Here is a 72089-nt window from a genome sequence, read left to right on the forward strand (position 1 = left end):
GGAGGGGGCTCAACCAGAGGTGGAGTTGGTCGAGCGAGACAGATCTGTTCTTGACTTCTATCATCCTTTTTGCTCTTATTTTTTGTTTTTATTGTTTTTCTTCCTCATCACCTATGCTATCATATAAATTCATTTCTTCCATTTGTTTTTGTATTTGTTCTACAGAATCTCCTGAATCTGAGGTTTCTGATTGCAGCGGTCCTAAAGCAGTGCTAGTAAGATTCCCTACTGACCATACAAAGGAATCTCTTCACCGCATTGGTAGGCACGGCCGCAGGCAACGCATAACTTCATGCCATTCCTTATGACTTAAAGTCCCTTTATCTGGATCTAGCCAGTAGCAATATTTTTTGATGGCAGAAAACAATTCTTTAAAAGGGGATTGAGATATCTCAACCCCCGAACTTTTTAACAACTTTTAACACTTGCATATAGTCACTATGCTTAGAAGGATTTTGCCCTATGGTTACCCTGATTGACAAATCCGCAGAGCTGTACTTACCAAGTACTTCCCTCGTCTGCCTAGCTGGCCGGATTTCCCTGCGTTCTCCGCTGCTAGGAGCGTAGCCTCGCAGGCTGGATTCACTTTCGGGTCCCTACTCGGGAGCCACGTGTCGAGACCGGCTCGGCAAGCAGGGTTTCCGAAAGCGTGATACCGGGGAGATGAGAAACAAGACACAGAATTCAATGAAAAGCGAGGACCCGGAGACCAACACCACTCCAAGGTGAAGTTGCCGAAACTGAGTCCAAGCCAGCTTTATTATACTCTCAGCCTTGAAGGAAAGAATGTGCAGGGAGTTAAGCCATAACACATGTGACCTTCAGGGCCAAAGAACAAAGTGGTCATTAATCACTGAGTAACTAAGAAACAGTAATCAATAACAAATCAGTAGCTAAGACCAATATTCTTATCTATAGATTTTCCACCAGATATGTAAAACGTGTGACTTTGAGACACCAGTTGGGAAACAGTCTGGGGTCGGTTTTCCAACTCCAGGATCGTATCTTGTTTTTAAGATTATGAACAGTTCCCTCTGGACTTGTTCCAAGAGTCTCATGCCTTATAGCATTCAATTTATCAATAACTATAAATTTCTTTTGCGCCCTTTCCGAGGCCTGGTTTTCTTTTATTCTTCCTGTCTCCTACATTTGTACTGAGTTTTTTTGTTTGTTTTTCCTCTGATGGGCAAGGCTGAGTGAGGTGGTAACCCTGTCTGTTGATGACTGGGTTTGTATTTCTGTTTTGTTTGTTGTTTAGACGAGGCTTCCTGCACAGGGTGCTACTGGTGGCTGGGTGATGCTGGGTCTTGTGTTCAAGCGGTTCCGTTTGTGTGAGTTCTCAATATTTGATACTCCCTGGAGTTAGTTCTCTGGTGACCTAGGGTCTTGGAGTCAGTGCTCCCACCCCAAAGGCTCAGGGCTTGGCCTCTGGTCAGGAACAAAGATTCCACAAGTGTTTTGTTATGGCATTAAGTGAGATTAAAACAAATAACCAAAATACCAAATGAGAAACCAAAGATGAACCCCAGACAAATGATAGTTACAAAATCAGGCAAATAATAATTAAAATAATGGAGTAGACACACATACACCCATAAGCAAAGTCAAAACAGTCTAACAAAAATAAAGTACAGTAGATTGACCCGGTGAACAAAGGAAACCAAGAATTATATCTACCAGCTAAGAATGAAACTAACTAAAGCCCACCTGGAAAACAAAACTAAAGCAAGGTGCCAATTGAGGAATAAAGCAATGAAAACAAAACTAGCAAATACGTTGAGAAAAAGGACAGAAAGAAAAGAAAGAAAGAAAGAATAGATATGCATTTTTAAATAGAGGTTCATGAAGAAGATTTATATACATTAAAGATTAACTGCATGGGGAAAAGTAGGAAAAGCAAACGAAGGAATAAGTGTAGAAAAAATAATAATAGGTTTAAAAAATTAAAAAATAAAGTTAAAACAAAGAGAAGGAAAAAAAAAGAAAGAAAATTCCACAGAACTGCAAAAGCCCAACGTAGAGGCAGAGGGTTATAGCAACAATAAAAAATGTGACTGAAGAAAAAAACAAAAGTTCAAAAGCTTAATTAGATTTCATAATGACAATAAAATGAACAACTACAACAGAGGGGGCGCCTCCCTGAGCTCAAACAGTGAAGAATCTGCCTGCGATGCAGGAGCCCAGGGTTCAATCCCTGGGTTGGGAAGATCCGATGGAGAAAGGAATGGCAATCCACTCCAGTATCTTTGCCTGGAGAATTCCATGGACAGAGAAGCCTGGCGGGCTACAGTTTGTGGGGTCACAAAGAGTTGGACAAGATTGAGTGACTAATATTGTATAGGAACCTGGAATGTTAGGTCCGTGAATCAAGGCAAACTGGAAGTGGTAAAACAGGAGATGGCAAGAGTGAACATCGACATTTTAGGAATCAGTGAACTAAAATGGACTGGAATGGGTGAATTTAAATCAGATGACCATTATATCTACTACTGTGGGCAGGAACTCCTTAGAAGAAATGGAGTAGTCATCACACTCAACAAAAGAGTACAAAATGCAGTGGTACTTGGATGCAATCTCAAAAACGACTGAATGATCTCGTTTCCAAGGCAAACCATTCAATATCACAGTTATCCAAGTCTATGCCCTGACCAGTAATGCTGAAGAAGCTGAAGTTGAATGGTTCTATGAAGACCTACAAGACTTTCTAGAACTAACACCCAAAAAAGATGTCCTTTTCATCATAGGGGACTGGAATGCAAAAGTAGGAAGTCAAGAAACACCTGGAGTAACAGGCAAATTTGGCCTGGGAGTACAGAATGAAGCATGGCAAAGCCTAATAGAGTTTTGCCAAGAGAACATACTGGTCATAGCAAACACCCTCTTCCAACAACACAAGAGAAGACTCTACACATGGACATCACCAGATGGCCAACACCAAAATCAGATTGATTATATTCTTTGCAGCCAAAGATGGAGAAGCTCTATACAGTCAGCAAAAAGAAGACCAGGAGCTGACTGTGGCTCAGATCATGAACTCCTTATTGCCAAATTCAGACTGAAATTGAAGAAAGTTGGGGAAAACACTAGACCATTCAGGTATGACTTAAATCAAATCCCTTATGATTATACAGTGGAAGTGAGAAATAGATTCAAGGGATTAGATCTGATAGAGTGCCTGATGAACTATGGAAGTTTGTGACATTGTACAGGAGACAGGATCAAGACCATCCCCAAGAAAAAGAAATGCAAAAAAGAAAAATGGCTGTCAGAGAAGGCCTTACAAAAGGCTTGGAAAAGAAGAGAAGCCAAAAGCAAAGGAGAAATGGAAACATATACTCACTTGAATGCAGAGTTCCAAAGAATAGCAAGGAGAGATAAGAAAGCCTTCCTCAGTGATCAATGTAAAGAAATAGAGGAAAACAATAGAATGGGAAAGAGTAGAGATCTCTTCAAGAAAGTTAGAGATACCAAGGGAACATTTCATGCAAAGATAGACACAATAAAGGACAGAAATGGTATGGACCCAACAGAAGCAGAAGATATTAAGAAGAGGTGGCAACAATACACAGAACTGAAGAAAAAAGATCTTCACGACCCAGATAATCATGATGGTGTGATCACTCACTGAGAGCCAGACATTCTGGAATGTGAAGTCAAGTGAGCCTTAGGAAGCATCAGTACGAACAAAGCTCCTGGAGGTGATGAATTCCAGTTGATCTATTTCAAATCCTAAAAGATGATGCTGTGAAAGTGCTGCACTCAATATGCCAGGAAATCTGGAAAACTCAGCAGTGGCTACAGGACAGGAAAAGGTTAGTTTTCATTCCAATCCCAAAGAAATGCAATGCCAAAGAATGCTCAAACTACCACACAATTGAACTCTCTCACACGCTAGTAAAGTAATGCTCAAAATTCTCCAAACCAGGTTTCAACAGTACATGAACCGTGAACTTAAATTGGAAAAGGAGTACATCAAGGCTGTACATTGTCATCCTGCTTATTTAACTTATATGCAGAGTACATCATGAGAAACGCTGGACTGGATGAAGCACAAGTTGGAATTAAGAATGCCGGGAGAAATATCAATAACTTCAGGTATGCAGATGACACCACACTTATGGCAGAAAGTGAAGAAGAACTAAAGAGCCTCTTGAGAAAAGTGAAAGAGGAGAGTGAAAAAGTTGGTTCAAAGGTCAACATTCAGAAAACGAAGAACATGGCATCTGGTCCCATCACTTCATGGCAAATAGATGGGGAAACAATGGGAACAGTGACAGACATTTTTGGGGGGGGGCCTCCAAAATCACTGCAGATGGTGACTGCAGCCATGAAATTAAAAGATGCTTGCTCCTTGGAAGAAAAGCTATAATAAACCTAGAGAGTGTATTGAAAAACAGAGACATTACTTTTTCAACAAAGGTCCATCTAGGGAAGGCTATGGTTTTTCCAGTAGTCATGTATGAATGTGAGAGTTGGACTATAAAGAAAGCTGAGCATTGAAGAATTGATGCTTTTGAATTGTAGTGTTGGAGAAGACTCTTGAGAGTCCCTTGGACTGCAAGGAGATCCAACTAGTCCATCCTAAAGGAAATCAGTCCTGAATATTCATTGGGAGGACTGATGCTGAAACTCTAATACTTTGGCCACCTGATGCAAAGAACTGACTCACTGGAAAAGACCCTGATGATAGGAGAGATTGGGGGCAAGAGGAGAAGGGGACGACAGAAGATGAGATGGTTGGATGGCATCACTAACTCAATGGACATAAGTTTGTGTAAACTCTGGGAGTTGGTGATGGACAGGGAGGCCTGGTATGCTGCAGCCCATGGGGTCACAGAGTCAGACACAACTGAGTGACTGAACTGAACTGACCACAGATGGCGGGGTGGGGGGGGGGGGTGGAGGGAAAAAAATATCAAAGCAATCTACAGAACAAGTCAAAACATAAGAATAAAAAATGTCTTTCTTGAGTCACTGCTGTCAGAGTCCTTTCCCTTGCTGGGAGTCACAGTCCACCCCACCTCCCTAGGATGCCCTCCAACACTGTGCTGATCTCTGGATGTGCTGTGGGGGTAGCTCAGACTCTAATCTGGTCCTGCTCTGTGTTCTTGCCTCCATTGTCCACAGCTATCAAACTAGTGTGTTTTCTTTTGTAGGAGCTCTCAATGACCTTTTACATTTCCATAGACACAGAGTCTGCCTAGCTGATTGTGTGGATTTAATCTGCAGCTTGTACAGCTGGTGGGAATGTTTTGGGTCTTCTTCCTTAGCCACACTGCCCCTGGATTTCAACTGTGGTTCTATTTCCACCTCTGCATGTGGGTTGTCACCGGGGTTTGCCGTTGAGGCTTTGCTCTGGAGGACTTGGGTTTCCTGTGAGGGCCAGGTATGGCGGTGGTGCAGCTGCTTGGCTTGCAAGGGTTCTGGAAGCACCAGGTACTCACGGGAGTTGGTGGCTAGGGCAGCAGGAAATACAGTGTTCTAGAAGGGTATGGTAACCTGTACTGGCCAATATCCTCCAATATTCTTGCCTGGAGAAATCCCCTGACAAAGCCTGGCAGACCACAGTCTACAGGGTCGCAAAAAGTGGGACATGACTGAAGCAACCCTGGGTGGACAAGACTTTTTGTTGCCTGTGGCAGCTCTGCCCCAGTGAGAGTTGATTGTGAAGGTGGCGCAGCTGCTTGGCTTGTGGGGATCCTGGTGGTGCCAAGTGTGGAGGGACACGGACTGCCTCTGCTGCAGGAGTTATGGCTCTATCGGAGTCTTTTTTTGAGCCTCTTCTATCTGGCAATCAGAAGGCCTCTTTGGCCAGTCTTTCTCCGTAGCTCTGTCCATTCAGGCACTTAGAGGGCTCCCTTGCCTGGGGTCCTTCTCTGTTGTTCGGTGCGTCAGGCACATGGAAGGTCCCCCCTAGCTGAGGTCCTACTCTGTAGATCGGCACACCAGGCACTTAAAGGGGCACCTTTGGTGGGGGCCTACTGAATATTCATTGGGAGGACGGATGCTGAAGTTGAAACCCCAAGACTTTGGCCACCTGATGTGAAGAACTGACTCACTGGCAAAGACCCTGATGCTGCGAAAGATTGAAGGCAGGAGGAGAAGGGAACGACAGGAGATGAGATGGATGGATGGCATCACTGACTGGATGGACATGAGTTTGAGCAAGCTACAGGAGTTGGTGATGGACAGGGAAGCCTGGCGAGCTGTAGTCCATGGGGTCGCAAAGAGTCAGACACGATTGAACAACTGAACTGAACTGAGGGATAAGAAACATGACAAATAGTTTATAAATATTCTTTTGATGTATTCTATAGTTCATTAAAAAATTGAAAAGTGAATTCATCATTGCCAACATAAATTCAATACAACTTCTTAAATAATTTGGATACTTCTTATATCTATCTTTTAGGGGAAACATGGTAGTGTTATCTTTGAAGACACTTCAAATACATTAAACAAAAAATTTTAAATTCAAGTATAAATGACTTAAAATAGTCTGTTAGTTTCAGGTGAATTTCAGTATAGTATAGCGACTTGATATTTTTATACATTACAAAATGGTCACCATGATAAATCTAGTTACCATCTGTCACCATGCAAGGTTATTATAGTGTTACTGAGTGTATTCCCTATACTGTACACTATATCCCCAGGTCTTACTTCTTTTAGAGCTGGAAGTTTGTTCCTTTTAATCCTCCACCTCTTTTGCACCCCTTCACCTCTGCCTGCTTCCATCCAGAGACCACCGGTTTGTTATCTGTCTCCATGAGTCTATTTATGGTTTCTGTTTGTTTGCCAGATACTCTGCCTCAGGTAGAAAGCATGGAGTTCTCATCTTCTCAAAGTGGCTTCTTTGAGTGGAGGAGGAGGCTCTTTACCCGGCTCACTGCGCTCCCACAAGCAAATGGAGTGTTACTTTGTTTCTTCACTCACATCCCCAACCTGGGAAGGAGATGCTAGAGCCGAAGGAGAACAACACCCTGGCTTGCTGCCAGTCACAGCACGCCTCTCTTTGTGAGGCCCTTACCCAGAGCCTATCTTGGCATAAACTGCACACTTCAATTACAGAGGGGCGCGGTGTGAGCTCCTGGGAGGGAGCCACATGCATGGTTAAAGGGCAGAAAATAATGGTGAGATTTTCCTGTGGCCTCACCTAATTTATCTTCTCAAGTAGCCCAAACACTAAATGGAAATACTCAGCCTCCCTCCTCCTTATGCTGTAGACAAGGCAAAAGGAGTTTAAGCGCTTTTTTTTTAAAACAAAAAAATTTCTGCTTCTTTTGCCATTCTGTAGTCAAGGCAAAACAAAATAATGGGTTACTATGCTTCACAGGGCCATGAAATAATTTCAGTTAAATTTGAGATTGGTGTTTAACATGTCAGTTTGTCATTGCAAATTGATTTCTCTATGCAGATCAAGAAACAAAAGGGGTTTTAGGAATGAATGCCAAACCAGCCATCATGGGTGAATTTTTAAAAAGCTGCAGTTGAGAGGTAGTCTACACATACTATTTTCGAGCTGTTTAGATGAATTTTCATGACTTTTCCTTTGTCTGGTATGTTTGTTTTTCTACATGGTTTAAGCAGAATTAATTCAAGCATTTCACACCTAGGACCTTCTGAAAGAAAATTTTACATGTGAATATATTTAAGCCCCTAGGTCTACTTCTTTCTATCCTGCAGCTTCAATAGCTCTACTTCTCATACCCTCCTGCTGTGACTCTGGCGAAGTTCTCTCATCTTTTCTAGGACACACGTATACAATTGAGTAAATCCCAGTCCATAGGAACCAGTAATGTATCCTTATGGTTCAGAAATGTTATTATAGCTTCCAGAAAGGACTTCTCAACCCTATCGCCAAAGATCAACTTACTGTTTAAACCAGTAAGTCAAATTCATCAAAAGAATCATGCACCATACATATTTTATAAAATTTACCTTCCTGTAGGAGGTATTTTATAGAGAATGTGTCCTAGGGCTATATACATGTTGACAGCGTCTGCTTTCTTTTTCTCAATAGTCAATTGATGTTTCTTAAAAAACTGGAGGGAAGGACAACCACTCTTACTACTCCTCACCAATCATCTTTGCTCTCTGGGTCTCACTTGTCTTCTCAGTTCCAGTAGAGAACTGTGTCTCCCTGTCTGCACACATGGCAGCAGCATATCTGACCCATATCTGTGTATGGCCTTTGAGATGGAGGAGAATCAGGAGCCTGTTAAGTTCAGATCAGCTGCTTGGATTCCCATTCCCACTGTGGATTGGCTCTTTTGTGTTTACGTTCTCTCAATCATACATTTTGGTTAGTGAACAGGTCACACAATAAAGAAATTCATATGGCCTGAAATGGTGTGTAAATGTGTATGTGACTCAATTAGGTAATCTGAAAGTGAAAGTTGCTCAGTCATGTCTGACTCTTTGTGACCCCATGGACTATAGCCTGCCAGGCTCCTCTGTCCATGAAATTCTCCAGGCCAGAATACTGGAGTGGGAAGCCGTTCCCTTCTCCAGAGATCTTCCCAACCCAAGAATCAAACCCAGGTCTCCTGCATTGCAGGCAGATTTTTTACCATCTGAACCACCAAGTAATCTAGAAAAAGCATTTTTGAAAAATAAACTAGGAAGAACCTAACTGATGTCCTATAACTAGGCTTCCTATTGCCTTAAACAGTTATTATGATCACATACTTGTTGGTGGCCAACTGAATGCAAAAGCAAAACATGTGTAACACAGACAAATACAAGCTTTTCCCAGATTCTGGAGGACAACTTATGGTGGCTCTGTTTCATCAAAGGAAGTCTTCTCTGCTGCAAGAAAGGCTTGTTCATTCTGCTCATGAATTAGCTGTACTAATGTGCCAGAAAGCAAGCAATGATGTGGGGATAATTTCTATAAAACCTGATGTCTCATCCAAATGTGATTAACACAGCCAAGAATTTTTGCCCTTGCTACTATGACATAACTCAGAGCTAGTGGTTGAGTTAATCAGAGCTAATCTTTTGTCACCAACTGAGGAAAGGTGTCACTTGATTTTTCTTCCTTTCTGCATAACATTGATAGTTTTTGAGAGAGCCCATAAATAAGCCTTTTGTTTTTTTTCAGTTTGAAGATTTCTTTCGTGAGGATCAGACTATGGAATCTGCCAGATTAGAGATTAATTTTAGGGTCAGGTACTCAAGGGATAAACAACTATGCAAATTCTGTAACAAAATGGTTATTAGATACATATTCCATAGTATGGCCTTTAAAGCTGTGATGTAGCAAGTCTGAAGCTACAAACATCACTTTGCCTTTATCAATTCTTTGGGAAGGAGTAAAGGATTGTGGTTAAATATGCACAGGAAAACATTAGAATGATTCAAAGCTTTCAGACTTCCTCTATCACTCTAGGTTATAACGAGAACTGAAGCTAATTACTGGAGACTGCTCTATAACTCAATTGCCATCAACAATGAGGAGGAAAGATACCTACCAACCTTACTGAAAAGTGGATGAAAAATCTTGAGTAAGCTCCTAGTGCAAAGTAAATACTCAATAAGCATTCCTACTAACTGCTTAAATATTAAATCAATACAATACTTAGGCTTCATCTGATAGTGAAGATTTTGTACCAAATCACAGAACAATAATAAAAATTTATCTTATTAGAATTAACTCAAAGTGTTAATACTACTTATTTTCTCCGTAATTCACAATGCCTTATCCCTGTTAAATTATTAAAAAACGAAGCACAACAACAACAACAAAAAAAAACACCACCACTTAGTGCAGCTGACATATAAGAAGCTTTCTGAAGGCATGATGATTTGAGTACAGCAAGCTGACTTAGAGGTGTTTGGGTACAGAATATGATCTCTATTTTAAATATCTAAATCCTGTAGACCTCAGTTTCTTAACCAGCTAGGATTTGAGATGGAGGGAACAGGGAAGGTAATCAATTCCCTTCCTGTTCCTCCACTAAGTGGTGGAGCCAGGATTAAAAGAGGAAATTTTAGACACTAAAATACGTGAATTTAACTACTACTAGAATTGCTTTCCCAGTTAGGGATAAAGACTGGGCTGCACCAGGAGTTCCCAACCAGAGACACTCAAGAGAAGCAGCCGGTATAAGGTGGTCTCTTGGAACCCACTGCCTGGGTCTGAATCCAGCTCTACCGCACGTGCCATAAAACCCTAGGATTTAGCACATGTGGCAAAATTTTCTGTCTCTGTACCTAAGCTTCTTTACCTAGAAAGTCAGAACAGACACAATGCTTGCCCATAAGTTCATAGGAAGATAAATAACAATACATACGATTTGCATAAAACAGTGCCCAGTCTACTATAAGCAGTTGTTACCTGTTATTTATCTTGATGGACGTATGGGAGACATGCTAAGGTTTTGGATTTTTTTCTTCATTTATTTGTTAGTGAATCTATGGGATGTTGTCCCATTTGCAACAGTTTTCACTCTGTCCTGCAAAGCTGGGGGTGTACTGTTTCTCTCTCATGCACTGATTAGTCCAAACACTGCTCATGTATGGTTGTTTCCCTGCCCCCCCCCCCCCCCGCCTCCTATTTCATAGGGATTTCTGGGAAGGAGATATTTCCAAATCAAGCTATTCCTTTGTGAGGACTATAAGTGATAAATTATTTATCTTTGGGTCAATGGTTCCCAAAATCTTACTAAGCTTTCAAAAGTGCACTGGACTGTAAACTGCTGAGAATAAAATTGCAAGGCAAACTCTCCCTCAAGGAAGTTGGATCTTATCATAGAGCTCAGTTCTAAAATTAGCACTTAAGGCAAAAATTAAACATCTTTAAAATTACTCTTGAACATCTCTTAGAGAATAGGACAGTTCTGTTTGTCAGCAAATCTGCTTCTTTTTCCTCCAGCTTTGGAGCAGATCACGTTTCTTCTGTTGAAAACCAGATGAAGAAACTGACTTGTAGTTAAGCCAGTTTTGTATGAAAAAAATACACAACATAAACCAAGCAGTTTATATACACTATCTCATTTACTCCTCACAGGGGCCTTCTGAAGAATTAGTACATATTCTTTTCTACTTTCTAAGAACGGAGACAAAGCAAAGTAACTGACTCACCTGTGGTCACTGGCAGGGGGGCTATGCAGCAGAATTTTGATCTCAGCTCACCAAAGCCCCTAATTTCTCTCTACGCATTCCCTCAGCCTAGAATCACATTTGTATAACACTGAAGGATATAAATTATTTTAGTCTGCTCAAGCAAGACTGCTGCTGCTGCTAAGTAGCTTCTGTCGTGTCCGACTCTGTGCAACCCCATAGACGGCAGCCCACCAGGCTCCTCCGTCCCTGGGATTCTCCAGGCAAGAACACTGGAGTGGGTTGCCATGTTCTTCTCCAATGCATGAAAGTGAAGAGTGAAAGTGAAGTCACTCAGTCGTGTCCAACTCTTAGCGACCCCATGGACTGCAGCCCATCAGGCTCCTCCACCCATGGGATTTTCCAGACAAGAATACTGGAGTGGGTCGCCATTGCCTTCTCCGCAAGCAAGACTACTTGGCATCTATTACAGGAAAGGTTGTGTTTAGAGCTTCTTGAATTGAATGCAGAGAAGTTGGAGGAACTCCAAAAAAGACTAAGGAACTCCTTTGAATGAAGTCCCAGGAGGGATGCAGTTTAGGAGTGGAAAGATATAAAGAGGGATAGAAGGACATTACTGACTCTGCTGGATTTTAGAACCATAAATAAGTTATACAGGGAAGCCGAGAAGAATGAGCCCAGAGGGCTGGGTGCCTTGGTTGCAGCTCTCCTTGCAGATGGGACTGGATGGGGGCCTCTCAAGCAAGAGTCCTTTCCATCCACAGTTCTAGGAATCCACCCTGGACATTACTAATAAATGGAGCAAAGCTAGAGAGATTCTGCCCACAGCTAGTTACAGATACTATTCTGTTGATTCCTGGAATGCCTCTCTGAAGGAGGACCAGACATTACTGTCTTCTCATTTAATGAGGGGAAATGAGGCCCTGACACTTGCTTCACAGAACAGCGACTGCTCCACAACATGCTTGCTGGACAGGCAGCCCCAAGGGCACTGGCTTCATATTATCAGTTTCCCATGCGGACTCCACAGCCATCAGCAAGTGTCCATGCCCACCCTTAACCAAGAGAAAGTGCACAGGGCCTGAGGGGGTAGGGGGGAATAGGGTGTAATCAGAGGAATGTTCCTAAAGGCTGATACCATATATACACCTGTGGCCACCAGACAGCTCATCCCTCTGCGTAAATAGGCCTTTGAAACACATCAATTTCTCAAATCATTGATCCACAGTAAAGTCAGATCCTTTCTCGTGGCCTTCCTTCTAAAGGGCTCTTTTTCTTTTAGTTGCTTCTTTTTGTGATCGTAAGACAATATCAGTTCAGTTTAGTCACTCAGTCGTGTCCAACTCTTTGCAACCTCATGGACTACAGCACTCCAGGCCTCCCTGTCCATCACCAACTCCCAGAATTTACTCATGTCCATAGAGTCAGTGATGCCATACAACAATCTCATCCTCTGTCGTCCCCTTCTCCTGCCACCTTCAATCTTTCCCAGCATCAGGGTCTTTTCAAATGAGTCAGTTCTTCGCATCAGGTGGCCAAAGTTTTGGAGTTTCAGCTTCAGCATCAGTCTTTCCAATGAATATTCAGGACTGATTTCGTTTAGGATGGACTGGTTGGATTTCTTTGCTGTCCAAGAGACTCTCTACAGTCTTTTCCAACCCACAGTTCAAAAGCATCATTTCTTTGGTGCTCAGCTTTCTTTATAGTCCAATTCTCACATCCATACATGACTACTGGGAAAACCATAGCTTTGAGTAGATGGACCTTTGTTGGCAAAGTAATGTCTCTGCTTTTTAATATGCTGTCTAGGTTGGTCATAACTTTTCTTCCAAGGAGCAAGGGTCTTTTGATTCCATGGCTGCAGTTACCATTTCAGTGATTTTGGAGCCCCCCAAAATAAAGTCTGTCACTATTTCCACTGTTTTCCCATCTGTTTGCCATGAAGTGCTGGGACCAGATACCATGATCTTCGTTTCCTGAATGTTGAGCTTTAAGCCAATTCACTCTCTTCTTTCACTTTCATCAAGAGGCTCTTTAGTTCTTCTTCACCTCCTGCCAAAAGGGTGGTGTCATCTGCATATTTGAGGTTATTGATATTTCTCCTGGCAATCTTATTCCAGCTTGTGCTTCATCCAGTCCATCATTTCTGATGATGTACTCTGCATACAAGTTAAATAAGCAGTTAAATATACAGCCTTGACTTACTCCTTTCCTGATTTAGAACCAGTCTGTTGTTCCATGACCAGTTCTAACCAGAACATGGAAGCAACTGAAACAGAGGAATGGATAAAGAAAGTGTGGTATATGTATGCATATTAGTCAGCCATCCCTCATAGCTCAGTTGGTAAACCTGCCTGCAATGCAGGAGACCCAGGTTTGATTCCTGGTTTGGGAAGATCCCCTGGAGAAGGAAATGGCAACCCACTCCAGTATTCTTGCCTGGAGAGTTCCATGGACAGAGAAGCCTGGCAGGTTACAGTCCACGGGGTCGCAAGAACCAGACATGACTTAGTGACAAAACCACCATACTCAGTCATAAAAATGAAAAAAAAATGCCGTTTGCAGCAACATGGATGGATTGAGAGATTGTCACACTGAGTGAACTAAGACACAGAAAAACAAATATCATATGACACTGCTTATATGCAGAATCTAAGAAAAAAGGTATAAATGAACTTAGCTTCAAAACAGAAGGAGAGTCACAGATGTAGGTAACAAACTTATGGTTACCAGGGGATAAGAGGAAGAGGGAGAAATTGGGAGATTGGGATTGACACATACACACTAATATATATAAAATAGATAACTAATGAGAACCGATTGTTAGCACATGGAACTCTACTCAATACTCTGTAATGACCTGCATGGGGAAGAAAACCTAAAAAACCAACTGGATATATGTATATGTATAACTGATTCACTTTACAGTACACTTGAAACTAACTAGCACATTGTAAGTCAAATATATTTCAATTTTCAAAAAAAGATCATATATTTCTATATGCTATATTTTTTCCTTATAAAACTCAGCTATAAAAGACATAGACTGGCGGGGTGGATGAAAACATGTGCATGTATGCATTTGCACTTACGGCATCACTCTACTTACCCCTCAAATTGTATGTAATTATTTTATATCGTTAGGATCATGTTTCCATTATGGCTTGTAAGTACAATTATCTTTTATTTTTTGTCTGGCTATTGATTGTGAAAACTGATGAACATCTTTTACTATTGTGATTATGTAACTATTATTCATTTAATACTATTGTATCATGATTGGTCAACAGAAAATAATATAATTCTATATCAGTAAAACTATTTAATAGAAAAACCTGTAACTACCTTTTAATTCAGATGCATATTAGAATTATCTTGGAATTTTTGAAAAATTCAAATATCCAGGTATTTCTTTTTTCTCCAAAGCTCCAGATGTGATTCTAATAAACAGTTATGTTTAAAAACAACTGGATTAGATGATGATATTTTACTTTCATCTAGATCATTTCACTTTTTCTATTCATATTCAAGTGTTCCCATTTAGTTTCTGTTTTCCAATTTTTCCATCTCCTTTTTTTGGTTTTTCTTTCTCAAGTCTTTATCAAGTACAGGAAAAAAGTTTTGGTATAAATATGTACAGATAGTATGTGTAATAAAAATATATTTTAGAAAATCTATGAAGTTTTGCCCAGCTAAAAAAATTTGACATTTTGATTACACTTGCTTGACGAAGAATAGATTGCTAGATTTCTAATTTATATTCACTCAAAACTGACATAGTCCCATTTATTCTGGCATCTATTAGGCTGGTGCAAAAGTAATTTTGGTTTTGCATTGTTGAACTTTGCCATATGATACTGGAATACATTCTTAAATAAATGTGGTTATGTTATACATCATTTTAATGAGCATTTATTGCTTTATGGTTTTTGCTAATGAATTATTGTTTATTTTATATGTATTTTAGACTATGGAAATGATGCTAGACAAAAAACAAATTCAAGCAATTTTCTTATTCAAGTTCAAAATGGGTCATAAAGCATCAGGGACAACTCACAACATCAACAATGCATTTGGCCCAAGAACTGCTAATGAATGTACAGTGCAGCAGTGGTTCAAGAAGTTCTGCAAAGATTACAAGCTTGAAGTTGAGCACAGACACTAGCCATTGGAAGTTGACAACAACCATCTGTGAGGATCACTGAAGCTGATCTCTTAAAACCGCACAAGAAGTTGCCCAAGAACTCAATGTCAACTACTCTACAGTTGTTTGGCATTTGAAGCAAATTTTAAAGGTGAAAAAGCTCAACACATGGGGGCCTCATGAGCTGCCGCAAATTTAAAAAATCGTCGTTTTGAAGTGTTGCTTCTCTTTTTCTATGCGACAACGACAATTTCTCAATTGGATTGTGACGTGCAATGAAGGGCGGATTTTATATGATAACCAGGGGTGATAAGCTCAGTGGTTGGACCAAGAAGACACTCCAAAGGACTTCCCAAAGCCAAACTTGCACCCTAAAAAAGGGTCGTGGTCACTGTTTGGTGGTTTGTTGCCGGTCTGATCCACTACAGCCGTCTGAATCCCAGTGAAACCATTACATCTGACAAGTATGCTCAGCACGTTGATGAGACACACCGAAAACTGTAGTGCCTGCAGCCAGCACTGGTCAGTAGAACGGGCCCATGCTTCTCTGTGACAACACCTGACCGCATGTCACACAACCAACTTGAAACGTTGAACAAACTGGGCTACAAAGTTTTGCCTCATCTGATACATTCACCTGACCTTTCGCCAACTGACAACTTTTTCAAGAATCTTGACAACTTTTTGTAGGAAAAAACCACCAGGATGCAGAAAATGCTTTCCAAGAGTTCATCAAAACCCGAAGCACAGATTTTTATGCTACAGGAATAAAGAAACTTATTTTTCATTGGCAAAAATGTATTGATTGTAATGACTCCTATTTTGATTAATAATGATGTGTTTAAGCCTAGTTATAATGAATTAAAATTCAGCATCCAAAACTATAATTACTTTTGCACCAACCTAATAGTATTATTGCTAAAAGTCTAGAAAGTTTATTACCTGAGTGATTTTTTTTTTAATTGAGTGAGGTTGAAACTGCTATTCCGATTCTAAGAATATAAGAAATACTATGCTGTTAAAAAAAAAAAAAGAAAGCTAGTAGAGGTGATGGAATTCCAGCTGAGCTATTTCAAATCCTAAAAGATGATGCCGTTAAAGTACTGCACTTAATATGCCAACAAATTTGGAAAACTTAACACTGGTCAGAGGACTGGAAAAGGTCAGTTTTCATTCCAATCCCAAAGAAAGGCAATGCCAAAGAATGTTCAAACTACCACAAAATTGCACTCATTTCACATGCTAGCAAGATAATGCTCAAAATCCTTCAAGTTAGGCTTCAACAGTATGTGAACGAAGAACTTCCAGATGTACAAGCTGGATTTAGAAAAGGCAGAGGAAGCAGAAATCAAATTGCCAACATCTGTTGGATCATAGAAAAAGCAAGGGGATTCCAGAAAAACATCTACTACTGATGTAGTTCCATTTATTCTGGCATCTATGAGGTTAGTGCTAAAGTAACTTCTGCTTCATTGATAACACTAAAGTCTTTGACTGTGTGAATCACAACAAACTAGGGAAAATTCTTAAAGAAATGGGAATACCAGACCACCTTACCTGCCTCCTGAGAAATCTTTATGCAGGTCAAGAAGCAATAGTTAGAACTGGACAAGGAACAATGGTTCAAAATTGGGAAAGAAGTACATCAAGGCTTTATTGTCACCCTGCTTATTTAACTTATATGCAGAGTACATCATGGGAAGTGCCGGGAGAGATGAAGCACTGGAATCAAGTGCTGGAATCAAGATCGCCGGGAAAAATACCAATAACCTCAGATATGCAGATGACACCACCTTAATGGCAGAAAATAAAGAGGAACTAAAGAGCCTCTTGATGAAGGTGAAAGATGAGCGTGAAAAAGCTGGCTTAAAACTCAACATTCAAAAAACTAAGATTATGGCATCTGGTCCCATCACTTCATGGCAAATAGATGGGTAAAAAAATGGAAATAGTGAAAGACTTCATTTTCTTGGTCTCCAAAATCACTATGGACAATGACTGAAGCCATGAAATCAGTATTGTAAAGTAAAATAAAAAAAATAAAAGAAATTAAAAATAAATAAATAAATAAAAGATGCTTGCTGCTTGGAAGAAAAGCTAGGACAAACCTAGACAGTGTATTAAAAAGAAGACACATCACTTTGTTGACAAACGTCCATATAGAAAAAGCTTTGGTTTTTCCAGTAGTCATGTACGGATTTGAGAGCTGGATCTTACAGAAAGTGGAGAGCTGAAGAACTGATGCTTTCGAATTATGGTGCTAGAGAAGACTCTTGAGGGTCCCTTGGACAGGAAGGAGACCAAACCAGTCAATCCTAAAGGAAATCAACTCTGAATATTCATTGGAAGGACTGATGCTGAAGTTGAAGCACCAATGCTTTGGCCACCTGATGCAAAGATCAGACTCATTGGAAAGGATTCTGATGCTGGAGGGCAGGAGGCGAAGGGGCGACAGAGGATGAGATGGTTGGATGGCATCATTGACTCAATGGACATGAGTTTGAGCAAACTCTGGGAGATAGTGAAGGACAGAGAAGCCTGGCGTGCTGCAGTCCATAAAGTTGCAAAGATTCAGACACAACTAAGTAACAACAACAACAACAACAACAACAAAAGAACCACAGGAAATTAACATATGATACAGTATTACTAACTAAAGTACAGATTTTGTTCAAATTTCACAAAATTTTATGTTAGTGTCCATTATTTATTTTCCTACCTTATTCAAGAATCCATATTGTATTTAGTATCACTGAGCCACTTCAGCTGCAGCAACAAATTCTGATAAATTCTTTTCATTTTTATTCTGTTATGAATATTTTCTCATTAAAATATTCATAACAGAATAAAAATGAAAAGATACATCCATTAATTTTAATTTTTAATTACATGGGGTTTATAAAGTATCTTTGATATTAATCTCTCAATTCGATATTAATTTCTCATTTAAATGCTTTCTTCTCTGCAATCACCCTCTGTGTTTTTTCAGTCTTTTAACTTCATTGAGGCTTTTAATGGCTAAGTCAAGGATCTCTCTTAGTAAATGTCACACTGCACTTGAAAATATGTGGATTATTTTCAAATATCTTTTGATTTTGATTTTTAATATAATTCCACAGTGTTAAGAGAACAGACTGTATGATTCCAATACCTTTAGATCATGAAATCTCTGCACCTTGTTTTATGTTCCTGGATATTTTTCAGTGTCTCCTGGCTTATAGTCTATGAGAACTTAAGTAGAATTTGTAAGCTGCTGTTTTATGAAAATTGTATAAATTTTAATTATGTTGAATTCGTTCATAATGCTTTTCAGGCCTACTATATCCTTCTACTTTTCTATCTATTCATTTATTAATTTTAAAAATTTATTTATTTTAATTGAAGGATAATTTCATTCTATTAATTTTGAGAGCTTGCTATTGAAACTCCAACTAAGTATCTTAATTTATCTATTTAAAAAATAATTGTAATATAGAGTGGAACTCTATGTAACTTTGTTCTGTAGTTTCCAAGTTGCTTATAAATGTGTTATCATACTTTCATAATTAAAAAAATAAAAAAGTAATAAAAAACTCAGCTATATAATAATCTATGATGTGGATAATAATAAAAATAATAATGATGAGATAGCTTATGCTATTCAATTGGATTTTACAGACTCTTTGAAATGATCCCTAAAGTATCAGCAACAAAGGGAAAAATAAACATCAAAATTAAAAATTTGTGCATCAAATGACACTATCAAGAAAGTGAAAAACAAACAACCCACAGAATGGGAAAAAATACTTGAAAACCATATATCTGATAGAAGTCATCCAGTATCCAGAATATATAAAGAATCCTTACAATTCAACAACAAAAAGACAAACAACCCCATTTAAATATAAGCAAAGGACTAGTAGACATTTCTCTAAAACAGATATACAAATGGTCAACACATACATGAAAAGATGTTCAATATCATTAGTCATTGGAAAATGCAAATCAAAACAACAAGATATACTTCATACCCAAAAGGATAGTTGTAATTTTTTTAAAAATGAAAAACAAGAAATAATTAGTGTTGTCAGGAATGCAGAGAAATAGGAACCCTTGTACTTTGCTTGTAGAAATGTAAAATGGTACAGCTGCTATGGAAAGCATGTTGGTAGTGTCTCAAAAAGTGAAACATAGAACTACCATATGACCCAGCAATTCTTCTCCTAAGTGTAGACCCAAAGAACTGAAAACAGATATTCAAACAAAAACCTATGCACAAGTGTTCATTGTGGCACTATTCACATTATTCAAGGGGTAGAATTTATCTACATCTTCATCAACTGGGTAAATTGATAAACAAATTGTGGCGCAACCATTCAACGGAGCATTATTCAGCCATAAAAATGAATGAAGTACTGACATATGCTATACCATGGATTAACCTCAAGACATGCAAAATGAAAGAAAGCAGATATACCAGGTCACACACTGTATGAATCCATTTACATGCAATATCCATCACAGGTAAATCCATACTGAAGAAATCAGATTGGTGGTTACTGGGAGCTAAGAGATGGGAGAATTGGGGAGTGACTGCTTTATGAGTATGGGGTACCCATACCCATATCTTTAGGGGTTATGGAAATATCTTAGAATTTGATAGAGATGGTGTCTGTATAATACTGTCAATGTATTAAATGCCACTAAACTGTACACTTGACAATAGTTAACTTTTATGTTATGGGTATTTTACCTTGGTTTTTAAAAGCATGATGTAGAAAACACAGTAGCCTTTGACAATGACTTTATAAATGTTCATTTGCTGACAGATATTTTCCTGATCTTCATTAAGTAATAAAACATTAATTTATTTTATTAAAAATAAATTAAGTTAAATTTTCGAAATTATGAATAAAAAAAGCAAAAGAGGATGAGGAGAAAAAGAAACAAGGAGAGAGAGAATGAGAGCCAGGGAAAATGAGAAAGGGAGGGAAGAGAAAAGAGGAGGAAGAACAAGATGAGAAAAAGGAGAAAAGAAACAGAGGTAGAGCTCTGTTAAAGTCGGTGACATTAAGGGTCAGTGGGACCTGTTTAGAAAACCCTAAAACAGCTGGTAAGAATGTGAGCTGCACAGACACAATGGAGAACAACTAGTCAACAGTTAACAAAATTCAAATGGACATACACAGTAATGTTCAGCATGTCAACTACGGTTAATAATCAGTTCAGTTCAGTCGCTCAGTCGTGTCCGACTCTTTGCGACCCCATGATCCACAGCACGCCAGGCCTCCCTGTCCATCACCAACTTCCACAGTTCAACCAAACTCATGTCCATTGAGTCCATGATGCCATCCAACCAGCTCATCCTCTGTCATTCCCTACTCCTCGTGCCCTCAATCTTTTCCAGCATCAGGGTCTTTTGAAATGAGTCAGCTCTTTGCATCAGGTGGCCAAAATATTGGGAGTTTCAGTTTCAACATCAGTCTTTCCAATGAACACCCAGGACTGATCTCCTTTAGGATGGACATGTTGGATCTCTTTGCAGTCCAAGGGACTCTCAAGAGTCTTCTCCAACACCACAGTTCAAAAGCATCAATTCTTTGGCACTCAGCTTTCTTTACAGTCCAACTCTCACATCCATACATGACCACAGGAAAAACCTTAGCCTTGACTAGATGGACCTTTGTCGACAAAGTAACGTCTCTGCTTTTTAATATGCTGTCTAGGTTGGTCATAATTTTCCTTCCAAGGAGTAAGCATCTTTTAATTTCATGGCTGCAGTCACCATCTGCAGTGATTTTGGAGCCCAGAAAAATAAAGTCTGACACTGTTTCCACTGTTTCCCCATCTATTTCCCATGAAGTGATGGGACCAGATGCCATGATCTTTGTTTTCTGAATGTTGTGCTTTAAGCCAACTTTTTCACTCTCTTCTTTCACTTTCATCAAGAGGCTCTGTAGTTCTTTTTCACTTTCTGCCATAAAGGTGGTGTCATCTGTATACCTGAGGCTATTGATAGTTCTCCCGGCAATTTTGATTCCAGCTTGTGCTTCATCCAGCCCAGTGTTTCTCATGATGTACTCTGCATAGAAGTTAAATAAGTAGGATGACAATATACAGCCTTGATGTACTCCTTTTCCTGTTTGGAACCAGTCTGTTGTTCCATGTCCAGTTCTAACTGTTGCTTCCTGGTCTGCATATAGGTTTCTCAGGAGGCAGGTCAGGTGGTCTGGTATTCTCATCTCTTTCAGAATTTTCCATAGTCTATTGTGATCCACACAGTCAAAGGCTTTGGCATAGTCAATAAAGCTGAAGTAGATGTTTTTCTGGAACTCTCTTACTTTTTCAATGATCCAGCAGATGTTGGCAATTTGATCTCTGGTTCCTCTGCCTTTTCTAAAACCAGCTTGAACATCTGGAAGCTCACGGTTCATGTATTGCTGAAGCCTGGCTTGGAGAATTTTAAGCATCACTTTGCTAGCATGTGAGATGAGTGCAATTTTGTGGTAGTTTGAGCATTCTTAGGCATTGCCTTTCTTTGGGATTGGAATGAAAACTGATCTTTTCCAGTCCTGTGGCCACTGATGAGTTTTCCAAGTTTGCTGGCATACTGAGTGCAGCACTTTCACAGCATCATCTTCCAGGATTTGAAATAGCTCAACTGGAATTCCATCACCTCCACTAGATTTGTTTGTAGTTATGCTTTCTAAGGCTCACTTGACTTCACATTCCAGGATGTCTGGCTCTAGGTGAGTGATCACACCATCGTGATTATCTAGGTTTTTAAGCTCTTTTTTGTACAGTTCTTCTGTGTATTCTTACCACCTCTTCTTAGTATCTTCTCCTTCTGTTAGGTCTATACCATTTCTGTCCTTTATCGAGCACTTCTTTGCATGAAATGTTCCCTTGGTATCTCTAATTTTCTTGATGAGATCTCTAGTCTTTCCCATTCTGTTGTTTTCCTCTATTTCTTTCCATTGATCACTGAGGAAGGCTTTCTTATCTCTCCTTGCTATTCTTTGGAACTCTGCATTCAAATGGGTATATCTTTCCTTTTCTCCTTTGCTTTTCGCTTCCCTTCCTTTCACAAATATTTGTAAGGCCTCCTCAGACAGCCATTTTGCTTTCTGCATTTCTTTTTCTTGTGGATGTGCTTGATTCCTGTCTCCTGTACAGTGTCATGAACCTCCGTCCATAGTTCATCAGGCAATCTGTCTATCTGATCTAGTCCCTTAATTTACTTCTCACTTCCACTGTTTAGTCATAAGGGATTTGATTCAGGTCATAGCTGAATGGTCTAGTGGTGTTCTCCATGTTCTTCAATTTCAGTCTGAATTTGGCAATAAGGAGTTCATGATCTGAGCCACAGTCAGCTCCTGGTCTTGTTTTTGTTGACTGTATAGAGCTTCTCCGTCTTTGGCTGAAAAGAATATAATCAATCTGATTTCAGTGTTGACCATCTGGTGATGTCCATGTGTAGAGTCTTCTCTTGTGTTATTGGAAGAGGGTGTTTGCTATGACCAGTGCATTTTCTTGGCAACACTCTATTAGCCTTTGCCCTGCTTCATTCTGTACTCCAAGGCCAAATTTGCCTGTTACTCCAGGTGTTTCTTGACTTCCTACTTTTGCATTCCAGTCCCCTATGATGAAAAGGACATCTTTTTTGGGTGTAAGTTCTAGAAGGTCTTGTAGATCTTCATAGAACCGTTCAACTTCAGCTTCTTCAGCATTATTGGTCGGGGCATAGACTTGGATTACCGTGATATTGAATGGTTTGCCTTTGAAACGAATAGAGATCATTCTGTCATTTTTGAGACTGTATCCAGGTACTGCATTTCAGACTCTTTTGTTGACCATGATGGCTACTCCATTTCTTCTAAGGGATCCTGCCCACAGTAGTAGATATAATGGTCATCTGAGTTAAATTCACCCATTCCAGTCCATTTTAGTTCGCTGATTCCTAGAATGTTGATGTTCACTCTTGCCATCTCCTGTTTGACCACTTCAAATTTGCCTTGATTCATGGACCTAACATTCCAGGTTCCTATGCAATATTGCTCTTTACAGCATCGGACCTTGCTTCTATCACCAGTCACATCCACAGCTGGATAGGCTTCCCTGTCCATCACCAACTCCCGGAATTTACTCAGACTCATGTCCATAGAATCAGTGATGCCATCCAACCATCTCATCCTCTGTTGTTCACTTCTCCTCCTGCCTACAATCTTTCGCAGCATCAGGGTTTTTTCAAATGAGTCAGTTCTTTGCATCAGGTGGCCAAAATGTTGGAGTTTCAGCTTCAACATCAGCCCTTCCAATGAATATTCAGGACTAATTTCCTTTATGATGGACTGGTTAGATCTCGTTGCAGTCCAAGGGACTCTCAAGAGTCTTCTCCAACATCACAATTCAAAAGCATCAAATCTTCAGTGCTCAGCCTTCTTTATAGTTCAACTCTCACATCCATACGTGACTACTTGAAAAACCATAGCTTTGAAGATGGACCTTTGTTGGCAAAATAATATCTCTGCTTTTTAGTATGCTGTCCAGGTTGGTCATAACTTTTCTTCCGAGGAGCAAGCGTCTTTTATTTAATGGGTGTGGTCACCATTTCAGTGATTTTGGAGCCCCCCCAAAATAAAGTCACTCACTGTTTCCATTACTTCCCCATCTATTTGCCATGAAGTAATGGGACCAGTGCCATGATCTTAGCTTTCTGAATGCTGAGTTTTAAGTCAACTTTTTCACTTCCCTCTTTTACTTTCATCAAGAGGCTCTTTAGTTCTTTTTCACTTTCTGCCATAAGGGTGGTGTCATCTGCATATCTGAGGTTACTTATATTTCCCCTGGCAATCTTGACATAGCTTGTGCTTCATCCAGCCTGGTATTTCACATATAAGTTAAATAAGCAGGGTGACAATGTACAGCGATTCCCTATTTGGAACCAGTCTGTGGTCCCATGTCTGGTTCTAACTGTTGCTTCTTGACCTGCATACAGATTTCTCAGGAGGCAGGTCAGATGGTCAGGTCCCATCTCTAAGAATTTCCCACAGTTTGTTGTGATCCACACAGTCAAAGGCTTTGGTATAGTCAATAAAGCAGAAGTAGATGTTTTTCTGAAGCTCTCTGGCTTTTTCGATGATCCAGAGAATGTTGGCAATTTGATTTCTGGTTTCTGTGCTTTTTCTAAATCCAGCTTGAATGTCTAGAAGTTCCCTTTTTACCTACTGTTAAAGCCTGGCTTGCAGAATTTTGAGCATTACTTTGATAGCATGTGAGATGAGTGCAATTGTGTGCTGGTTTGAGCATTCTTTGGCATTGCCTTTCTTTGGGATTGGAATGAAAACTGACCTTTTCCAGTCCTGTGGCCAGTGCTGAGTTTTCCAAATTTCCTGGCATATTGAGTGCAACACTTTCACAGCATCATCTTCCAGGATTTGAAATAGCTCAACTGGAATTCCATCACCTCCACTAGCTTTGTTCATAGTGATGCTTCTTAAGACCCACTTGACTTCACATTCCAGGATGTCTGGCTCTAGGTGAGTGATCACACCATCATGGTCATCTGGGTCATAAAGACCTTTTTGTATAATTCTTCTGTGTATTCTTGCCACCTCTTTTTAATATCTTCTGCTTCTGTTAGGTCCATACCATTTCTGTCCTTTATTGTGCCCATCTTTGCTGGAAATGCTCCCTTGGTATCTCTAATTTTCTTGACGAAATCTCTAGTCTTCCCCATACTGTTGTTTTCCTCTATTTCTTTGCAGTGATCACTGAGGAAGGCTTTCTTATCTCTCCTTGCTATTCTTTGAAATTCTGCATCCAAATGGGTATATCTTTCCTTTTCTGCTTTTCCTTTTGCATCTTTTCTTTTCTAAAATGTTATTTGTAAGGCCTTGTCAGACAACCATTTTGCCTTTTCGCATTTCTTTTTCTTGGGGATGGTCTTGATCACTGCCTCCTGTACAATGTCATGAACCTCCATTCATAGTTCTTCAGCACTCAATCAGATCTAATCCCTTGAATCTATTCATCATTTCCACTGTATAATCGTTAAGGGGTTTGATTTAGGACATACCTGAATGGCCCAGTGGTTTTCCCTACTTTCTTATATTTAAGTCTGAATTTGGCAATAAGGAGTTCATGATCTGAGCCACAGTCAGCTCTTGGTCTTGTTTTTGCTGACTGTATACAGCTTCTCCATCTTTTGCTGCAAAGAATATAATCAATCTGATTTTGGTGTCAACCATCTGGTGATGTCCAAGTGTAGAGTCTTGTGTTATTGGAAGAGGGTGTTTGCTATGACCAGTGCGTTCTCTTGGCAAAATTCTGTTAGCCTTTGACCTGCTTCATTTTGTACTCCCAGGCCAAATTTGCCTGTTACTCTAGGTATCTCTTGACTTTCTATTTTTGCATTCCAGTCCCCTATGATGAAAAGGACATCTTTTTTGGGTGTTAGTTCTAGAAGATCTTGTAGGTCTTCATAGAACTGTTCAGCTTTTTCAGCATTACTGGTCCGGGCATAGATTTGGATTACTGTGATATTGAATGGTTTGTCTTGGAATCAACAGAGATCATTCAGTTGTTTTTGAGATTGCATCCAAGTACCACTGCATTTTGGACTCTTTTGTTGACCATGATGCTACTCCATTTCTTCTAAGGAGTTTTTGCCCACAGTAGTAGACATAATGGTCATGTAAGTTAAATTCACCCATTCCAGTCCATTTTACTTCGCTGATTCCTAAAATGTTGATGTTCACTCTTGCCATCTCCTGTTTGACCCCTTCCAATTTGCCTTGATTCATGGACCTAACATTCCATGAATAATACTGGTTAATAATACATGGTTGAGGCTCAGAGGTTAAAGCGTCTGCCTCCAATGTAGGAGACCTGGGTTCGATCCCTGGGTTGGGAAGATCCCCTGGAGAAGGAAATGGCAACCCACTCCAGTATTCTTGCCTGGAGAATCCCATGGACAGAGAAGCCTGGTAGGCCACAGTCCATGGGGTCGCAAAGAGTCAGACACGACTGAGCGACTTCACTTCACTTTAACAAGACTGTGGACCTTAGACACACAATCTTTGAAGCAGAAATGCAGGTGGAAGTTCCAGAGAGCCCTAGACCTAGGGCTGATGCATGGGCACTACTTCTTTTCTTTTCCCTTGAATTGTTTTTTTTAATTGGGGGATAATTTCTTTACAATATTGTGTTGGCTTCTGCTGTACAGCAACACAAGCCAGTCATAGCACTCTCTCTATGTATGTGTGTGCATATATATATACATATATATATATCTATATCTCCTCCCTCTTGAGCCTCCCTTCCACCCCCTCATCCCACCTCTCTAGGTCATCACAGAATGCCAGGCTAGGCTCCCTGTGTTATATCAGCTTCCCACCAGCTATCTATTTTATACATGATAGTGTATATATGTCAATGCTGCTTTCTCAATTCATCTCATCCTCTCCTTTCCCTGCTGTGTCCACAAGTCTGTTCTCAATGTCTGCATCTCCATTCCTTCCCTGCAGACAGGTTCATCAGTACTATTTTTCTAAATTCCATGTAGTTGCATTAATATATGATATTTGTTTCTCTCTGACTTACTTCACTCTGTGTAATAGGCTGTAGGTTAAATCACCTTAATACAACTGACTCAAATCCATTCCTTTTTATGGCTGAGCAATATTCCATTGTATCTATGTATACATACACATGTGTACATTTCCCAGGTGGTACTAGCGGTAAAGAACCTGCCTCCCAACACAGGAGATGCAAGAGATGAAGGTTCAGTCTCTGAGTGGGGAAGATCTCCTGGAGTAGGAAATGGCTACCCACTCCAGTATTCTTGCTGGGAAAATCCCATGGACAGAAGAGCCTGGTGGGCTACAGTCCACAGGGTTGCCAAGAGTTGGACATGCCTGAGCAACTGCGCCCCGCAACTTCTTTATCCATTCATCTGTTGATGGACATCTACCTTGCGTCCATGTCCTGGCTGTTGTAAACAGTGCTGCAGTGAAGATGCGTCATTTTGAATTGTGGTTTTCTCAAGTATATGCTGAGTAGTGGGACTGCTGGGTCATATGGTAGTTTATATTCCTAGTTTTTTAAGGAATCTCCATAGTGGCTGTATCAGTTTACATTCCCACCACAGTGCAAGACGGTTCCCTTTTCTCCACATCCTCTCCAGCAATAAAAAAGCATCTTTATTGTTTGTACATTTTTTTGATAATTAGCCATTCTGACTGGTGTGATATGATACCTCATTGAAGTTCATTAGAGTTTTTGTCTCATGACTTTGCAATGAAAATCAAGGTAGAAACATATGTGAAGGAGAAAGAAAGAAAAAAATTAGAATGCAACAGGACAGCAATATTTAACACAAAGTTTATCAAAGAAGAAACTGTATTCTATTACTAATATGTTAAATAACTGAACCACACAAACAAGCTATATTAGTTACTAAAAACTTAATGACTTGAAATAACTCACAATTATTATCTCACACTTTTGGTGGGTCAGGAGTCCAGCCAAGGCTTAACTGGGTGCTCTGCTTAGGGTTTTGGGTTTTACAAACTCAAAATTAAGGTGTGCTCTGGTCTGCATTCTCATCAGGAGGATTGAGTGGGGAAGAACATTTCCAAAGTCACTTAGATGTCTGACAGAATTCATTTCCCTGTGCTTGTAGTACCTCAGGGCACTGGCTTCTTTCTGGCTGGAGGCTGCTCCTAGAGGTCACCTATAATTCCTTGACTAGAGGACTCTCCCAGCATGGCTATTTACTTCATCAAGCCAGATCAGATGGTCTCTAGAGAGAGCTGGCTAGCAAGACCAAGTCTTGTGTAATGTAATGTAGTCACAAGTGTGACATCTACCACCTGTGCTATATTTATTGTTTTACAAGCAAGTCACAGGTCCCAGATGCACTCAAGGGAGGGGGGGGTCCCAAAAGGTGTGAATGCCAGGAGTCAGCCACCTTACAATCTTTTGAACAATCATACATAGCTTTTGCTGCTTTGGAATTTTTAAGTTAAAAATGACCATGAATATAATCCTTAAAGAATATAACATATAATACTAAATAAGAAGTAAAATCTAAACCCAGAATATGATAGGGACAGAGTAAATAGACAAAGTAGGTGATTAAATAGTTAACCACACCAGAGTAAGTAGAAATAAATATGGGCGCCCCCTGTAGTAATGATCACTCAGGGAAGCAGGATGACTTAACCACAAAACCAAGCAGGCTTGCTTAGCAACAAAATCATGGAAGAGAAGCAGGAGACATAGCAGAAAAACAGTGGTGGCATGAGGCCCACATCCTGCCCAGTGAGCTCAGCAAGTAGATGATCCATAGAACATGCTTCTGCACATATAAGAACAACAATTTATGGAAAGGTGACATTTTGAAGTGAAAGACGCCCATTGTACTGAGACTTGAAGTAATTTTTCCATTACTGCCATGACAGTCCTAGCTTGACCATATAGGGACAAAAAGACTTCCTTGCCTAACCTGGGGGAGGAGCTAATGATGAAAGCATGATGCCTAGTTAAGAACAGGGAGAAGGTTGTCTTTCCCCCTTACGTATTTTTCCTGTTTTATAAAACTGTAGCCCACTAAGCTCTCAGTGTGGCACCGTCTCACCTGCCCACTGATAAGCCTCACAAGCATCCTGTCACTTCTTATCTATCACTTTGCCTATTGATGAATTCTTTTTGTGCTGAGACATAAAGGACTGCACCTCTTTGGAATCTCCTGAAATGCCACTTAGCAGTTTCAAATACATCTGATGTCAAACCTCATGACCTTCTTAATTCCCCAGCCATATCCAATTTAAACTGGATTTCCAACATTTCTGAGTAAATCCCTAGAATGAAGCATAACAGCAAAGGCCTGGAACACATGTGGTTTCTAGCCCCATGTAGGGTATAGGAATATGGGTACTTTTTGCCCCCTAGTTCTAGTATCCATTAAAAGAGGTTAATTTTTACCATTTATATTACTTTAATGGCTATTCTAGGGACCAACGGAGAAGGCAATGGCACCCTACTCCAGTACTCTTGCCTGGAAAATGCCATGGATGGAGGAGCCTGGTGGGCTGCAGTCCATGGGGTGGCTGAGGGTCGGACATGACTTCACTTTCACTTTCACTTTTCACTTTCATGCATTGGAGAAGGAAATGGCAACCCACTCCAGTGTTCTTGCCTGGAGAATCCCAGGGACGGGGGAGCCTGGTGGGCTGCCGTCTACGGGGTCGCACGGAGTCGGACACGACTGAGGTGACTTAGCAGCAGCAGCAGCTAGGGACCAAAAGAGCCACTGATTACTCAGTAAATGTTCCTGGAATCACTGTAACCAGAACACTTACAGAACATGAGTGAGGGTGCTGAGAAGGGAGGAGATGCAAACCCTCAAGTAGGTTGTGTTTCCCTGTTCCCTCACCAACCACCAGAGTTTGATCACCAAAACCAAAGAAAGCTTCACTAACTTCATGGGAGGGGAAAAATGCATTTGATCTCTGCCTTAAGTTGTACGCATTAGGGCTCATTACTAACTTGAACTTTTTTGGTGGGATCATCTGTTTTTCCTTCTATGATTGTCCATGCTCTTCATCCATTTGCCTTGGAGACACTCATTGATTTGAAACAAGATATTAACTGTTCTCTGTCCTCTCTACCCAAATATTCCCATCCCCATTCCAGTCACTGATCTCATTTTGTTTACAGTGGGGGTGGGGTAGAGAGAGGGCAGAAGTACACTTGCTTCCCATCCAAGGAGTGAACCCCATGGTCCTCTGCCTGGCATATAGCGAACACGAGGTTCGTTTTACAACTGTAAGCTGCGTTCACTTGAGACCCATCTTTGCAAACTTTGTTCCGTCGCTCAATCGCTAGGTTGATCAGCAGTCCGACGACTTCCTGGAGGCTGGGGCTACCCGGGCCCCGCGCCTTTCCTGCCGCCGCCAGCCCGCCCTCCCCGCGGTCCCCGGGGCGCGCGCCCGTGCCCGGCCCCCGCCTGCGCCACCGCGCCGCTCCGGAACCGGGCTGCGGTCACTGAGCGCCTGGGCGCAGGGCGGACACCGGCACGGAGTGGCCAGGAGCGCGTGAGCCGGGCACCAGAGACTTCGCGCCGGTCGGGGGGGCCCGATGCACTCGGCTGGGAAACTTCTGCGGGCGCGAGGCCGGAGCTCTGCGTGAGGCCGGCAAAGGCCAGGTAAGGAGGGAGCCGGGGCGCCTCGGCCGCCACCCTTCCGCCGCCGTCTGCACCCTCACACCTTGCGGCACTGGGGCCGCTTGCCGGGTGCGGTTCTCTGTCCTGGCCCCGCTCCTGGGAGGGGATCGCGACCTGCAGACCCCCTAGCAGCGCCCAAGCTTCGCTGCCTGTGCCCCTGCTTGCGCGGCGCTGCCACCGGCCTCCCGCTCTGGCCCCGCTCCGGCCAGCGGCGAGTCCGGGGGTCCGCGCGGGTGCCGCTGGAGGATGGCCCGCTGGGGTCGGCGCACCGGCCCTAGGCGCTCGGGTCCTCCGCCCACAGAGGTGAATCTTCTTCCCACATCTGTTGTTGGACCCACTCTTGCCCCGGGCAGCACCTTGGAGACCCCCAAAAGGTCGGATTTTAGAGGGAGAAAAGCTGCTTCAGGGGGCCCTAACAGCCCTCGGTTGGCCTTGGGGAAGTCGGGCAGAGGCGAGAAGCTTCCCTGGGCAAAAGGTCTGAGTAGGGCAGGGTTTTCCCTTTGAGTTCGGGACCCAGAAAGCGGCCTCATCCAAGGTCACGCTGACCTGTTTACTCTATTTGGGGAATCCCCCTGGGCAAGGGGAGGGGAAGGAAAGAAAGAGAAAGACATTTGAAAATCACTAAACTACCTCCTCACCAAGGTCGGTTACAGAGATATGTATTTTGAGGGTCTGTATTTTAAGAAAAGATTAAAGGCACCGAATCAAATACAATAATATGGCTATGGCACACACACGAAAAAATTTTTAGTCAGGAGGCATTTTGCAAAAAGTGAAAAAGTTCTATATGTAAATAAGTGGGAAAGCAGAATTAGAAACCCACTTTTGAACATAACCTAATTTGATTTACTGAACTTCTAGAATGTGACAACCTTCCTTCCTGACTTTTTACTCCAATTCTTGTGGTTAGGTATTTTCAGTTTGCAAGCTTGCACGTTGCAGTTGAGTTTTATGGCAGCCTTAAAAAATTTACTGCTGTCTCTCTGTTCATGCTAAAGTTTAGTGGCTATTTTCTTTTCCGTTATTTTTAATACCAGGGACTGTTGCACAAACAACTCCCTGGTGTGACAATACAGGAACTTGGCACTGTTCTTTGTGGCAACTGAAAATCAAACAAGAACTACCTGAAACAAAATATAAGCAAAATAAATATTGGATCTCTTTCCACATTTGCCAAATGAAGAGGTCTGTCTGATCCCACATGATCTTTAAGGTTCTTTCCTTCTCTGGGAGACTGGGTTTGCCTTTTGAAGAGTTTGGGATACAAATATTAAGAGAAATCTAGAATAAGATGTTATCTGTTCTACTAAAATTTTATACATATAAGCTGGGAGACATTTGATAATTGAGTTTCTTTAATCTCATCAGTTTCTCAAAATAGCTGAATCATTGTGCATCCTAGGCTTCTAAATGATGACAGTCTATGCTATTAAACAAATATGTGTCAGGGGAAACCCAAATCCCATGCTTCTTATCACAAGACTGACTAATAGGGTTGATACACTGGAGCATTCATGTCTGCTTTCTGAACAGTCCCCAGGAAAGAACAAGAATGGTTATGAAGCATTTGCTGCAGCATATGAGCATAACAACACGTAAGTGACATGACAAGCAAGAAGTTTCAAAACTGCTTCGGAAAATGTCTGTGATATATTTGCAAGCTGGCAAACTGCAACTGAAATTGGTTTCTGTAATTATGGGTGTTGGTCAGCTGGGATTATTAGCTATAGAGAACAAGTAAGAATTTATAAAAGTGTATTGAATCATTAATGAGATTTTTTTTAAAGGAAAAGAGAAAACATTCCTGTCTTTTATCTAAGTAGTTAGAGGAAAATATCTTAAAGTGAAAGTTACAACAGATTATTTTATAAATTAAATAATAACAAAAAGCTGCTGACTTAAAATTCCCATAACAATGCTGGACCCTCCTCCAGCCCAGAGAATTGAGAGGTCAATTCATACAGCTACAACGTGAGACCTTCTGATTTTGTATTTTTCAACAGAATAACCTCTAGAGACTCTCTCACACATACTGAAATTGGTGGGGGAGGAGGGATTTACGGTCTAGAAAGAAGAGCAAGCAGCTGGGCCTATGGAATAACTTTCATCTTTCCAAGTCTAATTTTCCACTCTGAAGAATGCTAATGATACTATTTGGGTGGCAGAGTTGTTGTGACTCCTCAGTGGGTCAGTGTAGACAAGACCCAGTGCACGGCACATAGTGAGACCATAGCTAATCTCAGTTCTCCCTGTCTTCCTTAGTAGGTGGTTGTTTATTGACTGAACAAATTGTAGGATGAACAGTAGGTTACAGTTTTCTGCTTTTGATTTTAAAAATTCCATGTGGCAAAACCTTGATGAGTGCTGAATCTAGGTAATGGGTATATAGGGGGGTTATCATACATTATCTTCTCTATTTTGGAATATGTTTAAAATTATTCATCAGAAAAAGATTAAGCATAAAGCTGAAAAACTCATAAGATACATTTCTAGTCTAGCCTAACATTTTAAATTTGAATTTTAAAAATTATTTTATATGGACAGGAAAGACATGCAGCTTTACAGAGGGAGTTGATGGGTGAGGAATGGCACTAGAGGGTAGTCCATGGTGATCTTTAATTTTTTGTGGAATCTTTTTTATTTTAAAAAGATCCAAAAATATGACAGTGTTGATATTTGATAATTTTGGTTATTGGGTTCATGGATATTTCTTCTCTGATATCTTTGTATTTAAAATTTTTCAAATAAACATAAAATCACCTTTTAGTTTTATAAGATTATTATAAAGGAAGCAAACAATATAGGTATATGCAAAGAAAAAAGTAGTGTCCTGCCATCCAGGAATAACCTTTCTTAGCATTAAGTGAAAAATCACTCCATATGCCCTTGCATTTATACAAATAGAGGAATATAGGCATATTAATATGTAATATGCTACTCCTGTGACACATACAACATTTTAGGGTTTGTTTGTTGCTTTTGGTCTTGAATTTCTAAGAAACAACTTGCTTGCATTTTGATTTTTAAGACTTTAGTTTATCTTTTAAAATATAGCATTTATTTAAAAATTCAGTATGCAACAATGGACTTTAAATGAGTTTTAAGTAGCTTATTTGCATATAAAATGTATTTTTAGATTATTTTAGAACTCATAATTTGAAACTGGGCTTAAATGGTGTCAATATTTGAATTTCACTAAAATGCAAGCTCCATGAGGGCAGGGATTTGTTGAATTCTTACATATGTTAATTATTAATGTGTTCTTGGCTATTTGAAAGTTGATGATACAGTCAATTATGCTATAATGCTTATTTTGAAAACCAGCATCATTCCAATGCAACTGAAATGTAAGTAACAATTCAAGCATGATGCAAATTTTGTACTAACTTATTCAATGATTTACTCAGTTAGAAACACCAGGTGAACACATTAAACTGCAACCAGCTAACCAAGCCCTATAGGAATATAACACAAAATATAACACACACAGACCTCAAACATTACCAGCTACGTTGGTTCACTGAGTGATATCCTGCAAGATTGTGTTTTGTTATTCTTTTGCAATTATGCATTTTTCTATAGAAAAACACTCATTTAATATCCCAAGAATATTTAAGCATCTTGATTCAAAAATGTCAAATAGTGCATGCAAAAGGACAGCTTAAACACTGAAGAGAAGCTTGAGATAATCAAGTATTTTGAAAGAATCAAGAGAATATGCAGTATTTCCTGAGCAGCAGGAATGAGGGAATAATCCACACTGACGATCATGACAGGAAGTACACAAAAATAAAAGCAACGTCGATGGCTGGAATAAGCTCAAGTACTTCAAAGTCAATAACAATGAGGCTGAAAGAAATAAAAATGTGGAAAGACTGTTGGCTGTCTGGATGGAGAACCAGTGAACAACTTTTCTCACAAAGAGAAAGCTCCTGTCTCTATAAAACACTCAAAAGGAAATGGAATTCCTTGCAGAAATGCTCCTATTGGCGCCAGGAGTGGCTGGTTTGGTGGTTTCAAACATTGCTGACCCTGGTGTGTGATCCACCTGCTCATTAAGCTCAAAAAAATGACAAAGGAAAGATTACAGCCAATTAGCTAGCACACATGAACTTATTAGGTGTGTTTGCCAGGAAGGAACATGAAGAAAACATAGAAAAAGTGAGTTCATCTGCTGTATGCTGTATGGAGGAGAACTAAGTGAAGGTGCCTTCCTTGGATTCACAGCAAGGAAAGACTGTTTCATGCATCTGTGATTCCAGCTTCTCTTGCATCTTTCATCAGGAGTCGCTGGTGAACTCACTGCATGACATGACTGCAGCTGACCGAAAGGGAATGGCGTCCTGCTTGTGCCTTTAGCCATTTCCAGAACACGGAGAAGTTAGAAGAACTTGAAGCAGAGTATGAGGATTGTCTGTTTAAAGCAGATAAATGATAAGCTTATGAAGGAGAGGTTTATAGCTGTTTCTTCACATTACGAATCATAGGGCATTAAGTGACTCAACCTCCTGTCCTTCTGTTGCTCCAAAAATTGTAATTGCTTTTTTTTCTTCCAGTTGTACTGAAATATAGTTGACATACACCACTTATGGCTTTAAGATGTGCTGCATAATAGCCTAACTTCCATCATAAAATGATTATGACCACATTAAGTTTAGCAAAAGTCTATCATCCCATATGGATACAAAATTAGAGAAACAGCAAAAATACTTCTTCCTTGTGATAAGAGCACTTAGGATTTTTCTTAGAAACTTTCACATATATAACATACAGCAGTGTTAACTATATTTATCATGTTGTACACTATATGCTTAGTACTTATTTACCTTATAACCGGGAGTTTCTGCCTTTTGACCACCTTCCCCCAACTCCTGCCTCTGATAACCACAAATTTGACTTTTTTTTCTGTGTTTTTATTTTTGAAATATAATTGACCTATGACACTATGTTAGTTCCTGGTACACAACATAGTGAGCTGATATTTCTATATATCTCAAAATGACCACCATGATAAGCCTGGTTACCATCTGTCAACATACAAAGATTAATATTATATAATTGTCTTTGTATGGAAACACAAAAGACCCCTGATAACTAAAGCAATCTTGAGAAAGAAAAACAAAGCTGGAGGAATCAACCTTCCTGATTTCAGTCTATACTTTGGAAGTATAGACTGAAATACAGTAAAACTTCTTTGGAAGGAATGATGCTAAAGCTGAAGCTCCAGTACTTTGGCCACCTCATGTGAAGAGTTGACTCATTGGAAAAGACCCTGATGCTGGGAGGGATTGGGGGCAGGAGGAGAAGGGGACGACAGAGGATGAGATGGCTGGATGGCATCACTGACTCGATGAATGTGAGTTTGAGTGAACTCCAGGAGTTGGTGATGGACAGGGAGGCCTGGCATGCTGCAATTCATGGGGTCTCAAAGAGTCGGACACGACTGAGCTACTGAACTGAACTGAACAGTAATCAAGACAATATGATACTGGCACAAAAACAAAAGTATATATCAATGGAACAAGATAGAAAGCACAGAGATAGCCTCATGCACCTATGGGCATCTTATCTTTGACAAAGGAGGCAAGAGTATACGATAAAGAAAAGACAGCCCCTTCAATCAGTGGTGCTTGGAAAACTGGGCAGCTGCATGTAAAAGAATAAAATTAGAACACTTCCTAACACCATATACAAAAATAAATTCAAAATGGACTAAAGACCTAAATGTAAGGCCAGAAACTATAAAGCTCTTAGAGGGATACATAGGCAGAACACTCTTTGGCACAGATCTTCTTTGACCCACCTCCTAAAGTAATGAAAATAAAAACAATGATAAACAAATGGGACCTACTTACAAGTTTTTGCACAGCAAAGGAAACTATAAACAACACGAAAAGACAACCCTCAGAATGGGAGAAAACAATAACAAATGAAAAAACAGACAAAGGATTAATCTCCAAAATATACAACCAGCTCATGCAGCTCAATATCAGAAAAACAAATAACCCAATAAAAAATTGGCAGAAGATCTAAACAGATATTTCTCCAAAGAAGACATACAGATGGCCAACAAACACATGAAAAGATGCTCCACATCACTTATTATTAGACAAATGCAAATCAAAACTACAGTGAGGTATATCACCTCACGCCAGTCAGACCTGCCATCATCAAAAATTTATAAGCAATAAATGTCTAGTCAAGGCTATGGTTTTTCCAGTGGTCATGTATGGATGTGAGAGTTGGACTGTGAAGAAGGCTGAGCGCCGAAGAATTGATGCGTTTGAACTGTGGTGTTGGAGAAGACTCTGAGAGTCCCTTGGACTGCAAGGAGATCCAACCAGTCCATTCTGAAGGAGATCAGCCCTGGGATTTCTTTGGAAGGACTGATGCTAAAGCTGAAACTCCAGTACTTTGGCCACCTCATGAGAAGAGTTGACTCATTGGAAAAACCTCTGATGCTGGGAGGGATTGGGGGCAGGAGGAGAAGGGGATGACTGAGGATGAGATGGCTGGATGGCATCACGGACTCCATGGACGTGAGTCTGAGTGAACTCCAGGAGTTGGTGATGAACAGGGAGGCCTGGCGTGCTGCGATTCATGGGGTCACAAAGAGTCAGACACGACTGAGTGACTGAACTGAACTGAACTGAAATATCAGAGAAGGTGGGAAGGAAAGGGAACCCTCTTGTACTTTTGGTAGGAATGTATTAATAAGTTGTTAATACAGCCACTATGGAGATTCCTTAAAAGAAAATCAGGAATAAAACTACCATATGACTCAGCAATCCAACTACTGGGCATATACCCTAAGAAAACCATAATTTGGAAAGACACATGTATCCCAGTGTTCACTGCAGAACTATTTACAATAGCCAGGATCATGGAAGCAACCTAGATGTCCATCAAGAGATGGATGGATAAAGAAGTTAGTGGTACATATATACAATGGAATATTTCTTAGCCATAAAAAGAAATGCATTTGAGTCAGTTCTTGTGAGGTGGACAAACCTAGAGCCTAGAAGCAAGTCAGAAAGAGGAAGATCAATACCATATAGTAGCACATATATATAGAATCTAGAAAAAAGGTGCTGATGGACCTATTTGCAGGCCAGGAATAGAGACACAACTATAGAGAACAGACTTGCTGGACACAGTGAGGGAAGGAGAAGGGGGGATGAATTTAGAGAGTAATACTGACATATATACACTACCATGTATAAAACAGATAGCTAGTGAGAAGCTGCTGTGTAGCACAGGTGTTCTGTGTAGCACAGCTCGGTGTTGTGATGACCTAGAGGGGGGGGATGGAGGAGTTAGGAGGGAGACACAGGAGGGGGGTGATATATGTATACTTATGGCTAATTCACATTGTTGGACAGCAGAAACCAACACAACATTATAAAGCAATTATCCTCCAATTTTTAAAAAAATATGTAATTGTCAACTATATTCCCCAGACTGTACATTTTAGACACGACTCATTTGTTTTGTAACTGGAAGTTTGTACCTCTCACCCTCACTCACCTATTTCATCCTCCTACCTGAAAATTTATAATTTCTTAAGAAAACATTTAAATTCTCTGAATCTAGGACTGAAGTGAGAAAACAAGAATGCTGTGATTTGCTCCAGTAAGTCCAGATATTTAGATTCAAATTGTATGTGAAGCAGTTAAGTCATGAGGGTTAAGACAGCAGAGCCTTGGCGTCTGCCTGCCTGAGAGTGAGTCTGGGCTCTATCAATATTGGATCCTTAAGCAACCTAGACTTTAGATATCTCATCTGTGAAGTGGGGAGATAAATTTGCCTACTTCAAGAAGTTGTGAGGATTAAGTGACATAGCATTTTAGGGCTCTTCGACATGTGCCTGGCACATAGTAAGTGTTCAGTAAATATTAGGTGCTAATAGTAACAGCGTTGGTAGTACTACTAGTAACAATAGTATATGAGGATTAAGAAGATGGCACATAGTTCATTAATTCCCACTGCTCAACTCATCTAAATTTGGTGGAGTCACAATTTGAATTACATAGCTATCTGTTTCAAGTTTCTATGGGCTTTTTTTTTTTTTTAGTATTATTCTCTGGATGTGTTTGAAACATTAAGTATTTGCCATATGTGTATGGCTCAGTTTTACAAAGAACTGACCCAGCTAAAAGTCAACCAAGGAAACATGGTATTCCAGGAATTTTGGAGATTGGTATATGAATGACATATGGGCTTCCCTGGTGGCTCAGAGGTAAAGAATTCGCCTGCTAATGTGGGAGACGCAGGTTTGATCCCTGGGTGGGGAAGAAAGTGGCAACCCACTCTAGTATTCTTGCCTGGGAAATCCCATGGACAGAGGAGCCTGGGAGGCTACCGTCCATGGGGTCACAAAAGAGTCACACATGACTTAAGCTCGCCAGGCTCCTTTGTCCATGGAATTTCCCAGGCAAGAATACTGGAGTGGGTTGCCATTTCCTTCTCCAGGGGATCTTCCCCACCCAGGGATCAAATCCTGGTCATCTGCATCGCAAGCAGATTCTTTACCATCTCAGCCACCAGGGACCCCAAACAACAACATATAAATGACATAAGCATTCTAGAAGTTGCCCACATGTACAGATGCTTAATAGTGTTGGGGCCACTGGACTCCATGAAAGAAAAACCTATAAAGTGGTGCAGTTAATTTAAATATGATTCCCAGGGCCACTTATTCTGTCTTGTTTTCCAGACATGATTAAAGACCTGTTATCACTTGATTTTCCTAATAGAAATCTCACAAGGATTGTCTTCTTCTCCATAGACCTGTATTCCAAGTCCATCGTAAAATGTAGTTAAGCAACCTAGACTTTAGATATCTCATCTGTAAAATGGGGAGATAAATTTGCCTACTTCAAGAAGTTGTGAGGATTAAATGACATAGCATTTTAGGGCTCTTCGACATGTGCCTGGCACATAGTAAGTGTTCAGTAAATATTAGGTGCTGATGGTAACAGCGTTGGTAGTACTACTAGTAGCAATAGTATATGAGGATTAAGATGGCACATAGTTCATTAATTCCCATTGCTCAACTCATCTAAATTTGGTGGAGTCACAATTAATGAAAAGCCTCAGTTGAACATTCATAAGTGTGCATATTTATTTTCTATTGCTTTGTAACAAATTACCACAAACTTAGTGGCTTAAAACAATACAAATTTACTATCTCACAGTTTTTGTGAGTCAGAAGTGTAGGCACAGCGAGAATGGATCCTCAGCTCAGGGTTTCACAAGCTTGCAATTCAGATTATCAGCTAGACTGCACTCCTCATTTGAAGTCTAGGATCCTCTCCCAAAATTTCCAGGTAATTGGCAGAATTCAGCTGCTTGTGACTGAAGGACTGAGGTCCCCATTATTCTGGTAACTTTTGGTTGGGTACTTCTTTCAGCTCACAGAGACTGCTTGCAGTTCCTTGCCTAGTGGCCCCCACAGGCAGTTCACGGCACGGTGTTTGCTTTTTTCTAGGCTAGTAAGAATATGTTTGTCTAATTTCCAGTCCTACAGTGGAGTCTTACATGGCTAATCACAGACATGATTATTCCAGCCCCATTGGCCAGAACATGTTACCTAATTAAGGTACCCTCTATGCCATGCCATTCACATGGGAATGCCATTCAATGGGAAGACTCAAGGAAAGGGGGTTACAGGACCTGTGTACGAGCAGGGTAGGAATCTTAGAATTCTCCCTACCTCCATATGTGATAAAGTGAGAAACCAAACATGGCTAGAGATAATCAAATGTGGCTTTAGCTGAGACAAGAGAATCAGAGAAGCCTGGCATAGCTTGTGGGCAGGTTCTCTAATTTCCTCGAGTCTGAAGTGAAGCCAAGCTTTCACTGGTATAAAAAGTCAAAGGCATATTCCAGCCTGGGAGCCTACTGGTGCATGAAGAGACTTAGGTATTATGTGAACCGCCCCCCCAAGGCTGGTGTGGATCTTCTGGAATCTAGAAGGCCACAATCCAATCTCCAGCATAAAATTTATGAGACTGTCTACCTGAGATTTCCAATGCATTACATGGGGTAACATCAGAAGATGAAACGAGAAAATGAGACCACGTACTATAATTGCTTAAGAAAGTAGGATTCTCCTAAGGCAAAAGAAAAAAGTGCCACCTTCCTTGGCAGAATAAAGGAGCCAAGAGCTTAGTGGGTTGGCCATCTCTATAGGCAGAAGCCAGATGGTGACACATCGATGCCTTGGATAACATCTGACTGACTATAGCATATGAACACTGTAGCCAAAATCATTTACATTTACATCAACTCTCTGCTCTTAATCTTAGATAATCCTTCCATATTTATACAGTTATACACTATACATATGCGCTGTTTGCACAGCATCATGCCAAGTCTTGGCATGATGAAATTAATTTCTTCTTTCCTGTTGCTTGAGAGGCCCTAGACTAGCACTGTCCAACAGAAATATAATGCAACCATATACATAATTTAAAATTCTCTAGTAGCAATGAAATGGGTGAAATTAACTTTAAGAATATGTTTAATTTAACCCAGTATTTCCAAAACATTATCATTTCAACACGTAACCAATAAAGAAATTATTAATGACATACTCCTTATCTTTGTACTGTCTCTGAAATCCATTAAGACCAACACATCTTACTTCAGACCAGTCACATTTCAGGGGCTCATGGTCACGGGTGGCTGATGGCTCCTGCAGTGGCCAGCATAACCCTAGAATTCTAAGGCTTCTGGTCATGGGCATTTAACTTCAGCTCTCATTTCTCTTTGCACTCACTTTCTAGATAATCTCATCAGCTCCAGTCCTTATTCAGTGTTGTCCTGTGTCATTTAGGACAACTGTTAAATATGCCTCCATCCTGCACCTTCTGCTGTGAACTCTGTTGCTAGACCAGGTGCATCAGGTTAAACATGACTCAAAGCGAGTCCCCTGCCCCCCAACTTCCTCTGATTTCTTTCCCAGCTTCAGGATCTCTTATGACTCCAAAGTGTCTTTATCCCTTCTCTGTTCTTCTGTCTCAGTAGAGACATGTCTTCCTTTCATTTTCTTCTTCATGGTTAATATAATATATGCTTTTCTTTCTTTCTTTGTCTAACACCTAACCCATTGATTCAGGTATCGGTCATATCTCACTTGGGCTTCCTGGCTATTAACCTGCTTGTTCTAAAACTATATTCTAAACATTGTTTTTCTACCTGAACACTATTTATATTATATACATATATAAAACCAATTAATAAAGCCAATATTTAAAGTATATACACTATCTACATTAGATTCTTTAAAATATTACTTAAATATGTACCCCCAACTGAAAGAATAAACAAATTATGATGCTTTAAAAAGGAAAACAGAGGCTTCCCTACTGGTCTAGTGGTTAAGACACTGAGCTCCTGATGCAGGGGACCTGGGTTTGATCCCTGGTCAGGGAATTACCCACATGCTGCAACTAAAGATTTCACATGCCTCAACTAAAAAAGATCCTGCATGCCACAACTAAGACCCGGCACAGCCAAATAAATACATACTTAAAAAAAATTAAATGGAAAATATATATTATGTTCAATATAATATACAGTGGAAGCCTTGTAGACAGATAGTAAAGGCCATAAAAATCCAGAGCCTAGAAAGTGCACTTCAGCCACCATGGTAAGGAAAGGCTGATGCAGAACATGCACAAACCTTGAGCCCCTCAGAGGTGAGTGTGAGGAAGAAAATGCCTCCTGACCTGAGCAAGCATGGAAGTGAGCAACACAAGAGAAGATGTGCCTTTCCAGCCCCTGAAAAATAAGGATTAAAATCCAGATCCTTTACTCTATAGATTGTTCTAGTGTCTCTTACCCCATCCCCCTAAAAGTTCTTAGCCCTGGTTGCACAACAAAATCAATGGGAAGTCTGTGAAAAAAATGGTCCCCCTACAGTCCATAAATAATTAAACAATTTCTAGAGCAGGGCTCCAGTCACAAACCTGGTGTGAAGGTGCACAGTCATAATTCAGTTCTGCCCCTCTGCTCTATATTTTGACCTGGGCTAGGAATAACTTTGAATTCCATATCATAGAGAGTGGTGTTATTTTAGAGCTGAAAGGAGCTGCACATTATTTGTCCAAATCTTTCATTTATCAATGAGGAAACAGGTCTGGGAAGATTAAAATCTCACGCTGTGGGACTTCCTTGATGTTACGGTGGTTAAGAATCCGCCTGCCAGTGCCGGGGACACATGTTCGATCCCTGGTCTGGGAGGATCCCACATGCCGCAGGACAACTAAGTTTGTACGCCACAACTACTAGGACCGCACATCTAGAGCCCGAGCTCCACAGCAAGAGAAGCCACTGCAACAAGAAGCCCGCAGGCCACAGCTAGAGAAAGCTCAGCACAGCCAATAAATAAATTAACACATGCTGTTTAGGGACATAGCTAAGACTGGCACCCTTCTCTTAAGCAGTAATACCAACTGGACAGACCAGACAGAAGGATGGTAGACCCAACACTGGCATTACAGCTGTGGACAGACAATTAAGGATCAGAGGACATCACATGGAGTAACCAGCCTGGAAGGACACCCAGCTGGCAGCCAAATGGACAAAGCCGGGGCTCTTTAAGCAAGGATAATCCAAGAATCCTTCAGGAACAAGATGAAATGATGGCTCTCAAACTGAATGGATCCATGTATATGTATGGCTGAGTTCCCTTTGCTGTTCATCTGAAACTATCAAAACATTGTTAATCAGCTATACCCCAATACAAAATAAAAAAAAAAAAATCAACTGAGAGCCTATTAGAAATGCATCTGTCTGGGTCCCTCCCTGGCTCAGTTATTCTGGGGTGGGGCCAGGGAAGGGGCATTTTAACAGGTCCTTGGGTGATTCCGATTGTTGTTGGCTTCCAGAGACTGGCTTCTTTACTCAAGGATAGGCTAGTTCTGGGTCGATACCTACCAGCCGTAGGTGCTCAGGACACAACATAGGGAAGAATAAGACAGATCACTCCTGCAGAAATAAGTAAGTTTAGAATTTACAACATAAGGATGGTTTGTTTTCTATTGAAATCCTCTGAAGAAAGCTTTTAAAATCTAAATCTTCAAATGGCTCAGCTCTGTAGCAAATAAGCAACAAGTACAGCAATGCCATTTCTCTGTTATTTAAAAATCTGCTCCATATATATTAAAAAAAAAAACTGAATCAAAAAATGGGCAGAAGACCTAAAGAGACATTTCTTCAAAGATGAGCTGGCCATACAGATGGCCAACAAGCACATAAAAAGATGCTCAATATCATTATCAGAGAAAAGCAAATCAAAACTACAATGAAATATCAATTCACATCTGTCCAAATGGCCAGCATCACAATAATAAACAATACATGAATGCTGGAGAGGGTATAGAGAAAAGGGAATGTTCTTGTACTATTGATAAAAATGTATTAATAAACTGGTAGAATCACTATGGAGAACAGTATAGAGGTTACTTAAAAACTAAAAAGAGAACTTCCATGTGATCCAACAATTCCACTACTGGGAATATATCCAGAGAAAACTTTAATTCAAAGAAACATGCACCCCAGTGTTCATTGCAGCACTATTTACAATAGCCAGGATATGGAAACAACCTAAATGTCCATCAATAGAGGACTGGATAAAGATGTGGTACGTATATACAATGGAATACTATTCAGCCATAAAAAGGAAGGAAGCTGGGTCATTTGCAGATACATGGATGGGCCTAGAGACTGTCCTACAGAGTGAAGTCAGTCAGAATGAGAAAAACTATTAACACATATATGTGGAATCTGTAGTTACAAAGCAGAAATAGAGATACAGATGCAGATAACAAATGTATAGACACCAAGGGAGGGAGGGGGTGCAATGAACTGGGAGATTGGGATTGATATATATACCCTGCTGTGTATAAAATAAATTACTAATGAGAACCTACTGTATAGCACAAGGAACTCTACCCAGTGCTCTATGATGATCTAAATGGGAAGGAAATCCAGAAAAAGAGGGGTTGTATGTATACATACAGCTGGTTCCTCTTCCTGATACTGGGAAAAATTGAGGGCAGAAGGAGAAGAGGGAGTCAGAGGATGAGATGATTGGATGGCATCACCAATGCAATGAACATGAACTTGGGCAAGCTTCAGGAGATAGTGAGGGACAGGAAGGCCTGGTGTGCTGCAGTCCATGGGGTCGCAAAGAGTTGGACATGACTGGGCAACTGAACAACAACATAGCTGATTCACTTTGCTGTACAGAAGACACTAACACAACATTGTAAAACAACTACACTCCAATAAAAATTAAAAAATAACAAGATAAGTGCTCCCAAAAGACTAAAAAATTACAAGAAATATGCTAAGAATTTTTAAGATAGATTTTCTCATTTGAATGTTCTAGTACCCTTTAAAGTAGACACAATAGGTGACATTACCTCTGCTTTACTGATGAATAAATACGTCTAAGTTCATCTAAGTAGCGAGGAGGAAACTAAATCCTGGTACTGTGGAAGCAGAATGATATGGTTTAGACACTGAGTTTCAGAGTCAGACAGACCTGGATGGAATCTTAGTTCCAATACTGAACAGTGTGGTGACCTTGTACAATTTATTTACTTGTCTTCTCTGAGTTTCAATTTTCTTATCTGTAGGATGGAGATAATAGTACCTTCCTCGTGGGGTTGTGCAGATTAAATAATTTTTTAAATGTCTGGTACATAGTTGCTGAGTAAGTATACATACTTAAAGGTTTAAGTAGAGAAAACAATCTTCTCCATATGTAACACATACAAAAGTTGGGATATGATTCCAATTGATAAGGATAATATTGACAGAATTTTGATCTTCTAGGTTGCCTAGCAACCACAACTAACATAATACCACAAGCTACCAGAGTTGTTTTAATGAAATCAGGAATTCAGCTGCTCTTAAGGAACTGAACATTGTAAGAAGACAGAAGGATTCTCCTATGAATTTGGAGTTGTGCCGGACATCTTAAATAATCCCTCAGTCAAGAAATCCTCCATTTCTGTTCCCCTAGGCGACAGAAGATGTTCGAACATCTGTTGACCTAGATAGAGTGAGGATGGAAAAGGCAGAGAGGACTTGTTCCTCTCTATCAGTGTGTTCAATCCACGTTCCCTGAGTGCCAAGGGTCTGAAATACAAAAACATTTGTCTTTACCCCATAATAATTTTGGAATCAAGAAGAGGAAATGAGTCAGTGTTGAACAGTAATACAGGAGATTATTTCATGAGTGGCTTTCTATGTCTATGTCCCCAGTAGTATTCTAAGCATTATGGACTGAACTGGGCAAGCAGATATAGCCTGTCTCAAATATCCACTATTAGGATTATTATTTTCCTGGCAAACCATCCTGGCAGAATATTCAGCTGGTCTCCCAACACGTTAAATCAGATCTGCAGCCTTGAAAGACACACTGCCTGCTGGGGAGAGCGTGAAGCTGAGCAGAAGAGGACTTGAACTTACAGCTTTGTGACTACTGTGACTTTTACCTGAAGCAAGTTACTTAACCTGCCTTGGGCTCCACCTTTCTCATTTGTAAGCTAAGCATGATGGTTTAGATACTGCCTCGCTCATAGCAGTAAGTGTGATGCTGTGAAATAATAAATGTACGCGTTCTGAACCCGTAACTGCCATTTCAGGTTAATCTTCATCACTATGCCACCCAATTTATATCACATTTAGTTGAGCATCCTTGTGTCTGCCTTTACATTTCTTTATTCCTTTGAACTCAGGCTCTGACAATGTAAAGAGTGAAAAAGGGAAAAGCGTGGAAATATTTGTTTATTTGCACTTTGTCTCCATCATTTGTATCCCCATGTGTTAACTTCTTTTGCAGGGAAGATCAACTATGTAAGAAATCCGTCGTGCTCCTTTGACTTTCCAGCATTTATTTACCCCAAAACATGACTTGAGGCCTACAGGCCTTTGACATAGGCAGCTGGTTGATGAGTCGTGTTCAGCATTCATACAGGGCTGCTGGCACATGGCAGAGGAACACTCGGGCTCGTCACCTGCCCCTGTCAGTTCTTCTAATAAAGTACATCTGTTTTGGTGACTGAATAAAAACACACCAAGTGGAGAAAGCCTGGGTGTGGAGTAATCTAATCAGGGCAAGTCAGCACTCTTTGTTGAGTGATACAGGATCAAGGGTAGGAAGGTGGTTTGGTAGCAGCTTATTGAAACAGGAGCTGACTGGAAAGGGCCAGAAACACAGTTCCTCATATAATTATAATGGGTCACACACCAGAAATGCAGGGGGCCCAGTATATTATTCCCCAAGTCAAGAGTTTAAGGGGCAAGTTTCCAATAAACTCCCTTCTGAATTACCACAAATGTTTCACATTAGCATCATTTTAGCAATTTGTTGAGGATTTTAAATTTCCAGGAAGTTCAAATCCAAGTTCAGAGCTCCACTGGTAGTGCTTTTTAATACTGCTTTTGTGGCTATTTGCTTGGCATCTTGAGGAATTAACTTAAAATACTTGAGTTTTTAAAGTAAAACAGCAGGGAGACTGACACTTGCAGTCTGCATGTCACACTTCTCAACTACTCACTGTATTTTTAAAATGTTTCTTTGTTGTGAATATGCAGTGATATATAACTTTGGGTTTTGTTTAAAGAAGAGAAAGGAAACATGTTCAGAGTGTCAGTCGGCCTTGAGTCTCATCCCTCACAGAAGGATGGGTGGAGTGATAATTAGAGGGATGCAGAATGTTTGTATTTGAAAGCAGCATAAGTAGAAATAATACAGTTGTAAGTTATAGGTCTGTGTTATTTTTTCTTGTTTTAATGATTCACCTGGTGATGTTCTTAAAGTCATTCCTTGCTGAGAAGAGAATCACTATCCAGGATGAAAAACCAGGAGCTTGAGCAGTAGCAGCTTCTTTATTTTCATCTCTAGTTCTGTTGGTAGTGAAATGCTGTTCCTTTTTTTATTTCAGCCAAGTCTTTTTCACCTCTGTAGGTACTTTTTTTCTATGAGACTAGATCTATGTTATTTGATATTTTATTACCAGGTGTTCTGGAAAAAAAATCTACCTCAAAATAAAAACAATATAGCACACAAGTTCAAGGTTCTTGAATGTTATCTTGGTTTCAAAAACATCAATCCAATGAATGCTTCATATTGAAACCATTTATTGTTAAGAAACTTGGTGATAAATGATATCTATCCTACAGCTCTGTCGTCATGGTTAGATCTCTCCTGAATGAGATCACATATTAGCATTTTTACCATATGGCTGAGAGGGTAGGGAATATATGTGCAGAGAAACCAGTCGCTAACGTTTTTGACCATCTGGCAAATAAATGTGTAAGTACCAGGAACTTTAATAGTACTTATTTAGTTATATAGATGCGACCTTTAGCCTGAAAGAGCCTCTAACACAGTAAAAGAGAACTGAATTTATATTTCTCAAGTAATTTTGATCTAATTAAACATTTTCACAGTCTACCATGTGCTCTTAAAGCCGGACTCCTAATGGTGTGTTTCTTACATTGATTGATTAGGGCTCCTTACAGTGACCATTTTAAAACCTCTCTCGTGAGAGACCACACGATTGGATCTGGCATGCAGGCTTAAGTGCTGAAGTTCTGCTCTGCCATCAACCACCGTGTGGCCTAGGATAAATTAGTCTCTCTGAGCCTCAAATTCTTCATGTGGAAAGAGTGAATAACATATTGTCAAACAACATCTCTAAAAGGGTGGGCCCTGGAAGACGTGAACTGATGCATCAGAATCATGCGGGGAGCTTGTTCAAAATACCAACACTGAGGCCCCACCCATAGAGATTTCTGACTCAGTATATCCAGAGACAGTCCATAAATCTGCATTTTTAGTCACTATTATGAAAGATTCTGAGGTACACTGAATTACTGTTATAGAAACCAGCTGATTATAGCACTTAGCTTTCTCGAAAAATACATAATTAGCTAATTGTAACAAATACTAAAATTTCTGTAAATTATTTATAATTAAGCCTGACTTGAAAATATGCATTTTTTTCTATCCTAGAAATGTAAATGTATTTGTGCTGAATATATTTTAACTTCATAGAAAGTAGGATGTCAACTTGAATAAGTAAAATGCTGGTGATTCATTAAATACATTTCTCAATTCTGTTTAATTAGAATCCTGTTTTTATTTCTTACATAGGCAACAACAACATATTTGTCAGCTAGAACTAAATCAGAAGCCCAGATGAATTTAAGGATGCTAGCATGGGATTCTTAGTTTTTCAAGATCCACATTCACCAAACCCGTAATCACCCCAGCTCCAGTGTCCGGGCTTTCTCTGGTTTTGTGAAGACTCAACTCTGATGATGGAAAAGCAAAGGACTTAATTATTTGCTTTGATATTACTTAATATCGACTGAAAAGTGGATACAGTACACCAGCCATGGAAGGAAATTCAAGTCTATGGAAGAACCTAATCGATGAACACCCTGTCTGCACCGTCTGGAAGCAGGAGGCTGAAGGAGCTATCTATCATCTAGCCAGTATTTTATTTGTAGTAGGTTTCATGGGTGGCAGTGGGTTCTTCGGGCTCCTTTATGTCTTCAGTTTGCTGGGATTGGGTTTTCTCTGTTCTGCTATCTGGGCCTGGGTAGATGTCTGTGCAGCTGACATATTTTCCTGGAATTTTATATTGTTTGTCATCTGCTTCATACGGTTTGTTCACATTGCCTATCAAGTTCACAGCATAACTTTTGCCCGAGAATTTCAGCTGTTGTACAGCTCCCTCTTCCAGCCTCTGGGGACCTCTCTGCCTGACTTCAGAACTATTGCTATGAGCTCAGAAGTGGTGACTCTGGAAAAGGAGCACTGTTACGCCATGCAGGGAAAAACCTCCATTGACAAACTCTCCCTGCTTGTCTCAGGAAGGTTTGTACTCTTGGCACTTGTGTGTCTTTCCACTTTATTACTTACTAGCTTTTGTTCCTTTTTGCTGCATTTTCCTACCTCAATGTAGCATAGTCCTCAGCAGCATTTAGTACTCTGAGGCATGAGAAAACCCTTGACACATGAGTCATTTACATAGGCATTTAGAATACATGGTACCATTTACTTGAAGCAGGATGTAATTTAGTCTTAATATTTCTTTGTAGAAATCAAAGGTATGAATTGGTTTGTCTGGATATGCTATTTGTTTCCAAACTAATCACTTAGAGTCAAGAAAAAGATGATGCCAGTTTGAATGAATAGAATACTTATAGTTATTTAGCATACAAAGTATTTGAAACATTCTATTAGGCCATTCTTTTAAGTAATAGAGACCATTTAAATTTTATAATGATCATTTTTTTCAGTAATTTCTAGTAAATGCCCACTTGCTCAAAGGGGAAGTGTGCTATATATAAAATTTGAAAAAAAGTTTGAGGGAGAAATAGGAATGTGATTATTCATGTTTTTTAAAAGGTTAAATATTTAGTTTACAGAGATATTTCCATTGGTACGTCTTTATGTTCTTCAGAGTTCTACTTAATTTAAAATCTGACTGAGTGCATTGAAACTTGTAATTATAATATATTATACACACCTAAATGGGCACATATCAATGTGCAGTTTGATGAATTTTCTGATGAATTTCACCCACTGTTCCAGAATCCTAACTATGGGAGGAACAGCAGCACATAAATTTTACAGGAGATTTTTGTCACTTATTATAATGTATGAATTTAATATTTTGCCCTTCAAGATTTTAAAAGCCAAAAGAATCATCAGAGATCAGAAATACTGCTCCCTGCCCTTGTTACCAATTTAGTTCTTTCTCCTTCCCTCCTGACTGATGTCCTTTGTGTCTGGGTAGGATCAGAGTGACAGTTGATGGCGAATTTCTGCATTACATTTTCCCCTTCCAGTTCCTGGATTCTCCTGAATGGGACTCACTGAAACCCACAGAGGAAGGCACTTTTCAGGTAAGGGATAACTAGACCACACCATGAAAACTGCCTCTTTCAACCAGATATACGCTGCTTGTTTAAAAACAGGCAAACAAGCAAACAGAGCCGCAGATGACATAGGAGTAATTTATACTTTGGAATGTACTTGGTAGCATGCATGTCTTCCCCATTCTGCTTGAGTCTTACTGATTAATGTCACTGTATAGGTCCAGCAACAAGGAGAAGATTGGGTATCCCATAGGACAGAAAGAAGTCTGTGATAAATACTCTTAAATTTTCCTTTGCTTACCTGAGTACATGGGAATTAAAATATAATTAATTGATATTTGACTCTAAACTAAACACTGCCACCTGTCACAGTTTAGAAAAACATCAAGAATGAAAATCTGTCATTATGACAAAATAAGTGACTTTTAAAATTCAAAATGTGATGAATTTCAGTTGTTTTCTAGCAACAAAATGCTAAACAAAATGTCATTACTATGCTGCCATATCTGGTAGTATTGAAAGATAATCCTTGCGGTAGGTTCTATTATGGCATTCGTTTTCCTCTGGTTAATACATATAAATACATGTGTGTATACATGTGTGTTTTATATATATATAGAATCATACACATATGTAGATTAGGTTAAGTATATTCAGTACTACAGAAAATGAATTAAGGTTAAATGTCCACAGTCTTCAGGATAGACATGGAAATATTTCCCCAACATTAGCCAACTTTATTATTTTTCAATGTCAAATAGCTCTCACTTCAATAAAATACAAAATATAGATATCTAAATTTAGAAACATATGAACTGGAGATGGGCACAACACTGTGATTATTCATGTTATAAATAACATACATAGTAATAAATTTTGTACTTTCTCTATGTTTTACGATATATTGTGGGTTTTAACATTAAAATAAGCATGAGAAATTCATTTAAAATTTGGGGCCAAAAAACAGAGCAGGACATTTCTTGCTTCCTAATCTCTGTTTATGTGTGGTCTTATTTTTTTTAGGTAACCCTCACAGCAGAAACTGATTGTCGATATGTGTCTTGGAGGAGAAAGAAATTATACTTGCTCTTGGCTCAGCATCGTTATATCTCCCGCCTGTTTTCAGTTTTAATTGGCAGTGACATTGCAGATAAACTCTATGCCTTGAATGACAGGGTATACATAGGAAAAAGATACCATTATGATATTCGGTTACCCAACTTCCTTCAAATGTCAAGTCCTGAAATGTCCAAGTCATCCCTAACAGAACATTTTCAGAATTCCAGACGATATTGTGATAAGTGACATCGAAGTCTCAAGTTTTATAATTATAAAAGACTCTCTTCATCATTCCCCAAATGAAATAGCAAAACACAGCAAATTAAGCTCACTAATATTTTTATAAATCCAACTCAGAGGCAAGATGCCTTTGCCAGCTGTTTTATTCATCTTGTACATTGTGAATAAATTTTACAATTTTTTTTCTGTATTTCTCATTGGAATATATAGAGGGGGGTGAATAAACTGTGGGCAATTTTGTCCTCTTCTGTACCAGAACTGGGAGAGTGAAATTTTGCATTCTCAAGTATGTCCTCAGATTTAGGGAAATCTGCTGCTGTGCCCTACTGAGTTAGGTGCCACTTCTCAAGAAGCAGCCAGTAAGTACTCTCAGCAGGAGAGTGGGTAGCTACTTCCACATCAGTGCTGCCAGAATTTTGCTACAACCTCTGATGAAGCAACATGTGTTACTGTGGGGTAGGCAGCAATTATTTAAGTGTGAAGTTATTTAACACGAGTAGAAAGTGGAAGAAATGTTTGCATCTCTTGAGATGATAGTATGCCAATCTTAAAGACTATTTTATTACTACAAATAATTTATCAGCTTAATCATGACTAACATATTTTAAACAGCATTTCATGAAAAGCTACATACGAATTACTGAGTAGAAAGAATACTTGTGAATCAATAGTAAAAATGTAGCACAGGAGCTCAGTTTTACATGTTCAGTCCTAAGGGCAAGAGGTGTGGTCTGACTGGATGGTGAGGGACTCCTACTGAAAGCTTTACCCACCACCAGGGGCAGGAAGGTGGTCAACCTTCTAGCCATTCCTTCAGCTCTGTAAAGAGACGGATCTGATCCCCATCTGGAAAATTGGTTTTCTGGAGCTCACATGCAAGCTGTGTTCTTTGGTAGAGAGATACAGCATCCTACAGCTAGCAAGTGTATATTGAGTACCTACTGTGGACTTCCCTGGTAGCTCAGATGGTAAAGAATCTGCCTTCAGTGCAGCAGACCCAGGTTTGATCCCTGGATTGGGAAGATCCCTAGAGAAGGGAATGGCAGCCCACTCCAGTATTCTTGCCTGGAAAATGGACAGGAGAGCCTGGAGGGCTACAATCCATGGTATCGCAAAGAGACAGGACACAACTGAGCAACTAACACACTGTTGCTCCAGGTGCTGACCTGGACGCTAGGAATATTTCAGGTAACAGAGATCCTATCACTCACAGAGCTCACATTCTGGAGGTGAAGGAGACAGAAAATAAATCAGAAACACCTCGAGACAGAAAGAAATAGTACTGTAGAGAAAGATAAACCAGAGAAGGTGGCTGGGACGGGGCACTGCAATTTTAACAGTAGTCAAGGAAGGCCCGAGAGAGAAAGGTGATGTTTGAGCAAAGACCTGAAGGAGGCAAACAAATGATGCATGCGGCTATTTGGGGAAACAGCAGTCTGGGCCGAAGGAGAGCACGTGAGGTCTTTAGGCAAGAGCAGGAGGAGCTAGGAGGCTAGCGTGGCTAGAGCAGAAGGACTGCAAGGGAGAGGGCACAGAGGTCAATCGTGGGGCCTAATTAACTCATGGTAAGAACTTTGACTTTTATTCTGAGAATGACCAGAAGCCACCGGAGAGCTTTAAATAGAAGAGTGATGTGATCTGCCCTACATTTTAATAGAATCACCTTGGTCAGTCTGCTGAGAATAGGCTGGGGGAGACAGGACTGGTCTTGGAAGGGGAGATCAGGGCTCAGTGGGAGATGCTTATTAGACTGAGGTAGAAGAGATGGCTGGAGGAGTCTAGCATTCGAGAAAGGTCTGGGCTGGAGATAAAGATCTGGGAGTATTTCACATGTGTGTGTTAATCACTCAGTCGTGTCTGGCTCTTTGTGACCTTATTGTCTGTCCATGGAATTCTCTAGGCAAGAATACGGGGGTGGGTTGCCATTTCCTTCTCCAGGGGATCTTCCAGACCCAGGGATTGAACCAGTCTCTTGCACTGCAGGCAGATTTTTACCATCGGAGCTACCAGGGATTAGATGTTTGTTTGTTTGTTTGTTCACATGTAGATGATGTTTAAAACCATGGGACTAGATGAGATGGTCAAGGGAGGGAACATAGGTTCAGAAGAAGAAAAGGTCTGGGGACTTTTTCTTGGGACTCTCCACTGCTAAGAGGATGGGGTAGCAGGGGAAGAGTTGGCAAAGGATTCAAGAAGCAGCAGCTGGTGACGAAGGCAGAAAACCATGAGCATGCAGTCCTGGATGTTAAGAGAAGAAGAGTGTTTCAAGGAGAAGGGAGTGGCGAACTGCCTCAAAGGTGGCGACACTCAGGTAACAGGAAGTCTGAGAATAAACACCTGGGTTGAGCAGCATGGAGGCCACTGGTGAAGCTGACAGGAGCAGTTTCAGTGGAGTAAACCGGGGACAAAAGCTTGACTGACGTAGGCTGAGAGAAAAAGAGAGGCACGAAATTGGAAGAGCAAGTATAATAATGTTTACCAAGTTTTGATGTAAAGGGAAATAGAAATGGACGGTAGCCTGAGCTGGAAGTGGGGTCAAGAAAAGAGGATGTTTTTATTGTATATATTTTTAACTGAGAAAAACAACGGGACTTTCCTGATGGTATAGTCGACAGGAACGCACCTGCCAATGCAGGGGACACGGGTTCAATTCCGGGTTCAGGAAGATTCCATACATCTTGGAGTGACTAAGCCTGTGTGCCACAAGTACTGAGCCCAAGCACCCTAGAGCCTGTACTCCACAACAAGAGAAGGCACTGTAATGTGAAGTCCGCGCTGTGTAACTCAAGAGTAGCCTGTGCTCCCAGCAACCACACAAAGCCCACACAGCAACCAAGACGGAGCATGACCGAAATAAATACACAAATTTAAAAGAAGAAAGAAAAATAAGGGCATATTAGTATGAGGATGGGAATGATCCAGAAGAGAAGATGAACTGCTGGAGTGACGACCTTGAGCAGATGAGTCAAAGTCAATTAAGCACAATCATGAGTTAAGGTGAGAAGGCAGAGAATACAGGAGTGTTGTTGCTCACCAACGAGAGAGGTGATGGGAGCATATGAACATTCTCTCACAACTACTTCTGTGTTCTCAGTGAGCAAGGAAGCAAAGTCATGGGGAGGAGGGGGAAGAAGTAGTGGGGTTGTGTAAAGTTCATAACTTCCTCTGTATGTGCATCTGTAAATGGGACAATATGATACTGTCTGGACGAGTCTGGATGAGCTCCTGAGCTGGGCGTGAAGTAAACGGATAGTCGGGCGGTTCCACTGTCTCCCAGCTACACACAGGCAGTGCTTCCGAGCAGACACAATGGCACCTGTCTGCCTGGTGCCACTGAAGGCCTTCAGGAAGCACCCACTGGCTTGTCAGCGGGCTTCACAATGGCTCTGGGAGAAATTCATTTCTTTGTGCCTATAAGACTGTGTGGTATTAAATATTAACATACAGAGTACCCCAAGGAGCAGTCACACCTTAAGTTACTACCAGCTAATGGTACAACAGGGGTTAATTATCAGATAGCTTTCTAACCATGAATGTCAACTGAGAACAAAGCCAGGCAGAGATGGGATATAGACTTCTGGCTCAAATCATGTGGCAGAGGGAGGAAAAGAATTTCTCGTCAAGTTTTCCAGAAATGAAATCAATTTTAGATGAGGAAGAAGGAGTACAAACATAACAGGATGAACCTAAGAGACGCTGTCAAACCTCTCCATCTTCACATTTGCGTAAGCCTGGCACCATCCCTCGGTATTAACAGATCGGCTATTATTCAGTACTTTGGTTGCACCCAGCTTTTCTCACTTAAAAAAATAAAAAACCCTATAGTGACCTCCATGGATCCACTCTGTATGTTTGCTTTGAAGTGCCTAGCAAACAGCACTTTACCATCTCTAAATATTCAGCCCAGATGGAAAGAAGAAAGCAGTGATATACTGGGAGTGTACCCTGGAAGTGCAATATCACCGTGCATTTAAATTTAATCTCTATTAAAAACTAGGCTCAATTTAATCCCAGCCTAATTGTTTCCAGCCCTAAATTCCTTTGATTCATTTATTGTTGGTAACAGAGCAGTAAGATAAGGAACCAGCTGCTTTCTTGTGTTAAAAATGCTTTGTGCAAGGCACTCAGAGTCGGTGCTCTGGGACAACCCAGAGGGATAGGGTGAGGAGGGAGGTAGGGGGCGGTTCAGGATGGGGGGCGGAACACATGTATATCTTTGGTCGATTCATGTTGATGTATGGCAGAAACCATCACAATATTGTAAAGTAATTATCCTCCAAATAAATAAATTAATTTAAAAAATTCACAATTTAAAAAACTCCAAAAAACAAAAATGCTTTGTGGCTTTGTATACAAAATATGTATATGCAAAAATAAATGGAGCACCTTGTTCACAAAGAATAAAGAATTTCAAGATTAAGACAGTAGAGCATTTATACCAAGTGTGGCACTTTCATAGCCTGGGGCTGTCTGTGACTGTATAGGACGCAGGCCCATGAAGCTGGCACAGGCCAAGAATGGTCCCTCTGACTTGAAGGAAATGGGGTGATCACTTTGTGATTTTTCTGTGCTAAATTTCGTGGTCAGGAAGAACTGAGAAGTAGCCTGAAGGGGAAAAGGTGGGTCTCTGGCTTAAAATGCACCCATAAACACTCTCACCCCAGTCACCAAGGCCAGTTCCTAGAGGCTGCAGGCCCCAGTTACACAGCTTATGTCACTTTGGTGTTTGGAAGCTTCCCACCCTCTCGGGGCAGGATGTGGGGCAGAGCTAGACTTTCTAACCTGATCTGACCTTTGTGCAAATATGAAAAGGGGCCAGTGGGATTTTCCCTGGCTCTGTACCCTCAGGAACTCACAGTGCTGACATGTATCTACCATAAAGAATAGTACGATGCGCTCAGCATTCAGAGGTGGAAGAATTTTCTCTTTCCTTCAACAGAGGAACAGAAGGAAATTTGTTTGCTCTCTGCTCATCTGAGTAAGCTTCAGATGTCGTACTGTTACACTGCATAGAACCAGAAGGACAGAATTGATTTGACAAAGTAGTTACAAAGTGAAATCCCTCAACTAAGCTGGCAAGAGCCATAAAAAAACAGACTGCTTGGACACTGTATTAAATATAAGAGCCATATACATACAACACTATGTACTTGAGTCCCCTGGTGTGACCAGAGGCTAAATACGTGTGCCATTGGCTCGCACTTTCAAACTAGGTTCCACGTTCCATTATGTTGCCTGTGGTAATCAAAGAAATAAATCTTCAGACATGGTGTTCCCAAATTAATATTATTTTTAGTGAAAGACATTGTTTTTGTGAAATTTTACACAAATTTGAGAAGTCAATGGACCTAATTCCATGATTTTTCTTCAATCTATCAAAAGTTAATATAAAGATCAATAAAATGCAAATATCAACATCACATGGACCTATTATAGTAAAATACAGGTTTAATTTGATATAACTATGCTTCAAGTTCAAAAGTCTTACAGGAATGAAAAGATGTAGCAAGAATGAAATAGTAGTTACTTCAGCACTTGGTCACCGCACTATGAGTATTTCCATCATTTTAATGCTGGATTGTACATTTGCATATGATATCAGCATGGTTTCAACATAATGAAGTTTTATTATTATGCTAAATTTGACTAGCTTTAAAACCTGTTAGCTATTAAAGATTGACAGGGAACTTTTTTTGCCCCTCAGAACAGGTAATTTGTGTTCTGAACTATAATTTTTCCCTGTACTCCCTTTCAATTCAAGCCTTGGTGATCTTAATAAACATAATTTTATTTATAGGATTCCAAAAATATTTATTTCTACATAATTTTATAGTAGAACTTTTAGGTCATCGAATTTGAGATTACCTCTCTTATAAATTTATCTCCCAAATTATTTAATTACAAAATAATATCTTACCTCTATTTAATGCTTTATAGTTCACAACACATGCATGTACACAAGGTCTCATTTGCTTGTTCCTTTAAAGAATTCCACTTTATGATAAAGACTAGAGAGGTTGCAATCAAACTCATAAGTTATTGCACAGCAAAGGAAACCAGAAACAAAATGAAGAGAGAACTTAGAGAATATTTTCAAATGATGTGACGAGCAAGGGTTTAATTTCCAAAATATACAAACAGCCCACACAACTGAGTAACAAAAAAAAACAAACAACCCAATCCAGAAAGATGGGCAGAAATAGACATTTTTCCAAAGAAGACATACAGATGGCCAATAACCACATACAAAGATACTCAGCATTCTTAATTGTTAGAGAAATGCAAATCAAAATTACAATGAGGTGTCACCTCACACTCATCAGAATCACCATCATCAAAAAATCTACAAATAATAAATGCTAGAGAGAATGTGAAGAAAAGGGAGCACTCCTCCACTGTTGGTGGGTATGTAAATTGGTATAGCCACTATGGAGAACAGTATGAAGGTTCCTTAAAAACTGAAAACAGCGCTACCATATGACCCTGCAATGCCACTCCTGGGCACACATCTGGAGAAATCTCCAATTTGAAAAAATACATGCAACCCGATGCTCACAGCAGCACTATTCACGATAGCCAATTCATGGAAGCTACCTAAATGTCCATCAACAGGTGGATAAAGAAAATATGGAATATACATATATACAATGGAATATTACTCATAAAGAATGATTAATGCAATCTGTAGCAACATGACGGATTTAGAGATTATCATACTAAGTGGAGTAAGTTAGAAAGACAGACAGTTACTATCTGATATTACTTATATGTAGAATCTAAAATATGATACCAATGAACTTATCTTTTGAAACAGAAACAGACTCACAAACATAGAAAACAACCTTATAGTTACCAAAGGGGAAGGGGGGTGGGGGAGGGATAAACTGGGAGCCTAAGATTAGCAGATACAAATTATTATATATTAAGTAAATAAACAACAAGGTCCTACTGCACAGCACAGGGAACTATATTCAATATCCTATAATAAACCATAATGGAGAAGAGTTTTAAAAGCAGGCTAAAAAAAGATTAGAGAGGCTGAATCACAGGGAATGGTGACACTCAACTCAAGCCAGTTCCTCCAAATCAGTGTCCTTGTGTTTTCCATACTACACTGGCCACAGTGCTACTAAGTGACCTGAGAGAAGTAAAACGCCCCCAATTGGAACTGAAAGAAAACTCAAAGCCAAAATGCCAGTTACACACCTGCTGAATTATTTAGTGACAGTATGGGGAACATCATCCAAACGTGAACCTTCTTCTAAATCATCAGCGACTACCTTGAGCTCAAATGTGGTTTGCGAGCAAAAAAAGTGCAATTAAACGTAACTCTGTTAAAATGGCTATAACTTTATATAATAAGAAAACATGGCCAAGCTTCTTTGATGCTGTTTAAATAAATTCTTTAAACTCTGAATCCGTCCAGTTTCATTTCATGAAATTTTACTGAGAAGGGTTTCTTATCTCAGGCCATCTCCCTTACTTATATTCCAGGTAAACTAATTCAGTGTTCCTTGCGGTGCTATTTCTCTCTGTTTCCTAAGATGGGACAAAATCTCATGTACAATGAAACTCTGTAAACTGAAGTTTTTTCAAATGGTAGCTAGCAAGGTCCCCAAGTCAGAGAGGATATTATTTGATGTGAAGTAAGTTGGGGTTTCTGAAGATCATGGAAGATATCTGAAGTGGGAAATAACTCAGTTTATCTGAGATAAAAGTTTAGCTGATACACAAGCATAATGTCTATTTTTTTGAGAAAAGGAATTCTGTTTTTAAACTCCCCTACTAGTCTACATCTTGCTTACCATTTGGGAACCAGTGCCTGGCATATGGCAGCTGCTTTGTAAATATTTGCTGAGTACAAGGAAAGTAATTGCATCTGTTCTTGAATCCATATCTGAATTTTGACAGCGAATCCCCCTTTTAATTTGACTTGATGCAATGCTATCAATGATTTTGTCATGAAACAAAATGTAAGATTTGCAATAACATCATTTTTTCTGTATGTCATTTTCTCTGTATGAGACAGAACTGGTATTCCTCTAAATGACTTTCAAAGTCACATTTTTCTTCCCAATATCATTGAGGAGAGTTGAATAGCACTTGTTCAGGATGTAGTTATTGGTTTTCAGGTTCCAAGATCATTCTTTGGACTGAAAAACTGCACGCAGATTTAGCTTAGAGACTCCTGTGCTGGTAGCATGCAACACTGTTCCCTATAAGGAATTCCATTTCAAATAATAAATAATATAACCTGTCTCTGTACTTTATTTTTTTAAAAAACGTGTAACTGTGACCTCAACTAAAGCCAATCTCCATACTCTTACTATAATTATATTTTTCTGTGAAAAGTTACCCTGGTCTAGTGCTTAGTATATAGCAAGTGCTCATTATTATTATTATTTTTTGAAAAAAATTAATAAAATATATAGCAAGTGTAAACTGAAGAGACATTGATCAGACATGTGGAAAACACACCTTTCCTTTAACTTGTCAATTGATTTCATCCTTCTCTCACCTCCTCTTCCCAGTAATGGCAAAATATACTTGACCCTACTACTTAAAGACTCTTGAGAGTCCCTTGGACTGCAAGGAGATCCAACCAGTCCGTTCTGAAGGAGATCAGCCCTGGGATTTCTTTGGAATGAATGATGCTAAAGCTGAAGCTCCAGTACTTTGGCCACCTCATGTGAAGAGTTGACTCATTGGAAAAGACTCTGATGTTGGGAGGGATTGGGGGTAGGAGGAGAAGGGGATGACAGAGGATGAGATGGCTGGATGGCATCACTGACTCGATGGATGTGAATCTGAGTGAACTCCGGGAGTTGGTGATGGACAGGGAGGCCTGGCGTGCTGCGATTCATGGGGTCGCAAAGAGTTGGATATGACTGAGTGACTGAACTGAACTGAACCACTTAAAACCCCTGGACTGCAAGGAGATCAAACCAGTCAATCTTAAGGGAGATCAACCCTGAATATTCACTGGAAGAACTGATGCTGAAGCTGAAGAACTTGGGCAAATTCCGGTGGATGGTGAGGGACAGGGAGGCCTGGCATGCTATAGTCCATGGGGTTGGAAAGAGTCACACACAACTGGACCACTGAACAACAACCACTTAAAAAGTAACTTCTTCCCATCTTAAACACCCATTTAAAATGAACTCATTAGTCTTTCTGAGTTTCTCTTCTTGCTCTAGGAGGTGCAGGGGCAAATTTATAAGATATCAGGGCACAGCAGGAGGGCTGCTTCATTCTCTTCGTGTCCTATGAGTCCTCCTCGGATTGATGGCAATGCTGCTTGGCAACTTGGCCTTTGGGATGGGGCCCCCAGTGTCCTCCAGTTGCCTTTGACATTGAGCTCTCTGCGCTCCCCCACTACTGCTACTTCCTGACCACAGGCATTTGCCACCGTTCAGACCATTTAATGTTTCTAAAGGAATGAGCATCTCAGGGTTAACGTCACTTTTTCTCACCTTCCAAACCTATCTTTTCTACCTTCCAAACCTAACTTTTCCACCTAATAAATATTTTATTATGTTTTATATATGCATATATGTTCCTGTTCCAGCATAAATCAACTAGATGGTAAGTGGGCGGGGGGGAGGAAGGTAATAATGGGGAGCGTGAAGGTGGGCAGGGAGAGAAGGGTCACTATTATAGTGGAGAGGTCATCATAGTTCAAATAAAGTCATTTTCAATCTAGTAGAATATTAAGTGTTATTTTATTTATTAATATTTCATTAGAAAGATAGCATGATTATTTATTTTGCTATATCCACCATTCATAGCAATTTAGGTTGTAAAATACCATTTTAAAAATATTCAGTAGTTCTTCTATTGGAAGATAATACTTGAAAGCAAATGAAACTATTCTATCAGCTAACATAGGTACCATGGAAACATGAAAGATAAATTAGACACACCTTTACCCATCAGAAACTTACAAAATGGAAGGAAAAGCAAGGTTTGTACATAAACATATAAAATGAAGCAAGTAATAAAAGCCACAATAGAGGTACCAACTGTTCTGGGGAACCCACTTCTGTAATATCACTTTAAAACACATGGTAACACATGCTAACATGTTAAGCCATTAATAATTTCAGTACTAAATGCCAAGGTATTTTAATGACTTCATCATATGGCATCTTATAATGGTCATTAATACTAACATTTTCTACTAGATATTTTCCTACTCAACATCAATTATGTAGGTATTAGAAATGTTATTTATTCATTAAACAGTCATATGATATCATCTACAAGATTTCCTGACATGTTAGAATGTTCTGCGGCCCCCAGGTGCCATTTTCTGAGCTTATATTCATTCCACTTCTCTTCAGATAATTTAAAGTGGTATAGTTGATATAAAAATGATTAAGAAATCCCTAAGTTGTAGCATGCAGTAAAACTGCATAAGAATAGTTTTGTATATGGCATATAAACCAAAATGATGTTCTGTTGGGAAATGTGCTAACCAAGGAGTTCCATTCCTCCCCTACTCTAAAGAGACTCAATGCCTGCAAAATCTATCTTTTCAAATCATGACCTTTTTTTTTCTATGTAAGTGTGTGAGGTTTTCTGTAGTTTTCAAGCCAAACATCATTGTCATCATTTTCTGCGGTCCTAAATTTTACCAAATATGCTTGTTCTTGGACTAAAAAAATATTATATCATTTTTTATGCCAAATGATAAAGCTGCTGGTATGTGGCTCATAAATATTTTATTAGGTTTTATATATGCATCAGCTAGTGAGGTGTCTTATTTTCATGAATTTATTACAACAATTTAAGTAGTCATAATAATAAAAATTTGCATTTAAATAATTCTTTTCTCTTGGGAACTCTGAGTGCTTTTGCACATCAATTAACGCCAGATGACAGCATCATTATTCTCAACTTTATTTTATTATTCCATCTTTATAATATGTTGCTTTGGGTTTTTGTTTCTAGCCAATGTCAATTACTGGGCTGGCTGCTATCAGGCCTTCAAAACCAGGCTTTTTTGAGGATTAATTACATAACAGAATGATAGTGCTCGGTAGAAATTCTATGACTGAAAGCTTCGCTTTCACTAGATACAGATCAAAAGTCATTCCCTGGCTTTACTTTCAGTCAAAATCTTATCTATACATTCAAAGTACACATTAAGAATTGCTATAAGCTGGTTTTCTATCATTAACAACTTTTCCTTTCTAATCACCAAATTAATTATTTATATAAAAAGTTACTTATACACTAAAAACAGGTTTTTGTAGAAGTATCATCCTCAGGGTTGTAGCATTTCTCTTCTCTAGAAGTAAAGGTACTTACCATGGGATTCATAGACAGGCTTCAAAGGGTCTGTCATTTTCTAGAAATTCCCAAAAGGGAAAGAACAAAACACAAGAGAGGTCTTGGCAGTGGCTGTTGCCAGATTTTTGAAACTGCGCTTGTGGGAGACCTGTCTGTGAGGGATCCATTTCTGTTCTAAGGATCCAACACAGGCCAGGCCTTGAGGCTTCTTTGGGATTTGACTGTGATTTTGATATTTCTCTGATTCTCTTTTCACACTTAAAAAAAAATCACTATTCTTTTATGCTTAGTTACTTATAATAAATTCTTCTTTTGGAAGTAACTTTCTGAGAGATTAGGAGATCCTATTAAATGGTTCATCTATGGCCTTTGTTATTTTAATATTTAAAAGAAATAATTCACAAATGCAACTCTGCTGTTTTAGAAGGAAAGTTATGTAGGGAAAAACAGACAGGGGGAGTATCAAGGGTTCTAGTTTCTGCCTAGAGTCGCTGTGTGCACATTTCTGTCAATGCCCACACAGTGAATTACTGTAACTTGGTTCTCTAAGTGCCTAGTTACTAGAATCTGTTCTAGTACATATTTTATGACTTTGCTTCTGAAGCCAATATCTTATTTCTGGCTACTCTGAGGAAATCCCAAACCACCAGATATTTTAGCATGAGTCAAAGTCTTGCAATCTACAGATTTTGTTTGAAAGCTCTAGGTCTTGTATATGCTATGTTTCAGTTATTAAGGCAGGCCAATGACACTGAAGATGAAACTACATCTGCATTTCATATGTTCACAGAATATTTCAACCATTTCATCAGGAAATTTTGATGGGAATTCTAATCATTCTTATTGACTGTGTGCCATGTGCAGGGCACTGTAAGTGGGGTAAAAAGGTGTACAATTAAGCTACCAAAAGATGGATGCCACACTCATTTTCTCTGGTATTTTCAGCCACGCCGCATGACAGGCATGTGGATCTTAGTTCCCCAGCCAGGGACGGAACCCAAGCCTCTGGTGTGAGAAGTGCAGAGTCTTAAACACTGGACCCCCAGGGAAGTCTGAGGCATTTTTAAAAACTTTAATTCTAAAGATTAGAATTTCCAAATAATTCTGTCAACTAAGAATTACCTTTGAAGTTTTAGAAACAAGCAATTTAGGCTCAGAAAAGTTTAATAAATGATCTGAATTTACTCAGTTTTCTAAATGTAAAACCATGATTCAAATCCAGCTGCTAATTCCAAATACCATACTCTTATAATTCACTGTTCTCTTAAAGTACTGGGTCACTTTTTTGAGTTTCAGTTAGGTTTTGTTTCTTTTAAGGGTTGAACCCTTCGGGTAAAAGCTCATTGTTCAATGAACAAAGTATAATTCAACTTTTTAGGGAGCTCCTCCCAGAATGGAGTATTAGAAATATTTAGCCACTGTTTTAGACTGTGGGCCTTTGGGTTGCAACAGTGATATGAAAGATTATACCCTTTTGCTTTGTTATTTCCTGTTTTTTATCTAGCCAAGATATAAAACATTTGTTCAGTGTATAACCTGAAAAAAAGTAACCAAGTGAGTCAATGTAAAAAGCAGAAAACACACCTGGCTAAAATCCAAAATCATTATTGCAAAATTCAGACTTAAATTGAGGAAAGTAGAGAAAACCACTAGGCCATTCAGGTATGACCTAAATCAAATCCCTTACAGTTATACAGTGAAAGTGACAAATAAGATTCAAGGAATTAGATCTGATAGACAGAGAACTATGGAAGGAGGTTCATAACACTGTACAGGAGGCATTGAACAAAACCATCCCAAGAAAAAGATATGCAAAAAGGCAAAACGGTTGTCTGAGGAGGCCTTACAAATTGCTGAAAAAAGAAGAGAAGCAAAAGGCAAAGTAGAAAAGGAAAGATATACCAATTTGAATGCAGAGATCCAAAGACGGCAAGGAGAGATAAGAAAGTCTTCCTCAGTGACCAATGCAAAGAAATAGAGGAAAACAATAGAATGGGAAGGACTAGAGTTCTCTTCAAGAAAATTAGAGATATCAAGGGAACATTTCTTGCAAAGGTAGGCACAATAAAGCACAGAAGTAGAAGAGATGAAGAAGAGGTGGCAAGAATACACAGAAGAACTGTACAAAAAAGATCTTAATGACCCAGATAACCATGATGGTGTGATCACTCACCTAGAGGCAGACATCCTGCAGTGTGAAGTCAAGTGGGCCTTAGGAAGCATCACTACCAACAAAGCTAGTGGAGGTGATGGAATTCCAGCTGAGTTATTTCAAATCCTAAAAGATGATGCTGTTAAAGTACTGCACTTAATATGCCAACAAATTTGGAAAACTTAGATCTGGTTTACTGGTCAGAGGACTGGAAAAGGTCAGTTTTCATTCCAATCCAAAAGAAGGGTAATGCCAAAGAATGTTCAAATTACTGTACAATTGTACTCATTTCACATGCTAAGCAAGGTCATGCTCAAAATCCTCCAAGCTAGGCTTCAACAGTACATGAACCAAGAACTTCTGGATGTACAAGTTGGATTTAGAAAAGGCAGAGGAACCAGAGATCAAATTGCCAAGATCCGTTGGATCACAGAAAAAGCAAGAGAGTTCCAGAAAAACATCTAATTCTGCTTCACTGATTATGCTAAAGCCTTTGACTGTGTGGATCACAACAAACTGTGGAAAATTCTGAAAGAGACTGGAATACCAGACCACCTTGCCTACCTCCTGAGAAACCTGTACGTAGGTCAAGAAGCAATAGTTAGAACCGAACATGGAACAACAGACTGGTTCCAAATTGGGAAAGGAGTTCATCAAGGCTGTATACTGTCACCCTGCTTATTTAACTTATATGTAGAGCAAGCACATCGTGAGAAATGTCGGGTTGGATGAAGCACAAGCTGGAATCAAGACTGCCGGGAGAAATATCGATAACCTCAGATATGCAGATGACCCTAATCAGAGAAAGCAAAGAGGAACTAAAGAGCTTCTTGATGAAGGTGAAAAAGGAGAATGAAAAAGCTGGCTTAAAACTCAACATTAAAAAAACTAAGGCCATGGCATATGGTCCCATCACTTCATGGCACACAGATGGGGAAACAATGGAAACAGTGACAGACTTTACTTTCTTGGGCTCCAAAATCATTCCAGATGGTGACTGCAGCCATGAAATTAAAAGACGCTTGGTCCTTGGAAGAAAGGCTATGACAAACCTAGACAGCATAATTAAAAACAGAGACATGACTTGGCTGACACTGGTCCATGTAGTCAAAGCTATGGTTTTTCCAGCAGTCCTGTATGGATATGAGAGTTAGGCCATAAAGAAGGCTGAGTGCTGAAGAATTGATGCTTTTGAGTTGTGGTGTGGAGAAGACTCTTGAGAGTCCCTTGAACTGCAAGGAGATCCAACCAGTCAATCATAAAGGAAATCAGCCCTGAATATTCACAGGAAGGACTATCGCTGAAGCTGAAGCTCCAATACTTTGGCCAACTCATGAGAAGAGCCTACTCAATGGAAAAGACTCTGATGCTGGGAAAAACAGCATGCTGGAGAAGGGGACAACAGAGGATGAGATGGTAGGATGGCATCACCAATTCAATGGACATGAGTTTGAACAAACTCTGGGAGATAGAGCAGGACAGGGAAGCCTGGCATGCTGCAGTCCATGAGGTCACAAAGAGTCAGGACTGAGGGACTGAACAACAGCAATGCAAGATGTTAACAGCAGGGGAAACTGAGCAAAGGAGAAAGGGGTATATAAGAGCTTTCTGCACTATCAGCTTAATCGTCTGTGAACCTAAAACTGCTCTAACAAAACCAAGTCTATTATTTTTTTAAAAAGGAAAATAAATTTAAAAAACAGTGAGGTTGGTTTTCAAACTGGTCAATGAAAGAGTTAATGTAATATTTAATGAGGTTAAGTACAGAAAGAATCTAATCAAAAGGGAAGCATCCTACACTGCTGGCGGGAATGTAAATTGGTGCAGCCATTACAGAAAAAGCAGTATAGAGGTTTCTCAAGAAGCTTAGGAGAAGGCAGTAGCAACCCACTCCAGTACTCTTGCCTGGAAAATCCCATGGACAGAGGAGCCTGGTGGGCTGCAGTCCATGGGGTCACTAAGAGTCAGACATGACTGAGCGACTTCACTTTCACTTTTTACTTTCATGCATTGGAGAAGGAAATGGCAACCCACTCTAGTGTTCTTGTCTGGAGAATCCCAGAGATGGGGAAGCCTGGTGGGCTGCTGTCTATGCGGTCGCACAGAGTCTGACATGACTGAAGCGACTTAGCAGCAGCAGCAGCAAGAAGCTAAAAATAGAGTTGCCATATGATCCAGAAATCCCACACCTGGGCATATATCTGGATAAAAGTAATTCAAAGAGGTCCATGCATCCCTATGTTCACAGCAGCACTATTTACAATAGCTAAAACCCAGAAAAAAACTAAATGTCCACTGACAGATGAATACATAAAGAAGATGTGCCATAGATCACACAATGGAATACTGCTAGGCCATAAAAGGAGTGAAATTATGCCATTCGCAGCAACATGGATGGACCTAGAGATTATCATACTAAATGAAGTCAGAAAGAGAAAGACAAATACTATACTGTATCACTTATACGTGTAATCTACAATATGACACAAATAAACTTAAGTACCAAACAGAAACAGATTTGTAGGCAGTGGCTGCAGGGGAGGAGCAGGAGGAATGGATTGGGAATTTGGGATTAGCAGATGCAAACTATTACATATAGAATGGATAAACCAAAAGGCCTTACTGTATAACCTGCTAAGTCACTTCAGTCGTGTCTGACTCTGTGCGACCCCACAGACGGCAGTCTACCAGGCTCCCCCGTCCCTGGGATTCTCCAGGCAAGAACACTGGAGTGGGTTGCCATTTCCTTCTCCAATGCATGAAAGTGAAAAGTGAAAGCAAAGTCGCTCAGTATAACCTAGGGAGCTATATTCAGCAACCTGTAATAAACCATAATAGAAATAAGAAATAAATACTAAAAAAGAAAGACTTTAACCAAATTACTGTTTAATTGCTGACCAGAACTGTCTACCATGAGACCATACCAGAAGCTATGACCCTCATGCAGTTAGGAGTAACATTTGGAAGAACGTCTACACCAATGCAACCAAGGGCAGATAGAGGTAAGGAAGATAATGCCACATAATTCTAAAACCAGTGACTTCCTCAGGTCTTGATTTATTTTCATGAAACTTATTCTATCTGAACTTTTAAACTTCATCAAGGTTTTGTTCAAATGATAAAAGCAGATTATGATGCCCATAGAGAAATAAAGGTAGAAATAATTATTTATATCGATCCAACCTGTACCAGCCAGAGCTTTTGCGGAGGAGATGGGTTTCCCTACATTTTGCTACTTATGCCTCATATCCTTTCATGCTACATTTCTGCGCAAGCTACCCTTCTGCGTCATATTTGTTTTCACACAGTGCTCAGAATCTTTCAATCTGATCTTTCCATGACCAGCAGAAGGAGACCAGGGAGACTAGGGCACTCCCAAACCTGAGTTTTCATGTCTAGAATTCTATTTCTAATTTTATAGAGCTGGTATTCATATATCAAGGAAAAGAAATTTAAGACTAAAATTATGCTTTGAATCCTCAGACAGGGTATAGTGAGGGAGATGGGTTAAATTCAGTCTAACTGTTCTGTGGAACACAGACTCCAAGAAAACAGGCTCTGTCCAAGGTCAAGACTCAAGTTTGATGATATCAAATGTAGTACTCTTTTCATAAAAATATGCACTCTTGACATGATTGCCTCAGAGACATCTTATCTTGTTAGGTAAGGAGTGAGGATGTCCTGTAACAGCTGACTCCACCTCTGGAGTCTGCCATTCCAGTATGCAAAAGCCAGAACCTGGGCTCTATTTTAGTAAGTATGTGTTTAAATTTTAACATATAATAATCATAGAAAATTTAACAGAAGCAGCAGCAGGAGGAGGGGCAGGAGAGGTTGGAAGATGAATGAAGATGAAAAGGAAAGGAAGGAGAGAGAGGGAGGGAGAAGAGGAGGAAAAAAAGAAAAATCATCTACAACCTCAGTACCCTGAGGTAAGAAATGTAAGTACTTTAACATCCTGGGTGATTTGTAATGTTCTTCACACTCTTGTAATTTGCCTTTTTCTATTCAACATCTTTTTATGGGAGGCAGTGTAGGCAGTGACAGAAGTTGGCAGGAACTGCATAGGTAGTGGACAGGAGCATAAACTCCAGAATTAGACTGCCTGGTTCACATCATGGCCCACTTCTCATTAGCTGTGTGACCCTGAGAAGCCTACTGGACCTCTCTGCTACCCCAGTTTCCCATCCACAAAATGGAGATAATAATAGTAACTACTTCTTCATAGAGTCCATCATGAGGATTCAGTGGCTTAACATAGCTACTTACATCCACTTATAAAAGTGCCTGGCACAAAGCACACTCTATATCAAGGGGAAGTAAACTTTTTCAGCAAAGAACCAGATAGTAAAAACTTTAGGCTCCGCAAGATCGTATAGTTTCTATCACAACTCTTCAATATAGCCCAAAAGCAGTCATAAATTAATGAGCTGACTGGGTTCCAATTAAACTTTATGAAGACTGTGCTTGAATTTCATATAATTTTCACATCATGAAATCTTCTTTTGATGATGTCAACCATTAAAAAACGTAAAAACTATTTTAGATGGGTAGTTGGCTGGGTATCTGGGCCAAAGTTTACTGACCCCTGTTCTGTATAATTTGCAGATATTATTATGTCTCTAATATCTTTCTATGAATTATTTTTAATAGCTGCATAGAACAATTATAGGTAATTGTTTGGATGACCTAAAATTTACTTAGTCCCCTATGATTAGAATTTAGGTTATTTCCAGTGTTCATTACTATAAGCCATTCTCCAATGATTATCCATGCAAAAATTTTGTGTGCATTTACGATTAAACCTACATCTTAAACTGCATGTAGCAGTAGCTACCAAAATCACTAGCAGTGTATCTAAAAAGAAGCAGACTCTGAAGAAGTAGCCCTGAAAATAAATTTTGGATAGATACAGCAAATTTCAAACATATTAGAGAAGGAGGTCTGTAAGTAGAATATGTAGCCATACACATAGAACTTGCTCTGTACTACATACTAAGCCTTTTATGCATATTAAATCAGTTGGTCTTCCAAACAGTCCTGAGACAGGTGCAATCATCATCATCATCATCCCCAAGGTATAAAAGAGGAAACTGAGGCACAGAAAAGCCAAGTAACTTCCCCAAGGCCACACAGCTGGCTGGTGGTAGAGGCAGGATTCAAACCTGGTCTTTGCGGCACTCTGACCCATGTTCTTGAAGATGGCGGCACTGCTTCTCCACTAGAGACAGCTGGCAAGGGTCCACACCCAAGTACTCACTTTAAAATGTACCCATGGTCTTTGGAGCATGTTTGGCACACATGAAAGACCTCACACTTTAATAGTCAGCACAAACTCTGTCAGTCAATGGAACACTTGGGGTGGAAACTGTGAATGCCCAGCTAATATTCCCCTTTTGTCCTCCAACTCCTCCCCTGTACCTATTTTTCATTAATTTGCCTAGCATTTCTTACCCCAAACGGTTGTCCTCTATAAACAGTAAAGACTGATTGGGGCATACTTTCATTACCTGGCTTTTCAAATTAGGGGTCCCGAATCTGCCAAATTCAGGTGGCAAATTCGGGTGGAGCTTCGCCTACAGTGGAGGCCTGGCGTTGCCACGGAAATGTAAATTTCAGATCCGTACCTTCTTTCGATGGAAACAAAACAGTGGCTGGTGTCGAAGTCTCCCGCGTGGCCCCCCAAGCAGCAGCAGGGCCGGCTCCCTCGAGGGCGCCATCCCGCGTCCGCGACGGTGGGGACCAAACTGCCAGCTCCGCCGCCAGGCTCAGACTCCAGAGTTGTGCGCTCTCCCGGTCCTTCCGCCTTGTGCGCAGATGCGAGCGACTATCCCAGAAAGGAGTTATGCGACTTTGTCGGGAAATGATTCTAGTTTTCATATCTTCTCCTGATTTTTCTCCCTCCTGGGACCCGATCGCTTCGAGTTATCCCCTTGAGGATGAACAACCTACGCCGCTGGCCCCAAGATGTTGCCCGCCCCTCACTCGTGCCCAAACAAGGGCAGAACCCAGGAGGAGGGAGGAAACCAGAAAAGAAAAAGCGGGTGTTTCAAATGGACCACACTTGTGCCGACGCGGCAGCGGAGTTGCAAGAGCCGAGAAGGGAATCCTGGCCGAGGCCGGGGACTCCGCCCGCCGGGGGGCGCAGGGACGCCGGGCGCGTGCGCGGTGCGGCCCCAACCCCAGCCGCAGCTGCTGCGATGCCTATTTTAGTCAAAGCCGCTGCCGGCGCCTGAACCCGGCACCGGAGGAGCAGCATCTCAACCCGGGATCGGCTGAGGTTTTCGCGTCGCGCGCCCGTCGGGTGGCCAAGTCTGTGTCCCCCTCAGCCGCCGCTGCTGCCCCAAACTTTGGCCAGCGCCGGCCGGGCTCCGCGCCAGGGACGAGCCAGGTAAGGAGCGAGAGGAACAGCTGCCTCGGGCTCCCCCAGGGCGCCCGGTTATTTGCAGGCTCGCGCTCTCTAGGCTAAATCGGGAAGTGAAAGTTAGATCCCTGCTCCGCTGGGAGCAACTTTGTCCTCACGGGCGGTGGCTGCGGGATCTCCGTGCCCCGGACCACTGGGAACCCCGCCCTCTCCTCTCTGGCCGCGCCCTCGTGGGGTTCCCTGTCCTTGGAAGCCGCCCTTCACCCGGGGTCTGGACAGCACGGTCGCAAACCTACCACTCGAGTCTGGCAATACCAGCGTCCTCGGGTTCCCTGGCCCCATCGCGTGCCCGTTCCCGCGGTCTGCTGCCCGTAAGCCCTGGGTGAGCGCAGCCTCTCCACTCCCCGCGACGCTCCCGGGGCTCCTCACCCGCGAACCCAGTACCGCTCCTCCTCACCCCCTGTAGGGCCTCCGGGTCCCACGCGTAGGCAGCGCGCAGCCGGGCGCACCGTGTAGCCCGCCCTGGACTGCCGCTGGGAATGCGAGGTGAGTCAGGGCGCTCACTGCACACCACTTGGGCCCGAGAGCTTCGGACCAAGAAGAGTTGATATGGCCTTTCCTCTTTGAGGAGCGAGGTGAGCCG

General features: G+C 40.4%; 1 protein-coding gene across 2 annotated transcripts; it reads left to right on the forward strand.

Moving 5' to 3' along the window:
- Positions 1 to 29934: 29934 nt before the first annotated feature.
- On the forward strand, positions 29935 to 51771 carry POPDC3 (popeye domain cAMP effector 3). Of its 2 annotated transcripts, none has more exons than XM_068985093.1 (4): positions 29935 to 30007; positions 48601 to 49329; positions 50255 to 50363; positions 51360 to 51771. In XM_068985093.1, the coding sequence occupies exons 2-4, from the start codon at positions 48845 to 48847 to the stop codon at positions 51639 to 51641; spliced, it is 876 nt and encodes a 291-aa protein (XP_068841194.1). In that variant the 5' UTR covers positions 29935 to 30007; positions 48601 to 48844; the 3' UTR covers positions 51642 to 51771. The 2 variants fall into 2 exon arrangements, with proteins under 2 accessions (XP_068841194.1, XP_068841193.1); XM_068985092.1 differs by lacking the exon at positions 29935 to 30007 and adding an exon at positions 30239 to 30401.
- The last annotated feature ends 20318 nt before the right edge of the window (positions 51772 to 72089 follow it).

The sequence above is a fragment of the Capricornis sumatraensis genome, chromosome 13 (assembly GCF_032405125.1).
Source record: "Capricornis sumatraensis isolate serow.1 chromosome 13, serow.2, whole genome shotgun sequence".
NCBI lineage: Eukaryota > Metazoa > Chordata > Mammalia > Artiodactyla > Bovidae > Capricornis > Capricornis sumatraensis.

Excerpts from the sequence above, each read along its gene's own strand:
- POPDC3 (XM_068985093.1), top strand. The coding sequence starts at position 48,845 with ATGGAAGGAAATTCAAGTCTATGGAAGAACCTAATCGATGAACACCCT. Across the intron at positions 49,330-50,254 it reads TCCCTGCTTGTCTCAGGAAG|GATCAGAGTGACAGTTGATG; the intron begins GTTTGTACTCTT and ends GTGTCTGGGTAG. Across the intron at positions 50,364-51,359 it reads CAGAGGAAGGCACTTTTCAG|GTAACCCTCACAGCAGAAAC; the intron begins GTAAGGGATAAC and ends TATTTTTTTTAG.